This window comes from Solanum lycopersicum, chromosome 8 (assembly GCF_036512215.1).
Source record: "Solanum lycopersicum chromosome 8, SLM_r2.1".
Classification (NCBI taxonomy): domain Eukaryota; kingdom Viridiplantae; phylum Streptophyta; class Magnoliopsida; order Solanales; family Solanaceae; genus Solanum; species Solanum lycopersicum.
The window spans coordinates 53,714,124-53,786,212 of record NC_090807.1 but is presented as its reverse complement, the minus strand read 5'-3'; the positions used below and the strand labels follow the sequence as shown (position 1 = coordinate 53,786,212).

The 72,089-nt window shown below is 32.5% G+C and overlaps 4 protein-coding genes, 2 long non-coding RNA genes and 2 pseudogenes across 6 annotated transcripts; 3 read left to right on the top strand and 5 right to left on the bottom strand.

Moving 5' to 3' along the window:
• Window positions 1-13,408: 13,408 nt before the first annotated feature.
• Window positions 13,409-13,576, top strand: LOC112942091 (U2 spliceosomal RNA; annotated as a pseudogene).
• Window positions 13,577-24,405: 10,829 nt separating this feature from the next.
• Window positions 24,406-25,387, bottom strand: LOC112940041 (IQ domain-containing protein IQM1-like). The gene is made up of 2 exons (XM_026032621.2): window positions 25,133-25,387; window positions 24,406-25,065 (listed from the first exon to the last, which is right to left on the bottom strand). The coding sequence occupies exons 1-2, from the start codon at window positions 25,385-25,387 to the stop codon at window positions 24,406-24,408; spliced, it is 915 nt and encodes a 304-aa protein (XP_025888406.2).
• Window positions 25,325-26,396, bottom strand: LOC101256612 (IQ domain-containing protein IQM1-like; annotated as a pseudogene).
• A 4,454-nt stretch (window positions 26,397-30,850) lies between these two features.
• LOC101254320 (elongation factor 2) lies at window positions 30,851-34,946 on the top strand. Its single transcript, NM_001321725.1, has 3 exons — window positions 30,851-30,894; window positions 31,801-31,931; window positions 32,219-34,946. Exons 2-3 carry the CDS (start codon window positions 31,841-31,843, stop codon window positions 34,657-34,659), a joined length of 2,532 nt encoding a protein of 843 aa, NP_001308654.1. The 5' UTR covers window positions 30,851-30,894; window positions 31,801-31,840; the 3' UTR covers window positions 34,660-34,946.
• Window positions 34,947-38,924: 3,978 nt separating this feature from the next.
• Window positions 38,925-46,480, bottom strand: LOC101254116 (uncharacterized). Its single transcript, XR_003247953.2, has 3 exons — window positions 46,155-46,480; window positions 42,688-45,407; window positions 38,925-41,342 (listed from the first exon to the last, which is right to left on the bottom strand). It is a non-coding gene; the product is annotated as an uncharacterized lncRNA (long non-coding RNA).
• A 42-nt stretch (window positions 46,481-46,522) lies between these two features.
• LOC138337010 (elongation factor 2) lies at window positions 46,523-50,580 on the top strand. Its single transcript, XM_019215020.3, has 3 exons — window positions 46,523-46,769; window positions 47,531-47,662; window positions 47,934-50,580. The coding sequence occupies exons 2-3, from the start codon at window positions 47,572-47,574 to the stop codon at window positions 50,372-50,374; spliced, it is 2,532 nt and encodes an 843-aa protein (XP_019070565.1). The 5' UTR covers window positions 46,523-46,769; window positions 47,531-47,571; the 3' UTR covers window positions 50,375-50,580.
• A 15,087-nt stretch (window positions 50,581-65,667) lies between these two features.
• LOC109120944 (uncharacterized) lies at window positions 65,668-66,937 on the bottom strand. Its single transcript, XR_002028358.3, has 2 exons — window positions 66,802-66,937; window positions 65,668-65,908 (listed from the first exon to the last, which is right to left on the bottom strand). It is a non-coding gene; the product is annotated as an uncharacterized lncRNA (long non-coding RNA).
• A 1,685-nt stretch (window positions 66,938-68,622) lies between these two features.
• On the bottom strand, window positions 68,623-70,164 carry LOC138338038 (nucleoside hydrolase 5-like). The gene is made up of 4 exons (XM_069288500.1): window positions 70,014-70,164; window positions 69,768-69,910; window positions 69,520-69,630; window positions 68,623-68,673 (listed from the first exon to the last, which is right to left on the bottom strand). The coding sequence occupies exons 1-4, from the start codon at window positions 70,162-70,164 to the stop codon at window positions 68,623-68,625; spliced, it is 456 nt and encodes a 151-aa protein (XP_069144601.1).
• Between the last annotated feature and the right edge of the window lie 1,925 nt (window positions 70,165-72,089).

Genomic DNA, 72,089 nt, shown 5'->3' with positions numbered 1-72,089 from the left:
ACTGATTTTGATATGAGTCAATGAAGAGAATCACATATTTCGATGAGATGAAAAGAATATATTTTCAAAAAACTCCTCTACAAGTAAATGTTTCGATTATATTATAAATTAATAATGCTTTAAAGGTACAAATATATTTAAGACAATCTAGTGAAATTTGATTTTGTTGTGTTTTATTTTATGTTAAAATTAAAATTGAAGTTTATTTCTTACTATATCCAAAAATTTTGGTGATGACTTTTCGAATTGACCATTAAATTGTGAAAAGGCCTAGATGTAATAAGTGTTTCTTTATGCGTAACTGATTCCAAAAATATTGTTTTTTTAACTTTATCTTCAACACTGTTTATTCCGATGGTATCTATAATTTCTTCTAAGTTTCAGACATATGTACATGTATTATTTTCATATGAGTAATCCAAGATGTTATTGATGTTCATTTTATTATGTTAACTGAGATCATTAATCATGATCTCAAGTTTATGAATGACGTTTTTACAAAGTGGGGTCATTCAAATTTTCTGAAATTTCATCTTCCAAATGAAATTTGCAGTGATGAAAATAATTTGTCTCTTGCTGAACATTTATCATCCAAACTATAATTTCAAAATTGATAGCATTTGAAACATTAATCTTTATGGATCATGTTTGCCCTACTTTACAACCTGCTAATATTCTATCATAAAATATGTTAGATACACCTTGAAAACTCTTATTATTTCAGCATTACAGTGTTGAATTTTTGATGTCATGTTTGGTGGCAAGAAAAACAATTCAACATTTATTTTTTATAAATTTAATAAATATGATACATAAATTAGTAAGATACAATGAATTTGATATATCAAAATTAATCTTATTGAATCTCAAACACTCTTAAAATTAATATATATTAATTTATTAATTAAATAATATCCCAACAAAATAAATAATATTCCATATTCCTACCTATATTAAATGAGTAAAATTTTACTATACTCATTTATAATAAGGTTTCTACGGGGGAAAATGTAATAAAGCAATTTTGATATGATAAAATTAAGAAATAAAAAATTAGTAAATGTAAATGGGAAATAGGTTTGATATGCGCCTAAATTTGTCATTTAAAATTAATAAATCTCTTTTTATAAAAGTGACTCATATATATCTCTAATGTTATTCACATATTCCATTTTCTTTTAAGATAAGTGAAAAAATTGATAATTTAATTTGTTAATTATTCTTTTAAAAAAGGAATATAATTTGATCCTCTTCATACGTATTTTATTTATTTATTTATTTATTGTTTCAATGATTGATTTAGATTTATTATTTTGATGGTCAAGTTTATTTATGTTTCATTATTTTTCTTGTATTATAGTTGCCCCAATTTTTTTACAAATACAAAAAATTAAATTACAATATATCCAAAAAATAGTTTTAAATTATAATATAACCACCAAAAAATTAGTTTTAAATTTTTTTCTTTACACTAAAAAATGAAAGAAAAAAATAAAAATAAAAAATTTAAATAATAATAATAATAAGAGAAGTCAAAAATTAATTTATGTATGAAAAATATTAAAATATACCTTGAACTTTACTAGAAGAATCAGATTTACTCTTACATGTAATTTTTTTTATAAAAAATAAAAGTCAAAAAATATAAATTTGAAACTAATTGTTTCACTTTCCCTAGATGTAGGGTATATGCGAGCTCCTTTTATAACATATACATGAGCAATTTGTATGACGGTAAGCGCATATATATATATATGAACTATTTTTATATTGATGAGTATATTAACTCTAAATGACAACGTTAATGTATATCAGGAACAATGTTAGAGATATATCAGACCCTTTTTCCAATGTAAATTTGATACTACAATAAATATTTTACGAATGAACAAAAAAATTACTCCCTTCATTTAAAAAAAAAGGGTCAATTATACCCCTAAATTATTCGAAAAGGTCTAGATAAACACTCCGTTTAAAGTTTAGTTTACTCATGCCCTCGTCGTCCAATTTTTTGTCCAAATATGCCCTTATGGGCGTTTGTTGTCATGTTGGACATATCCAACTCATTTTTCATTTCTTTAAATGACATATGGAATTGGCATGTCATTTTGACCTTACCACATGACATTTATATGAAAAATGGAAAGATATTTGGACTCATAAACACCTAATCCGACCTATAAATCAACTCCTTTTAAATTCACTATCCAACCCATTTTTAACAATTTTGTTTTATTTTTATTTTTTCGGCAAAACCCAAAAATGAGTAATTGATTAATAAAAAATATAAAAAAATGAAATTAACGCCAAAAATCCACAAATAAATATAGTAACCTTATATCTAACATTTCAATATTTTTTTAATTTTTTTAGTTTTCGATAAATTTTGAAAATGAGTAATTGATTAATAAAAAAATGAAAAGTATAAAATTAACGCCAAAACTTCACAAATAAATATAGTAACATTTCATTCTACAAATTTTTTTAAATTTTTTTATTTTTCGGCAAATCCCGAAAATGAATAATTTGTTAATAAAAAGGGGAAAATATGAAAACAGAATAAAAATTTACGTCAAAATTAACAAATAAATATAATTACCTTAAATTCAATAATTTCAAAAAAAATTATTTTATTATTTTTTCGTATTTACCTGTTTTTTATTTGTGAATTTTTAGCGTAATTTTTATATTTTCTCATATTTTTTGTTAATAAACTCATTTTTGGGATTTGCCAAAAAATTTAAAATTAAAAAGTTGTTGAATTTAAGGTTACTATATTTTTTTATTTTTTTTGGAGTTAATTTTAAATTTTTTAAATTTTTTATTAATCAATTACTCATTTTCGAGATTTATCGAAAAAATAATTTTTTTAAAAAAAAGATGTTTAAATTGAATTTAAGTTAACTATAATTATTTGTGAATTTTTGGCGTTAATTTTATATTTTTTTATTTTCTTTCTATTTTTTTATTAATCAATTACTCATTTTCAGAATTTATCAAAAAAAAATAAACAAAATTGTTGAAAATCGGTTTGATAATTTATTTTAACGCGGCTTGATTTATGGGTCGGATTAGGTGTTTATGAGTCCGAATATCTTTCTATTTTCATATAAATGTTATGTGGTAAGGTCAAAATGACATGACAATTCCATGTGGCATTTAAAGAAATGAAAAATTAGTTGGATATGTCCAACATGACAACTAACGCCCATAAGGGTATATTTGGACCAAAAGTTGGATGACGAGGGCATGAGTGAACTAAACTTTAAATGGAGGGTATATCTAGACCTTTTCGAATAGTTTAAAGACATATTTGACCCTTTTCTAAAAAAATGACATAGTTTGACTTGGAATGAAATTTAAGAAAAGAAAGAAGACTGATTAATCTTGTGGTTCTAAATTAAATTTATGTTAAATATAACAAAATATCATTTAATTTTGTGACCTTAAACATATCATATAAAAAATTAAATTTAAAGTAATGTTAAAAAAGAAAATGAAATATTTTTTTAAACAGATTAAAAAAATTGAATCATTATTTTTTATTTTTAAACGGAAGTAAAAAGAAAAGTATGGTAAATGTAAATATGAAAAAGACAGAATGGTATTGCATTGGATCCCATCTAGGGACTGTCCTCTGCACTGTTATTTTTGAATTTTGGAGCAACTGTCATACCATTCAAATTCAAGTGCTCAATTATTGGCTTATATTTCAAATTCAAGTGCCCACCCATAAGATTTCTCTTCTTTTTTTTCACAACCACGTTGTGTATTTACAGAATGAAATAATTTGATTAGAATGTTAATAATGAAATTGTGAAGTTCCTTGAAAAATCTTTTAGAAATGATAATAGACCAAGCCTTTTATTCACTTCAAAAAGAATTTGAATAAGTCATAATTCAAATTGTATAAAAAAAATGGCTTTTTATATAGTGATAAAAAGTTGAGATCAATAAAAAAAATTTTAAAAAAACTTTTGACGTTCCTTGAAACATAATGCATAATTACTCTAGTATTGATGATTACTAATCTAAATAATCAAGCAGGGAAAAAAGGTTAGAAATATATTAAAAATTTAACCGCAAAAATCATAAATTTTAGACATAATTTATTATCTCTTATATTATTTAATAGTGTATTTTAAAGATATATAGGTGTTCACCTGGACATCATAAATATTACATTATTATAAATAGTAATTTATTCAGATGAACACTTATATATATCTTCAAAATATACTATTAAATAGTGGACAATATGCATGTCTTGCTCAAAGTTTGAGATTGTTAAGTAATTTTAGTTAAAATTTAGATAATTCGAATCTTTCCCCCACCCCCCCCCCCCCCAAAAAAAAAAAACTTAAGTTTTCAAATACATACGTGTGTGTATATATATATATATATATATTACTTATAGAATAAAGTCAATATATGTGAAGAAATATTATATTTAGTGGTCTTTTTATAGCAATATGACACAGACGTCTCAATACATTTTAATAATTATTTTATTTCTTTTTCAAATTTATTTGAAGTCTATTTTTGTATTATTATTTTTTTTTAGAGTGATACACTTTTTGTATAACCAATATTTTCTGAAATTCCTTTCCAATTAATAAAATAGTCAATTCATTTAGTCTCTCCAGACTTTATTGATCTTGAGTAAGATTTTATCAATTTAAATTTTAAAAATATTTTTTTATTGAGATAATTATTAACTTTATTCTATAAGTAATATATATATATATATACATATATATATACATATAAGACAGACGTCTCAATACATATATGTATATAATATTTTCATTCAAATAATATTTGCCAAGAATATTTGGAAATCTATGGCCAAACGCTAGCTTAAATTTGGTGATCACCTCACTTAGACCAAATATTGTGCCTACAAAAACTAATCCTAGCTAGTTTATATATATAAAGGTCATGCTACAATTCTTTTCTTTGTTAGTACTAGATAAGTCACATGCAGACCTAAGTAAATGAGTTATCCAAAAAAAAGTAATTAAATGTGTCATTTTTAGGTTGATAGTTACTTGACAATCTTTCTTTGAAATTTGAGAATATTTGGTGTAACTTATCAAATATGTTCATGTAAGTTGTAACTATCACTCTGTTACTGGCCAATTTCAATGTCTTCTTCTACGTGTGGAGAAACGTTCAATATGTAAATAAATTTATTGGACTAATGTACTTTGTAAAAATTTAAGATATGATACAAATTGTACCCTAAAGCAAAAAAGTAACACATTATGAATAATTAAGGTCTGGTACAAAATGAACTTGAAATTAATTGTTGGATTAATAATTATTATCAATGTTTTAAAATGTGTTTTTTGAGCTGAGCTCCTGGATGTGACGTACCAAAAATGTTAGACATATATCTATAAACGTACATTCTAAAACTTAAGGCATAAGTTATGTGTTTTTTCGAGTTCATAAAAGTCGTTTTCACAAGTGTATTAGTTAACCTTATTTGGTTGTGCATTGAAATGTGTATCACTACTTTATGAAAATTCATGATATTAGTAACATAATGAATTTTAATTCATATATTAGATTGATTAAAGATTTAGTTTTCTCTCAAAACCTTTTCTATCATATTTGTGGAAGGTATATTGGTAAATAAATAAAATTTAAAATTATACAATACATTTTATTTTAATATATCAAATCAAATAATGTATAAAAAAAATATTTGCATAATTAATGAAGACATAAATTCTATTAACATTATTCTTAGTATCAAATGACCCCATATATTGCTTTTTATACCTAGGAGTAACTAAACTAAAATACTACCAAACATGTTGTTATTGTAATTTCAATGCATGAATACTTGGCTTTCAAATGAATAGTGTGATTTGGGTGTGGAAAGTCTGAATGAACTGAATAAATAAATGAGTTAGAAAAAAGCACAGAATTGTTAACTGCAAAAAAAAGAAAGAAAAAGAAACATAGGCAGGCATGTCTATATAGTCAGTCAGACAGACACTTTTTTCAACTTCAATTAAATACTGCCATTAGAATTGTGCATTTAATGTGTCTTATCTTCGAGGCTTTGACCAAAAACAAAATTAATGCTCTTTTACCTCTTTATTCACATTTACTATGTCTATGTACAAAAAATTGGGATATTATAATACCTGCAGACAGTACTACATATTGGAAAGTTTTTGGTAACAATTAACAAATTGGACTTTGAGTTAATAGAAGAAATTGAAGTCATGTAACATTTGTTTGAAAAGAGAAGTATTTGAAAATATTTTTAAATTTGATGTAGATTATTAATTTTATTTGTTAATTATTAACCGCTTAAAAATATGCACTAACGACCTTGCTATATGAGTGAAATACATATCTAAGTTTTCGTCAAATTTGAAGTGTTTTCCACACTCTCCTCAGCTTTTTATAAGAGATCAATCGTGTTTACAAGAGTTTGAGAACATTTGTCATGTCATGTGACAAGCTGAAGGTGTATCATGAGTGTATAAAAAGGTGTTTTTAAGACTATTAATAATTCAGAGACAAAACTAATAATTTGCGTCAAAATTAAAGATATATATTTTCAATACTTTCTCTGTTGTTACCATGGACATGTACAAATGTCTGTAATGATTCTCAATCGTGCGTGTAGCTGAGTTTTTTTGTTTCTTTTTTTTCCTTTTTAGTTTTTGATTCATTTTAAAAATAAATGGAATGAAGGCTTTACAGAGATGGACCTGCAGAAGTAAAACACAAATCTCAAAGAAAAATACTAGTGTCATTAAAAGTAAAAGAAGGGGACATTTGAAATGCTAATTTTTTTTAAACTAGATTATAATTCCTAGCTGGAGTTAGTTTCTTGGGTTTTGCTAATTGGCTTCAGGAAAAAGAACATGTCGTGCAAAGGAATGTGATTTTAAAATGGACTTCCTGATTTGTTAGCCGATTAGAGTTATGCAAATATTAATGTAAAGATTAGTTAAAAGTGAATCTATGTATTATTTTATTGGGAAAGTTATGCAGTTAAATTAATTTATATTATTTAATTACTCATCATAGAATTACCACTCGCGACTAACATTATACATTAATTACGAGGATTGACCACATTTGTATATGTATAATTCACTAGAATATACAAATACATATGTATAATAGACAAGTATCTAACAAATATACGTATTTAATTTACCTCTCTCCCACTCTCTACCCTCGCTTGCTCATCTCTCTCTTCCCTCTCCCAATCTCACTCGCTTCTCTCCTCTCTCTCCCATCTCGTTGCCATATATACAAATGCACATATATAATATACAACTATCTAAACGATATACATATACAATTCACTTCTCTCCCACTCTCTCGCTCGCATCTCTTCTACCTCTCCCTGTCTCGCTCCCCTCTCTTCACCCTCTCCCAATCTTGTTTGTTCTCTCCTCCCTTTTCCAATTTCGCTTGTCATATATACAAATACATATGTATAATATACAATTATTTAATCAATATAAATATACAAATCACCTCTCTCCCAATCTTTGCCCTGTCTCGCTCGCCTCTCTCCCAAACTTTGCCCTCTCTCGCTCGCCTATCTCCTGCCTATAACATGTAGCTACGAATTGTAATTACCAAATTATAGTTATGGAAAGTAATTAGACTATTTTTGAGTTACTATATGTGAAAGTTCCTCTATTTTATTCATGTATTAGTTATTTCATCTTCTATTCTGCATAAAATAACACACAATAGGAGTGTATAAAATCAAATCAAACTGTAAATTGAGTCAAATCAAAAAATCCAACTAGTGATTTGGTAAGACTTGATTTGTTATTAGAAAAAAAATCTGACTATACATGGATTGGTTTGATTTAACTAAAAAGGACAACACGAAAATGAACTAACCTGAATTATTACTTTAATATAATTTCTAAATATTTCTTATACTCTTTCATAACTTTATTTTTTTAACATATTATTTAAGTTTGAAACTTAGAATTGTGATTGTTCCAATAAAGATTATAGTTCATAGATGTTAGTAAATCTAATAAAATTCAAATCAAATTCAAATTAGTACTAATGTTAACAAAAAAAGTCATTTCAAAACTAAAAATGACAATAATGTTAAATATTTGTTCTTTGATTTACATTAATATATAGATAATTAAAATACATGATCTAATTTTAATTTTTTAAATATTTAATATGTAATTAATACCTATTAGATTTATTTTAACATAATTTAATACTTTTAAATTAGGATCTTAGGGTTTTGTTGAAAGATGTTGGTAGGAAAGATCATCAAGATGAGATTGTAGTAGTTTATTGATTAACTATTTTGTGTTTATTAAGTTGCATTGTGTTATGTATATATTTTGCTTCGATAGTAACGACACATCCATTTCAAATCAGCTCCAGCCCCCAATATAATACTGATCAATTCTTTGAACAATCAAGTTCACCCATTGCAATGGAAGTTACCAACAATGATCTCATTGATGTAGATGTTGTTGAGTATGAAGGAAAAATTCATGTCTAAATAATGAGAAAAGTATAAAGTAATTATTAAAGTTGTTTATTATTATATGATATGTGTTAATTTAATTAAAAAAATAAAAATTTATGAGGTTTTTCTTTTATTTTTTTATTTTCTTTCTCTCTTTCTTTTATTTTTGACTTACTTTAATTTTGATTCATCTTAAACTTTACTTTATCTTCCACCTCCCAGTTTCAAGTGATTTGTCCCTTAATTTTTTTTTTCCACCTTCCACCTTCACCCCATCCACCACGTCAAGTTGAATTTCACTCCCCTTTTTTTCTTTTCTTTTTCTTGTTCTTCTTCTTCTTCTTCGACAATTTTTTTTTATAGAATATTAGAATTCATACTGTTTTTTAGACTTTATTGAATTATTGATGACAAAATAAATTATTTTTTCTTAAAAAGTTTAAAAATTTGAAGATAACAACTACTCTTTTTCATATAACTTCAAAATTAGAAATGATAATTTTAAAAGAATCAATGAATTTCTCAAAAATTGAAAGAACTTACTTGAAATAGGATAAGAAAAAATTATATGACACTTCCAAATCATCTTGAAATCTGATGAGTTTATCAAATTGTTAAAGTTTTAAAATTAAAAAGCGTAAAATAATAGGATTTTGCTCTTCTTTATTTCTCTCCTCTCCATTTTCCCCAAGTTCATGCTTAGATGTGAGACACATGTAGAGGTGTCCAATAGACGGGTCGGATTGAGATTAAGAATATTAAAATCGATTGAAATAGAAGTCAGGTTGCGTCTTGACCCTCCCAAGTTTAATTTGGGCTCCAATGGGCTAAAAAATGATTGGGTTTTGACTCGCCTAGTTTGACCCGATTAATCTCAATAATTTAACATATTAGTATTAACTTTTCTAATTACAATTTAAATTTTAGCTCAAGATTATTCTTTTTTTTTTAAAAAAAGTAACAAATGAATAGATAAACCCCTAAAAGATGTTTAATAGATAATAATTCATACCGTAAATATAGAAACATATCTTACTAAAAAGTTTTAAAACGGGTTGAAATTGAAGATTAAATTGAGTTCAATTGAGGATTCTCTTCAAATGGGTTGAGATTGAACCAAATTCAAATTATCTTGAGCCCAACCCTTAAAATTTTGGGCTAATTACCTATATTTGAGTTCATTTTTGACACCCCTAGATACATGACATAGATAAGAATTAATGGCTAATATTTGATCTACTAAAATAAAATTTAAATTATAGTTTAGATAATTAATATTTCATAATGATAGTAATGTCACAATCATATAAATATATTATCTTGTCCATATATATATTATTAAAAAATCTTTTTTTTTCTATTTTTTTTCTCTACTATTATTTACGTTCTGTTTTTTTTTTTTAATTGAGTTAGTCTTAGATTGCAATTTTGAACTTTCTCTTTAAAATTGGTTATCACATATAATTACTAGCAAAAATATTCACACCAAAAAAATAACATAAACATAGAAAATATATTATAACATATTTAGGACAAAAACAAATTATAATACTAGCCGGGAAAAAATTAGAAAAAAAAGATAATTTTTTAATAATATTTATGGAAAAGATAATATATTTGTATGATATTGCCATTACTATTTTTATGAAATATTAGTTATCTAAATTATAATTACAATAGTATTTTAATAAATCAAATCTTAGCTATTAATTCTTGCATATGCTATGTGTGTCACAGCTAAGCAAGAACTTGGAGAAAAATGAGAGAGGAGAAATGGAGAGGAGTCAGTTCCAAATTAATAGTAGTAAAAAAGCAAGGTGAAGTTGTGGTAAAAATGGTGACATTGAAAGTGTGAATTTTCAATGGAGATGACAATGAATTTTGAACAAAGAAGAATGAAAGAGAAAAAAATATATAAGAAAATAAGAAAAGATATTTTATAAGAAAGTAGTTGTAAAAATAAAATTATATTAATTCATTTAGGTTGGTCACTCTTTTTTAGAGAGTTTACACCGGTCACTATGTTAGGTAGACAAAAAAATAATATAATAATACTTGTTCAAAATTATTTAAGGTGTTTTTTTGTTATGTATCTGATAGATTGATCGGTTCACTGTTTACATTCATTTATTATTGATACATTATTTTTTTTAATAGTGTACCATATACACATTGATATCACATACCCACTAAGGGCTCGTTTGGTAGGGAGTATTAGGTGAAATATTTCTTGTATTATGTGTGATATTATATAATACTATATTTGGTAGGAATTTTGAGACTATATCTAACTAACCCATGGATTAGTTATACACCCTCCATGGTATTATAGAGTGTATAACTAATATCTTCCATTTGATGGTATTAGTAATACATGAACTAATATATATAAAGTCAAAAATATCCTTTCAAATCCTTTCGTTTTGTTTATTTTTCTTGATTTTATGTTTTATGTTTGTACTAATAAATTTATTTAAATTGATTAGCTTACAAATTTTATTATTTAAATATAGTAATTTATAGCTAAAATATAATTTATTTAATCTAATTATCATTAATATAAATATTATAATTGAACTACTATGCTAATGTTGATGTATAAATTTAAGAGCTATTTTTGCTATTTAAAAACATCTTGAGTATAAAAATTGCTTAATTTATTTTGCTATTTTTTAATTTTATGATAAAGAGCGATTTTGTAAAATAAAATTCCTAAGTTGAATGATGTAAAACAATGTTCAATACTTTTTTCTATAAATTCTTATAGTTGTGATTTCGTCCCGCAACTAGAAGAAGATCGGTTGTCTAATGCCAAATTCGAATGGAGGTCTTAAATTTGAATATATATTTTTTATGAAGTTGATTATAATCAATAATATAATCTTTTTTAAGACTAGTATTCATAATTTGTCAAACTTCTATTACTTCTTTACTCTTTTACAAAAAAATTTATTTTCTATCAATAATAATCGATTTTTTTAAAAAAAAGAAAGACTTACAACCTATTAATTTTTTTTAAAAATGAGGACCCTCAAATTTTTGGGCCTAAAACGATTGTTCTTTCTTACACAGCTGTAGAGCCGCCCATGCACCTCATCATATAGAATATAATCTAACTGCACGTATTACTACAACAAATTTAATCGCCTATACCTCAAAATATATAGAAATACAGAGATAGAGTTGAAAATATAGCATTCAACCTAAAAACATGTATGGCTAAACAACTACAATCACTTGTATTTTTGAATATTCACAAATGAATATAAATGATATACAAGTAAATGGATATAAGAGCGAATAAATATAATATCCTATATATTGTGTTTTATTTTATATCATTGTATACACCCGAATTGTATTTATTGATACAACGCAAATGTGGGAACAAATACAAGTAAAATTAGAATAAATAAATACAAGAGCATGAATTCATAAGTGAAATTAGAGTGAATGAATACAATCTTTTGTATCTTTTATTGTTTGTATCTTTATATACATGTGGATTTTATTTGTCAATATAAAATGTTCTTATTGATACCACCAGTATTTGTCAATACAACTTAAATGCACCCAATATGAATATAACAAATATACCCCAACCTACCACCTCAAAAAACATAAAAACGTAGAGGTGGAAATATAGAATACGCACGGAGAGAGAATACAACCTACATGCATGCACACACAAATACAATTGCTTAACTCAAAAAAATACAGAAGTAAAGAGGAAGCAAGTGAAAGAGTGGAAATAAAGAAGAAAATGTAAATAAATGGATAAATACAACAAACAAAGTCGCATGACACGTAAAAAGTTTAAATATATATAGAAAGAAGTGGAAATGCAGAATAGAAAAGGAGGGAGGGAGGGAGAGAGAATACAACCTAATTACACAATTAAAACAACAATAAAATCGCTTTAGCACCCTAAATAACATAAAAAATACAGAAAAAGAGGTGAAAATACAGAATACAACCTAAATGCACATATGCATAACAAATACAATCGCTTGACACCTCAAGAAAATTATACTTTTATAGAGACGAAAATACAGAATACTACCTAAATGCACATATGCATAACAAATACAATTGCTTAACACCTCAAGAAAAATATACTTATATATAGGTGAAAATACATAATACAACCTAAATGAACATATGCATAACAAATACAATCGCTTGACACCTCAAGAAAAATATATTTATATAGAGGTGAAAATACAGAATACAACCTAAATATGTGTATGAATACAACAAACACAATCGCTTGACAACTTATAAAATATACAAATAAAAAAAGAGTCGGAGATACAAAATAAAGAGAGAGAAAGTGTGGGGCGGGGTGAGAATACAACCCAAAATTCACATGATATAAATACAACAAATACAATCGATTAATACCTCAAAAAATGTCGAAATACAAAGAAAGAAGGGTGAAATTTAATACAAAATACTCAGAGAGGTAAAGAAAGAGAGATATGAAGAGATGCGAGCAATATTGAAGAGAGACTAAAGAGGAAAGATTCATTTGTTTTTGCTTAGCATCTCACAGAGTGGTTATGAATTGTAAACACTCAAACTATAGCTATATATCTCTAATGACCAAATGATAATCGTTTTAAAAAAATTTCTCTATTTGATACTAGAGGTAGAAAGAGAAAAATATAAAATAAAACTCCCTTAATATTTTAAATTAAATAAGTAATATGAAATACCTATATTTTGTATAAGGACCAAATAATATGGAACACTTCATTACCATTAATAATCACCTTATCAAACGCCAAGCCATCTAATATAGAAGCTAGTAACTTTATTTGATCTGGATATATTTCCACATCAAGCATTTAAATGAAGAGAGGAAGAAAGCATCGGGTACAGTTTGAACAAGTTAATATGAAGAAAAGCATACCTTTCTCGGCCTTGGCTAAGACTAAGTGAAGTATCTGTTTTATCAATTTAAGATCTGATATTAACTTAATTTTTTGAAAGGGACTTAACTATAGTAGCTTGCTATTGAGACTCTCAAATGTTGCATTGGTCTTATACTTGGATCCTTGTAGAAATAGAAGTACAATCCACTATTGTTTTCGTAGCATACCGCTTTGCTTATATACCAAGTTGCCAGCATCCACAACTACTTCATTAGCTTCCCTTTCTTTCTACAATAATAATGGATGAGAATTTATCGGAAATGTTATCTTACATCTAAAATACGCGCAATTATTACAAAGGAGTAACTAGATAACATATGGATTATATTGCACTTACAGGTCCAAATAAATGGTTGAAGAATCAACATTGCAAATCAGCTCTATTGTAACTCTCAAGATTTAGTTCTTTCCCATCACCCACATCCAACTTTCAAAAAAGAAGCAGACCTATAATGTAAATTTAAACCAAAACTACTTGTGCTTCTGACCGGTGATCTTAACAATAGAAGAAAGGTTAGATATTTCTGCTGTTGAACCATACATCATAGTACAAGTGTAAGTTATGTCCATAACGATAATCAATCTGCAGTTACAAAAAGAGCAAATTAAGTTTTGTAATATATGTTTAAGACTTCATATTATAGATATACATGAAAGATCAAATAGCAACAAGGTCTTACTAATACAGTGTTACCAGCCTTTTCATCCTTCAAACCTTTGCCTGCCTTTATATCACAAACGTAATTTTGTTCGATTTTCAATAGCATTTGAGACAACATGGAGGTATAGTTGACTCTCATAACATATCTTAGTAACCCTTTTTCTTGCACGTGACCACCTTGATTCGCAGCTTCATGTTTATTGACATCAAAAAATGAAATAGAGCTCTGCTTTAAAGCTGCAGAATCCATGCATTCCTCCTAGAAGGAAAAAACTGTAAACCAAGAGTAGAAACTATAACTATTTTTACATAAGAGAAAGGCAGCAAACAAACTAATGTTATTCAACAAGTAGAGCACAATCTGCAAGGTTCCTTCTTGTCCTATAACTCTTGACATTGTCTGCATCTTAGTCGCAGCAGCGTCAAATTCAGTAATTGACATTCTTGGTACTTGATCCATTTTTTTCCTTGTCAATAACCAAACTAGTTGTCACTACTCATGTAGAGAGATTGCTATTGAAAACTCAAGTGCAACAAATCGGATATAAAAAAAAAGAGGACAATACAAAGAATCGAAACAAGAAACACTGAAAAAGTAGCCAAAATCGCATTAAAATCACGTGATAATTGAAATACCATAAACAACATACTAGGATAAGATACTAACAAATTATCATGCAAATTCTGAAAGAAGAAAAGGAGTAGTTTTAAAAAAATCATTTCTCCTCCAAAACAGAAAAGGGTAATTAATAGTATCATAATTCACAAAAGACTCAATGATAAAAGATTATGAATGAGTCAAAAGAGAGAGAGAGCAAATTTACACCTCTGATTTTCAACTACATGATATATGCAAGGTTGCAAAACATACAAAATAAATAGCTCAAGAAATCAACATACCAAGAACAATAAAGAAAAAGCTCTTCATATGGCAAGACACAAAAGTTTCGCAAACCCAAATGAAGAAAAGCCATTACAAATGATTGAAAGTCCATAATTTCTCACCGGAAAAATGCACAAGTATCCCCTAGACTATGATCAAAATTGAAGAGACACACCTTCACTAAACTAAGGTCCTATTACCCCTGTATTTATTTTTTTGAGTAATTTTATACACCTTTTGTCTTACGTGGCACACTCCGTGACTCCATGCAATTAAGGCGCTGGGAGATATTTGGATGTCAAGTAAGCCAAAAAGGTGCACAAAATTACAAAAAAATAAGTTAGGGGTAATTAAGATGTGTCTCTGCAATTTTGATCATAATCTAGGGGATACTTGTGTATTTTTCCTTTCTTGCCTCGAAAAGAAAAACTTGTATTTGATATCTAAGGACTTGTGTAGTAGAAAAAGTAGCTGGTCCTACTCTGCAGAAAAATATAAGGAGAATTGAGAAATGTGGATAGTTTATTTTTTAAAAATGCAAAAAGAATCATGTAAAAGTCTATAAACAATTTTTGTTTGAAAAATATTTTCCAATTTTTTCATATTTGGTTGATCTGCTTAACTATTTTGAAAAATGTTTTTAAAATAAATTGATTTTTCTTAAATTTAAGTAAAATGACTTATGCAAAAACATTTCTCAAAACTTTTTTTCAACCTCGCACCTCAATTTTCTACCCTAACTCAAGTCTCGGGTACAGACTCTTGATACTAATCAGGGACTCAATTTTTCATTCTAACTCAAATCTCGGGTATTGAAGCCTGATACTAATTAGGGATTCAATTCTTCATTCGGAACCCAACTCTCGAGTTTAATTTGAGAACCAACTCTCGGGTCTAGAGTCGGGATATGCAGTGAGATCTCATATTGGGTGTAGGTATAAAGTCCTAAGTGAGGTTCCAGGTTAGGATGTTGAGTCAGGTATCCGCATCAAGTTTTTGAGAGACAAGGTCGACACCTAAGTCAAGTATCAGGGTTGGGTCCCAATTCGGAAGTCAGGTCACGAATGAGGATCAATATTGAATCTCGATTTGAAAGTCGGGTATAGAGTCGAGAGTCAGGATCAATCGGGATGAGTGTCGAGGTCGGGTTCCAGTTCAAAACTTGGGTCTTGAGTCGGATGTCAGGGTCGAATCTTAGTTTTGATTCGGGCTTCGAGTCTCGGGTTAAATCTCGGGGTCCGATCTTGGATTGAAAGTTGGGTCTCGATCTAAGTATCATGTTTGAGTCTCAATTTTATTGTCGCTGCTTTGGGTGTTACGATTGGGCCCTAATTTGGAAGTTGAGTCCGGGTTCACGTGTTGGGTACTAGGTTGAGTGTCGAGATAGGGTTTAGGTCAGTCATTGGGGTTTGAAGGAATATTGATTGTATTGAAGTGTTAAGGGAATACATGGGAGATATATATAGGAGATATAGGAAGGAGTACTAATCCTAATAGGACTAGGATTAAGGAGTACTAATCTTAATAGGACTAGGATTAGTACACAGTAAATACTAATATTATTTTATACTATTTATTTAATACTATATGTTATTATCCCCCCTCAAGCTGAGCTGAGCGGAAGCAAACGGAAGCTTGGAACTGAGGTAATCGTGCTGTCGGCTCGGGAGAGGCTTGGTGAGAATATCAGCCGGTTGTTCTTCAGTGGGTACATACTCCACAGTCATGGTGCCGGTTTGAACTTCATCGCGAACAAAGAGACAATCGGTATTAACATGCTTCATTCTGGTGTGTAGGACGGAATTCTTGGCCACACAGATGGTTGATTTGTTGTCACAATAGAGAGCAGGAACAGTGTGAGTGGCGCGGAGTTCGCGAAGAATATATGTGACCCACATGGTCTCAGCAGCAAGAAGAGCAAGGGCGCGGTATTCAGCTTCAGTCGAGGACCGAGAGACCTTGGGTTGTTTTTTTGTACACCAGGAGATCAGGTTCGGCCTCAAAAAAACGAGAAACCCTGATGTAGATTTTCTGTCATTTTTATCATTCGCCCAATCTGAATCTAAGAAACCCCGAAGCTCCAAGTCCCCGGTTCGAATGAGTAAACCACGACCAAGAGTGCCAAAAATGTACCTGAGAATGCGTTTTAGACAATGGTAATCATGTTCACTTGGTTGATGTATGCGCTGAGCAACTCGGTTGACAGCAAACTGGATGTCAGGACGGGTAATGGCCAGATACTGTAGAGCCCCAATGAGGCTGCGGAAGTGGGTGATATCGGCAAAGGGGGTGTCGGCTCTATTCGTAGACGAAGAGACTGCCATCGGTGTTGGTTGACTGGTGCATTTTTCCAGTCCAGCTTTCTGCAACAGATCTCGAGCATATTTTAACTGATAAAGAAACAAGCCGCTGCCTGTCCGAGAAACCTCCATTCCCAGAAAATAATGTAACGGGCCAAGGTCCTTCATTTTGAAGGTAGTATGCATAGCTCGAGTGACATCCTGAATGAGAGCTGCAGTAGAGCCTGTAATAATGATATCATCTACATAGACAAGAAGAATGACTGTACCGTGTGCTGAATGTCGAGTAAATAGACTCGTGTCGTGTACGCAACACGTGAAGTCGAGTCCCTGGAGGAACGTTTTCAGACGTGTGTACCAAGCACGGGGGGCTTGCTTGAGCCCATACAGAGACTTCTGGAGTTTGCAAACATGTTGAGGGAAGCGGGGATCAACATAGCCCGGTGGTTGCGTCATGTAGATAGTTTCATCAAGCATGCCATGAAGAAAAGCATTGGAAACATCTAACTGATTGATGAGCCAATTGTTGCGCACGACGAGTGATAGTACCAGGCGAATGGTTTCCTGCCGAATAACAGGACTGAATGTCTCGGAGTAATCATGCCCATACTCCTGATTGTAGCCTTTAGCAACCAAACGAGCCTTGTACCTGGAAATACTGCCATCTGCATTGTGTTTAATTTTGTACACCCATTTTACAGCCCACTGGGTGCCGCCCATGGGGCTTAGGTACAAGAACCCAAGTTTTCTGATCAGTCAAAGCCTTAAAATCGTCATCCATAGCATGACGCCAATAAGCATTTTTTGAGGCAACAGATTAGGTTGTTGGTTCACTACCGGGAAGGGGTGTATTTGGTAGTATAGTAGCCTGAAAGGTTTTGGGTTTAAAGATACCGGCTTTGCCACGGGTTAACATGGGATGAGTATTGGGGGGTGGCACGGGCGGTGGTGATTCGGGGGTGGCCGGGAAGGACCCAAAATGGATCGGGCTGGAGATGTTGTGGGTATGGGGTGGTTCGGGTTGGTTGTGAGTGTGGGTGGTGGTTGCAGGTGTATTGTGGGTGACGGTCGAAGGGGTGATGAGGGGTGGTTGGGTAGTGGGTGGAGGTGTGGGGGAAGGTGGTGAGGGACCCTGTGAGGATGTTGGAAAAAGGGGAAGGACGCCAATGAATGATGTATTTGTGGAGGTGGAAATAGACTCGTAGGGAAACTCATTTTCGACAAATTTGACATGACGAGATATGTAGACTTTATGAGTTTGTGGGTCAAGACAGCGATAACCCTTGGAGGTAGGATGATAGCCAAAAAAAATACAAGGACGGGATCGGGGTTGTAATTTGTGAGTAATATGAGGGCATAGCCAAGGGTAGGCAAGACACCCAAAGACGCGGAGGTTGGTATAATTGGGAAGTTCTTGGTAAAGGAGTTGATAGGGTGATTTTTTGGAGAGGGTGTGACTGGGCATTCTGTTAATGAGGTAGTTTGCGGTGGCTAGAGCTTCTACCCAAAAGGAGACAGGGAGATGAGATTGATTTAGAAGAGTAACCACCGTTTCAATGAGATGGCGATGCTTACGCTCAGCCACCCCATTCTGTTCGGGAGTGTATGGACAGGAGGTTTGATGTATAATTCCCAGGGATTGCAGAAACTGGCCAAAGATGTTATTTACATATTTATTTCCATTGTTACTTTGAAAAAGTTTAACATGAGAATTGAATTGTGTTTTGACCATTTTTTCAAAAGTGACAAAGGTGGTGTATGCCTGTGATTTGTGTTTTAGTGGGTACAACTAAGTGTATTTTGTAAAATCATTCACAAAAAAAATATAATAGCGAAAACTAGCAAATGAAGGAACAGCAGTAGGACCCCATAGGTCGGAATGAATAAGTTGAAAAGGTGCAGTTGTATGCTTCTCAGATAAAGTAAAAGGTAATTTATGAGATTTAGCAATTGAACAGGAGTCACAATTGTTTACATGAATGGAAGAAAAACCTAATTGAGACATTAAAAATTTATTATTTGAGTAGACGGGTGACCCAGACGACTGTGCCACAACAGACTGTGGCCATCAACCGAAAGAGCCACCGGAGCCACAGGAACGCTTTCTGAAACTAGGTGGGCAGACGAACTTGTGCCAGGAAGAACGTACAGACCATGCTCACAGGGGCCCGGCCCTGAAAAATCACCCTCTTGGTAGTATTGTCTAGGATCTGAAAATCATTAGAGGTGAACAAGAGTGAGCAATTATTGTCTTTTGTGAATTGGTGAACTGAAAGGAGATTGGTTTTAATAGAAGGGACGTGGGTAAGGTTACCTAGGTGAAAGATAGCGGTGGGGGTTTTAATGGTACCCTTGCCAGTGTGAGAAATATTAAAGGACTCACCGTTGCCAATAGTAATACCATTGGAGCTATGATGTGGATTTGGAGCATTAAGCTTGGATAGATCAGAAGTAACGTGCATGTTGGCCCCAGTATCCAACAGCCATTCAGAGGAAGGGCCGGCTTGAGATGCATAATTGGCACGGTTATCACTATTTCGGCTCTTCTCATACCGAAACCAGCAACGAACAGCGGTGTGTCCTGTTTTCTGACAGATTTAACAAGTTGGACGATTCCGCTCGTAAGTGCCCTGCCCGCCGCTGGAAGATGACTGCCCGCCGCTGCCGAAGGAGTGCATGCTGTTGTTGCTGCCGTGCTGCTGACCGTCGTACGGCGGACGACTGCCCTGCCGACCGCCGCGCCCGCGGCCTTCGCTGTTTCTGCCGTAGCCGCCGCGACTCCCCTGCCGGCCGCCACCACGCCCCCGCGATAGTTCTGGCTTGCGGTGAAGGCGGTGGCCGGCTCCATAACAGCGGCTTCTCGGATAAGAAGTTTGCTCTCCAGATCCACGTTGATTTCTTCACTTTTTAGCCACGAGGACTGAGTAGCCAGGTCAACGGGCGTTGGACTGATGCAAACCGCCTGTTTAATGGAGGAGTAAGCTGATGGGAGCCCCCAAACGATGCACATGACGAGATCTTTTTCGGGAATGATTTCATTCACGGTGTCGAGGGCTGTGATGATGGTGGAGACCTCGTCTAAATACTCCGCCATAGTTTTCGTGCCTTTGGTAATTGTGTGGAGACGATCACGCAATTGAAAAATATGAGAGTGGGAAATTGATGCATAGTGTGTTGCGAGGGCCGTCCATAGGGCATAAGCAGTTGTGTAGGATCGGACGTGTTTCTGAACCGTGGGAGAGATCACCGCAATCAAACATGATCGGATCTGGCCATCCACGGCTTTCCAGGCGGCATGGGCCGGATTGGTTTTTTCTGATTTGTCCATGGTGGTGATGAATGCCGGCGGCGGTTCTGTGCTTCCATCGACGTATTTGAGAAGGTAATTGGCCTCAAGGGCTGTAAGAACGGTGATTTTCCATGTAGGGTAATTTATGTCTGATAATTTTTTAGGAATCAGGGCATGAAGATGCCTGAGAAGGAATTTAACGCCAGAAGGAAGTGAATCGAGAGGATCCACCTCGGTTGTCATGGCTGCCGCCACCCAAGAGAAGAGAAGGAACGATCGGTGCCCTAAAGAGAGAAAAAAACCTAGAGAAAAGAAGATCTATGTTTTCTAGCTCTTGATACCATGAAGGAATATTGATTGTATTGAAGTGTTAAGGGAATACATGGGAGATATATATAGGAGATATAGGAAGGATTACTAATCCTAATAGGACTAGGATTAAGGAGTACTAATCCTAATAGGACTAGGATTAGTACACAGTAAATACTAATATTATTTTATACTATTTATTTAATACTATCTGTTATTAGAGTTGGGGCCGATCCAGTAGGAATGTCACGTTCGGGTCAATTATCGGGGATCTGATTCAAGTCTGATATTGGAGTTGAATCTCAAATAGATGGTCGGAGTCATGTCTAGCCTTAGGTGTTAGGGTCAGGGTCGAGTCATAGGTTAGGAATCGGGATCTGGTCAAATTTTGGGGTTAGATCCTAGATTGGTCCTTAGTGCCGTGTCCCAGTTTAAGTATTGGGATAGGGGTTGAGGTCCAGTTTGAATGTTGGGTCCTGAGTCGAAACTCAGGGTCAAGTTCTGATTTACATATCTAGGTCGGATCTTGGATTAGTTATTGGGATTGGCTTTCGAGTCAGAATCTGTATAATTTCTACTTTCTAGTAAAAAATAAAAGATGTTTTGTGAAAAATATTTTTTATTCACCAACACTAAAAAGTATTTTTTTTAACCAAACATGAGATTTAAGATAGAAATCAAGTTGTTAATTTTTCTATTCTATCCATTTAATATTTGATAAGTAGAGTTTTCATCTACATCATTTTAACTCAATTTCTGAGGAGGGGTCCCTATGATAGTTTGCTATCAGGACTATTGAACGCTGCCTTGGTGTTACACTACAATCTTAACCTGGCGCAGAGCACCAATTTTGGTATGATTCTCGTAAAGAAATCTTATTCTGTGCATTGAAAAAGTGAAATGGGCAAAGTAGCCATCTTTTATATACCAAAGACTTCAGAGGGAGCATCTATTGGCCCATTATACTTGTTGGTGATTTTAAAAGGTATAATAGATAAACATGTCTTTTAACTTGATACTTTCAAACTTTGGATGTATTAGATATTTAAATTTGTATAAAATTGAACAAGTAAACATGTGTTATATGTGGTGTCCTATACATATTATGTCAAGTGTGTATTCTTGTTCAATTTTGTACAAATTCAAGTCTCTATCCAAGATGAAGGGCATAGACGTCAATTAAGGTCAATGTTTATGTATTATGTCATTTTAAAATAGGCGAAATGGTCTGGTGGACCATTATACTTGTGTCAGTTTGTATTATGAACCATTCTACTTACATTTTTGTCAACTGAATTCTTCTACTCAAATAAAACGAGACTTTTAAGCCCCTCCAACCATGTGTATAGCTCACTCTCCTTTACATAAATGACTTGTCATATCTACATCAGATATATTAATTACATGTCATAATTACTTCTGAAATTATTCATCAAAATTCTTTAATTAAAGGTTAATAAAATATTAATTTAATTTTTAAAAATAAAACTCCATATATTCTCTCCCACTCCCACTGCTTCACGCCAAAGCTAACACTGCCTTCGCCATTTTTACCGGCGAAACCACCCATATTCTCTCCCTCCTTGCCTTCATCTCTGTTGAAAATCATCAGCATTTTCTTTCCTCATTCAACCTCCCCAAAATAAAAAATATAAGCACCGCACTTCTAGATCTGGCCAAACACCATTACAATTTTTTAATTTATCTCTGTTGCACACCATCACCATTTTTGCCGCCATGATTAGATTCTTGCGCGCCCTCACCCACCTCGTTCTCTTCTCCGTTTTAACATGAACTTTGACATCAATCCTTGAACAAAATCAGGGACCAAAATCTTGATTTAAATTTGTTCACATATTATATTTTAGCCTAAGTATTTCCTCTCAAAACTATCAATACCTTCACCAAAAGTTAGAAGAGCTGGTACTGCTTGTGGTTGTGCAGCCGCACCTCTTTCTTGTTCCATTGCGTATCAGTGGTTTCCGGCAAGCATCACCAGCGCCACTCTCTACCTTCGTTGGTAAATTAGTGAACTAAAGAAGTACCAAAATATGCTAAATAGAAGACAATAGATTATGGAAAATAAAGAAAAACGGGATGGACATGACTGAAAAATAGGTTTAATGGGTGAAGAAGAAGGGATTTTTTTAATTGATTATTTTTACAAAAATTATTTCTTTTATAAATTTTAATATTTTTTTAGTAAAAATGTTGCTCACTCGCATCAAGAAGCGTGTGACTACACACTTTTGCCAACTCACACATTCTAATGCCACCTAAGTTTGGTAAATGGTCAGAGAGGTTTGTTAAATTGTGTTTTATTGAGTGTAATGGTTCAGTTGACAAAAATGTAAGTAGAATGGTCTAGAATACAAACTGACACAAGTATAAGGGTCCACCATACCATTTTGCCTTTAAAATAAGATATCTATAAAAATCTTAAATTATACAATTCTTAGGTAGAAAATGGAGATAAGTTTTATTCCAGCCAGTTGTTTTATGATAGCTCACAGTTTAAATACGTGTAGATGTGGACTCAAGCAAATGAACTTTTATAATTATCTTAGTTTGACTAATTAAAGATTAAACTCAATACTTGTGTTTCACTGTAAAAATTTGAAACTCCACCATATGATATTGGAAGTTTCACATGTGATATTTGAATCTCATGACATAAAGGGAGTCTTTGAACTCCAACATACATAGGGCCCGTTTGGCCATGCGATATGATATCATGATATAGAATCATGAGATGAAATTAAAGTTTTGTTTGAACATGCGATATGAAATTTTGGTGTTAGTATATTTTCTCATAAACATAAAATTGCATAAGTTATAAAACTATTAAAATAGCCCCAATTGTTTATTCAATATTATCAAATAAATGAAAAATCATAAAATTGTATAATAAGTTATTATAAAATTATTTGTTCTCCACTTAAGTAATTGTTTCATCAATATATTTGAGTAAAAATGAAAGCTTTCACCGACTCTTCAAGATTTTATTACTTAATATCGTGAAGTGTGAGTTAAAGTGACTATATGTCGGTGAGAATAATAAATTTTTTGTCGGTGAGAATAATAAATTTTAAAAAGTAATGATGTGATTATAAATTTTATTTACATGTGAAATAAATGGTTAGTAGATATAAATGTGGAGTTGTTTTAACAAAATATAAACTCATGAATCAATTTTTGTATTAAAATAACTCAAATAATGATATGATATTCTCATTTGATTCCATATTACGGTTATTTTGAATCATGAGATGCAATCAGCGTAAGATCGCATGTCCAAACGCTGATTCCATCTTACGATATCATATCATGATATGGTATCACATGGCCAAACGCCTACTTAGCTGAGGTACTTTATTCCAGGTTTTATTTTCATAAAAATTGGTTATTTCTCAATTACATTTCGCAAGGTGACTAAACATTGAAGAATGCCTATCACTACCCTAGCTGAAGAACTAATTGACATGGTCAACAAATTAGTGAATAAATCATTCACCTTTTTCCTGTGAATTCACGAGGTAGTAACAGAAACTCTTGGGCTTGGAAGTCCCATGTATGCAAGCCTAGGCGATACAAGGATTTTTGGGCTCGGACGTTGTGAAGGTATTTGATAATAGTTCTTTGGCTGAGACAAGTGAACTCTTGGAGATAGATTGACTGTTTCAAGGGCCTGAGATTGAAGATCAATTGAATAGTCTCTAACACAACCAATACAGGAAGCAACACCACTTATCCACTTGTAAGACAAACGTTTGGTCAAGTCAAAAACTGGTTCTTCTGTCTTGTTTTTGCTGGTATGTGTAAATTTTTCTTCATGAGCAGTTATTGTCAACACATCACTGACCATACCATCGTCCTTAGCTTTATCTGTATCACAATTTTGTGATAAGGTTTTCTCCATGTCTTTGTTAGACTCCAATAAAAGTCTATCATTGTCTATTGCACAATTTTGTAGGTAAAAAGTTAATGATTTGCCTATTAGCATCAGTAGTACTGGTGCAAAATTTGCACTACATTGGAACGTTAATATTTGCATTGCTAGTATCATTACCTTAACGTTAGCCAAATCTACATGGTGTTCCTCAAGGAAATTGATGAATTTCTTGAAATTATCTTCTGTTGGAAGATAGTGACTGATGTATGGACAAATTGCATGCAGTGCAAAATGAGACTGAAGTTAATGAAATAAACAAAAGAAAATGACATATGTACTTATTTGCGTAATTTATGAAGTATACCTCAAGAATTTCATCATAAACAATCAATCTACCAGCTGCTGTAGTAGCACCACCAGATAGGAAATTAGAGTGTTGGAAAACACCCTTCTTTTTCTTTCCAACATAAAGAACTCTTGAAGTACTAAGAACGAAAATCCACTTCGATCGTTCTGTTGTATTCAGGGGCATCCCGCTTTGCTTATGCACCAATTTGCCATCCTCCACAACTATTTCGTAGGCTTCCCTTTCGTTCTGTGATAATAATGCACGAAACATATTGAAAATATTATTTTCCATCTAACATATATTACGCGCAATAATTACAAATGAGGAAGTAGATAACATATGGATTACATATTTGGACTTATAGGTCCTAAATACTTGATGCATTGACGTTGCAAATCAATTCTCTTGAACTCTCAAGATTTAATTCTTTCTCATCACTCACATCCAACCTTCAATAAAGAAACAAACTTATCATGAAAGTTTGAATTTGACACATGAATGAAACCTAAACTACTTGTGTTTCTGACTGATGATCTTACCAATAGAAGAATGGTTGGGTACTTTTGTTGTTGGACCATACATCATAGCAGAACTATAAGTTATGTCCATAACGATGACGTGGGTCAATCTCCAGTGAAGAAAAGAGCGAAGTAAGTGCCCTAGTATATGTTTAAGACTTCATATACATGAAAGATCACATAGCAACGAGGTCTTACCGCTTCCAGCCAATGTTGCAGAGCTAGTTTTTGAGCCTTCTCGTCCTTCAATAAACCTTTGCCCACCTGTAGACCACAAACATCATTTTTCTCAATTCTTGAGTAAATAACTATATTCAGACAACATGGACGTATAGTTGACTCTCGTTAACATACCTTAGCAACCCTTTTTCTTGCACGTGACCACCTCGACACGACAGCTTCATGTTTATTGACATAAAAAATGATATAAAGCTCTGCTTTAAAGTTACGGAATCCAAGGCTTTCCACCTATAACCATAAGAAGTACAGTAATACAAAAATTAGAAACCAAGACATAATTGAATTTACATAAGAGAACAGTGGCAAAAGAAACAAACGAACCAAAGTTTTTCCACGACTACAACACAATTTGCAAGGTTCCTCCTTGTCTGATAACTTTTGTACACCGTCTAGAGCTTAGTCGCAGCAGTATCAAGTTCAATAACAGGTCTTGGAGAAAAGAACACTAAAGGCTCTGGAATCGAGATTCTTGGTGGTTGATCAACAACCAAACTAGTTATCGAAACAAAAGTTTTAAGCTTTTATTTCTCATGTTTTAGACTTTCTTTTGAACAATCAGACTTGCTAACATTCTTATCTTCTTTTTCTCTGAAAATAAGTGTCATCGAAGACAATTCTCTATTTTTCCTTTCAATGCTAACCGATCTCACAATAGCTCTTCTCATGGTGTCAGCAAAAATAAGATAACTATGTCTTAGAATCTCATTCCATGCTGACAACAATATAGAAAGAGAAAGCCCCATTCAATGGACAATTAGAGCTCAGATGCCTGCAAATAGAAACCATTGGTTTTGTTACAAACTAGGATATTCCAATTCATTCAAAGTCACTTAGAAACACCAAAGGTGACTGAAATACAACCCCATCATTTTCCCCAAAACCCACAAAGTAAAGAGGAAAACTTTAATAACTTTTTCCAGCAATTACATTAAAAGCAAAAAAAAAAATATGAACATACAACCAAAAAAATAATAATCAATGAAATCCCACAAAGTGAGGTATGGAGAGGATAAAATGTATGCAAGCCTTATCACTACCTCTCCGAAACGGAAAGGTCCAAAAGACCCACAAGCAAATCAAAACAGTAATTAAAATGAAAAACATAACTCCGAATAGCAAAGCAGTGCAGAAGATATATGCAAGGACCATAATAACAACAAAACAAGGTGTGATCACCTGAACATAGTAAACCACATATGAAAAAAAGAAAAATATGAACATAATTAATCTAATTCAAGAAAATTTGTAACTAGAGAAGGGACAGTGGGAAAATTAACTGGTCTTGCTCACCCCATCCCCTAACCCCCTGAAGGGAAAACAAAAATAGATTTTGAGCATAAAGAAATCAACACTACCAAGAACAGTAAAGAAACAATGCTAACATATATTTTGCTTAGGCACATATGTCAAGAAACAAAAGTTTCGCAAACCCCAAATGAAAGATAAGCTTCAATTTTTTTTATCAATTTCTCACCTTGAAATGAAAAAGAATTATTTCTCTATGAATTTGGTTGAAGGGATAATAATGTTGCACGGGTCTTGAGTTGTTAGAAATCACATATTTATAGTAGAAAAGGTAGTTTGAATAATCAAAGTTGTGCAGTAGAAAAAAGTAGGTGGTCCTACTATGCAGAAAAATATGTGTCTGAATAGACTTTCATTGAAGGTAAGGGGAAAAAATTGAGACTGGTTGACTAATAATTTTTTTATTTTCACTTGGTCTTGAAATCTAGAAATATGTGTATAAGCAAACAACATTTTTATGTTAAGAAAAAAGCTAATAATTTTAGGTGTGGGGCTTTGCCTTATGCCATCATGCATTATTGAGCTAACACATCACAAACATTTATTGAATAAAATGTGTAACTTTAGTCTTTATATCTAACTTTGATGTTAACATCGCTAACTTTTGTCTCTTCTTTTCAATTATTCTTAAAAGTCCAACTCTAAAAATTGTTGCAATTCTTTAATTTTTTAAATCTTTTAAGTGAAAACTTTAAAAATAATTTATCACAATTTTTCAATAAACTTGTAAAAGTTTGGAAATAAGAACGAATGGAAAAATTGTGATTCAGTTATTTTAATATATATATATATATATATATATATATATATATATATATCCATGGCCTCGGAATAGCAAAACAGTGTTGTCCTTGCATTGGTTGCCATTGACATCATATATAATATTGATATTCATCAAAGTAGATTATGGTACAATGATATGACTTTTCTACCCTTAATCATGGGCCTTTGTATTTAATTATGGGTATGGAGAAAAATCTTATTGGAAGCACAACCCTCTAAAAGTGTTCTGAATGGGGAACTCAAATTTAGGTAGAGCTTCAATACAAGCATCAAACACCGGATGAAAAAAAATAAAAAAGTAAATACTAAATTTGTTGATCGTAGATGTTTTGTGAATCTTATATCTTTTTCTTCCGCGCATCTACTAATACTTTGAGTGTTTGACTTCAAATTAATTGTAGATTAAAAGAAAAGACATGAAAGAAATATGATGACATTATTGCTTAAATTTTTTATTAGAGATAAATGTCAAAAAACACTCTTAAATTATATCATTTTTTAAGTTTCACATCTAAATTATTGAGAGTGTGAGTTTCATACCTAAACTATCAATTTTTAACACTTTGTTTATAAGTATGGAAGAATTAGAATGATCTAAATGTTTACATTATCAACAAATATTCGGAAAAGGGCCTAAAGTACATTCGAAGTATTGGAAATGATACAAAATTACCCTTCATCCACCTATCGGCTCCAAAATACCCTTCCCACCCCCTATTGACTCCAAATTACCCTTGTCATCCACCTTTGGGTTCAAAATTGACCACTTATTTAACGGTTTTAAATTTAAACTATTTATATATTTATTTTAAATACGTGACGCTCAACTATTTGTTATAATTTAACTAATTAGTATAATTTAGAAATCAATCCACTACCACTTATTACTAATTAAACCCTACAAAATCAATAAACTTGTCACATTACTAATGCAACAACAACAAAGCTACTGCCGATGAGTGTTTTTAAAAAATTGAGGTGAAAATATCTATAGAAGTAAATTATCATATATTTAAGTGTCTAAATAAAAATTACCGATAAACTTAAAAGTCTGACTATGTTCATCTTAATTATTCTTTCATATCAATTATGTGATGTTACTTCATAGATAACTTTTTAGAAATAATATATTAACTGTTTTAAAATAAATCATAAATATTTATAAAATTATATTTTAAAAAAGTGAATGAATTAATTCGGGATGTACTACTTCTTTACCTTTAATCATAAATTTTGAATTCAAACTTGAAAGAGAATCTTATTGAAAGTGTCTCCTAAATAAGCGGATCAACTTAAATTTAATTGGGGCTTCGATTCGGACTCGAATAATTTTGGATGTCATTTTTCGGGAATGTATCATTTCGTCGTGTTTTAGTAGTGTTTATGGCGATTTTGATATTATAATTGGTTTATTAATTGGATGGACTTTAGTTAGTAATGAGTGGGTAGTGGGTTGGTTTAAAATTATATTAATAAATTAAATTATAACTAATAGTGAGCGCCAAGTATTTTAAAAAATATTTAAATAATTTATTTTTAAATATGTTAAATAAGTGGTCAATTTTGAACCCGAAGGTGGATGACAATGGTATTTTGGAGCCAATATGTGAATGAAAAGGACATTTTGAAACCAATAAATGAATGGAGGGTAATTTTGGTCACAGTGTTAAAAGTTGATGTTATATCTTCTCTATAAGATTTGCATGTCTTCACTTTTAAAATTTAAAATTAATTTATTTCTCATATATTAACGTGGCCAAAAAGTCCAAAATATTCCAATTTTAATCTTAAAAAACTTTATTTTGGTTATAAAGATAAAAAAGGGTCATATATTGTCAATTAATTAAAGGGAAAATTACGTGGTGAAATAAACTTATACTATTTAATTATTCATAGTTATAGTTTGCTATAATTACCACTCACGACTAAACATTATGTATTAATTATGTGAACTTCGATTTGTATAAATAGTCACGTTTGTATATGTATAATTCGCCAGAATATACAAATACATATGTATAAGATACAATTATTTAGCCTATATATATATAAAATTCACCTCTCTCCCACTCTTTGCCCTCTTTCGCTCGCTCTCTCCTCACTGTCCCAATCTTTCGCTCGCTCTCTCCTACTCTCTGCCCCTCTCTTGCTCACCTCTCTCCTCCCTCTCCCGATCTCCCTTGCCTCTCTCCTCACTCTCCTAATCTCGCTCGCTTCTCTCCCCTCTCTCCCAATCTCGCTTGCCATATATACAAATGCATATGTATAATACACAATAATTTATATATACAATTCACCTCTCTCCCACTCTGTGCCCCTCTATCGCTCACCTCTCTCTCCCTCTCCCAGTCTCGCTCGCCTATATCCTTCTTCTCCTTATCTCATTTGCCATATATACAAATATACAATTATTTAGCTATATACATATAGAGTTCACCTCTCTCCCACTCTTTTCACTCTCTCACTCGCCTCTCTCCTTCCTCTCTCAAGCTCGCTCATCTCTGCTCTCTCTCCCAGTCTTCTTGCCTCTCTCCTTCCTTTTCCAATATCGTTTGGCATATATACAAATACATATGTATAATACACAATTATCTAACCGATATACATATACAATTCACATTTCTTCCACTCTTTTCCCTCTCTCTCCAGTCTCGCTTTCCCCTCTCCTTCATATAACAGGTAGCTATAAATTGTAATTATCAAACTATAGCTATGAAGAGTACTTAAGCTATATTTAAGTGGTTATATGTGAAAGTTCTCCTTAATTAAAAGAGAGTACAGTCGAATAAGGCCCATAAGTATTAGGCCCCAATTAGTCCATCTTTTCGGCCCATAGATGGAATGTTTGAAAAATAAATACCCTTAGTAGCGTGAGGGCACAACATTCAGTGTTGCAAAGAGAAGACCTCGCCGCCTCCTTCTCTCTGCACTGTAAGTACCTCTCATTATCATTTCTCGCATGCTTTGATGTGTATAATCTCTGTTCATATAGCAATCTTCATCAATTGTTAATCGATAACTTGCTGTTTTAATCTCCTTTTATGCATAATAGTTTGTATTGATTCGTATAACGCTTTCTTCTTCTATGTTGTTCACCATTTATTAGTATCAAGTCATTTTCCTTGGATTATCTATTGAATAACATCATAATTAATTGTGTCAGTATCGTATTAACTTTGTGTGAATGCTTCTACCTTTACATCTTTAACTAAAATAGGCAAAACGGTGAAGGAAATATGGGTACAAATTGCTATTAAAACATTTTAGAATCGAGATCTATGGTAAAAACGAATAACGCAGGCCTAGAGTTAACTAGTAGCTACTAAATCAGTTTCCATTCATTTTATGATTGAAATATTGTTCGAAATGACAGTGATAGCGTATGTGTAAAGGTTTTATGAAGGGATATTTATGTAATCTAAACCTTGAAGGGATATGATATTGCCTTAATCTATTTTAGGAATTATGTTTACGCCATATGTGTGTGTAATATATAAATGATAAATATCATTAGAGCTTTTAGTAATATTTGATAGTTCACTCATTGGGCTATAACAGATCTATAAATTATTAAGTTGCTTAATCTATTGCTGCTTGCTTATTTTCGTAAATTTGGAACATACAAGTATTTACTTGTATATGTGCTCTACATATTTTATTTCACTAGCTTGTTTTATTGATTGGTGTAATAAGCCTGCCATGAAATATACTTTGTTTTAGATTGTAAACATTTTTTTTTCCAGAAATACTCCTTGTTTATGCTTATGTCTTAAAACTTGATATCTTTTGAATAAACTTCACTTGATGTTTAATATTTGTTGGTGCTTCAAATGGCAGGAACAAGACGAATTTGTAGTTACATTGACAGCCATTCAAGATGGTGAAGTTCACAGCTGAAGAGCTTAGAAGGATTATGGACTTCAAGCATAACATTCGTAATATGTCTGTTATTGCTCATGTGGACCATGGTAAGGAACATGTAATTATTAAATTGTACACTGGTAGTTTAAATTCTTTCTTGTAAAATTGTTATACCTGTCAAATGGAAGGAACATTAATTATTTTCCCTTCTGATCACCTGGAATCAATCTGGGCAGTGAAACAACCTTGTATGTTTTTGGGGTGGTACAGTTTGCATAACATTGTTTCATTAGGTTTCTTCTCTTTTGCGTTTCTTTGGTGATAGTTTACCATCTATGGTTTAACTTATCAGATGATTTGGAGTTCTAATTCCATGATGTACTTAACCTGACAGGAAAATCTACCCTTACTGATTCTCTGGTGGCGGCTGCTGGTATCATTGCTCAGGAAGTTGCAGGTGATGTCAGAATGACAGATACACGTGCAGATGAGGCTGAGCGTGGTATCACCATCAAGTCCACTGGTATTTCACTTTACTACGAGATGACTGATGACTCCTTGAGGAACTTCAAGGGAGAGAGAAATGGGAACGAGTACCTCATCAACCTCATCGATTCACCTGGGCACGTTGACTTCTCATCTGAAGTGACTGCTGCTCTTCGTATTACTGATGGTGCACTTGTGGTGGTTGATTGTGTGGAAGGTGTCTGTGTCCAGACAGAGACTGTGCTCCGTCAGGCCCTTGGTGAAAGGATTCGTCCTGTCTTGACAGTTAACAAGATGGACAGGTGTTTCCTCGAGCTTCAGGTTGATGGAGAGGAGGCCTATCAGACATTCCAAAGAGTTATTGAGAATGCTAATGTTATCATGGCTACATATGAGGATCCCCTTCTTGGTGATGTCCAGGTTTATCCTGAGAAAGGTACCGTTGCTTTCTCAGCTGGGTTGCATGGGTGGGCTTTCACTCTCACCAATTTTGCCAAGATGTATGCTTCCAAATTTGGTGTTGATGAGTCTAAGATGATGGAGAGGCTGTGGGGTGAGAACTTTTTTGACCCTGCCACCAAAAAGTGGACCACAAAAAACACCGGGACAGCTTCGTGCAAGCGTGGGTTTGTTCAATTCTGCTATGAGCCAATTAAGCAGATTATCAACACTTGCATGAACGATCAGAAAGATAAGCTCTGGCCTATGTTGCAGAAGCTTGGTGTAACCATGAAATCTGATGAAAAAGATTTGATGGGCAAGGCACTGATGAAGCGTGTGATGCAGACCTGGCTTCCCGCAAGTACTGCTCTTCTTGAAATGATGATATATCATCTCCCATCACCGTCCACAGCTCAAAAATACCGTGTGGAGAACTTGTATGAGGGACCCCTTGATGATGCTTATGCTAATGCTATCAGGAACTGTGACCCAGAAGGGCCGCTTATGCTTTATGTATCAAAGATGATTCCAGCATCTGACAAGGGTAGATTCTTTGCTTTTGGTCGTGTATTTGCTGGGAAGGTTTCTACTGGTATGAAGGTTAGAATCATGGGTCCTAACTATGTTCCTGGTGAAAAGAAGGATTTATATGTCAAGAATATCCAGCGAACTGTTATTTGGATGGGTAAGAGGCAAGAAACTGTTGAGGATGTTCCCTGTGGTAACACTGTTGCCATGGTTGGTTTGGATCAGTTTATTACCAAGAATGCAACATTGACCAATGAAAAGGAAGTCGATGCTCACCCTATCAGAGCAATGAAGTTTTCTGTCTCACCAGTTGTGCGTGTAGCTGTTCAGTGCAAGGTCGCATCTGACCTTCCCAAGCTTGTTGAAGGGTTGAAACGTCTGGCTAAGTCTGATCCTATGGTTGTTTGTTCTATTGAAGAGTCTGGAGAGCATATTATTGCTGGTGCTGGAGAACTCCACCTTGAGATCTGTCTGAAGGATTTGCAGGATGACTTTATGGGCGGTGCTGAAATTATAAAATCTGATCCCGTTGTGTCCTTCCGTGAGACGGTCCTCGAGAAGTCTACTCGAACTGTGATGAGCAAGTCCCCTAACAAGCATAACCGTTTGTACATGGAGGCTAGACCAATGGAGGAAGGGCTTGCTGAGGCTATTGACGAGGGACGCATTGGCCCTAGGGATGACCCTAAGGTTCGTTCCAAGATCTTGGCTGAGGAGTTTGGCTGGGACAAAGATCTTGCAAAGAAGATTTGGTGCTTTGGTCCTGAGACAACTGGTCCCAACATGGTGGTGGATATGTGTAAGGGAGTTCAGTACCTGAATGAAATTAAGGATTCTGTTGTTGCTGGTTTCCAGTGGGCTTCGAAGGAAGGTGCATTGGCTGAAGAGAACATGAGAGGTATTTGCTTTGAAGTCTGTGATGTTGTTCTTCATTCTGATGCTATTCACAGGGGTGGTGGCCAAGTTATTCCCACTGCTAGGAGGGTTATCTATGCTTCTCAGCTTACTGCTAAACCCCGCCTGTTGGAGCCCGTTTACCTTGTGGAAATTCAGGCTCCGGAGCAAGCCCTTGGTGGTATCTATAGTGTTCTGAATCAGAAGCGTGGACACGTGTTTGAGGAGATGCAGAGGCCAGGAACTCCTCTTTACAACATCAAGGCTTACCTTCCTGTTGTTGAGTCTTTTGGATTTTCAGGTACCTTGAGAGCTGCTACTTCAGGTCAAGCCTTCCCACAGTGTGTGTTTGATCATTGGGAAATGATGTCCTCTGACCCATTGGAAGCTGGCTCACAAGCTCATCAACTCGTCCTTGATATCCGCAAGAGGAAGGGTTTGAAGGATCAGATGACCCCTCTATCCGAGTTTGAGGACAAGCTGTAAGGCATATGTTTGAGATGGCAGCAGATGATATTTAACCTGCTCAATTGATTCCGCGAAAGTTTTGTTTTGCATTTATCATCTATCTGTTTGGATAATTACTTTGATCATCTTGTGTTGATTAGGATACTAGCTCGTAAGTTTGTTGTTGCAGAATTTATTACCTCTATCTTTTCTATGGACAAAACTATTTCTGTCGTATTTTATTTGAAGTTGCCTTTTACTTCAAACATTAGATAATTTTGCTGTGTTAGTTTCTAAACAAAGTGCAATTTCAAATATAATTAAATAATTTCTCTGTTGAATTAGATTAATTATGCAAGTGTTTCAGGACAGTCACTTATTCTTTTTGCGGTTTAATTTTCGTAATTGCAGCAAATTAAATCCGGTGTGCTCTTTCAATCATGATATACGTTGAGCTTTCTCATCCCTTTTTAAGTTTTAAAATCTAGTATTTTGGCTTAATTATGTAATTTATCTTATACTAATACAGATTCCAAACCAAGCATTCCATTCTTTTCCTTCTAGGATGCACAACAATGAGTGTATATATTTTGCGTTGTTTGTTTGATGTTTTTCCTTTGGTAAAATTTTCCGGTCTTTATCTGGAAATCATTAGATTTTTCTTTTTAATTGAAAAATATGAACATCTTGCTGTTATAAAAATAACTCACGTATATCTACTAAAAAATGGTTCATATATATTTTTTAAAAGGAAACTTAAATAAATATACTATAATAAAAAAATATTTAACATGTATAGTAATAATATTTTTTCTCACTTGATCACTTTTATTCATTTATAATATAAGTTTAATACATATTACAAAGAACAATTTATTACTCACATATAATACAAGTTTTAATGATAATAATACATTCATCACACATTTTAATACAATGTGTCAAATTTTTACCAAACAAACATAATATATTTCAAAAAGCAATTGTAATTCATATGTATTGTATACATAATTCACTTTAATACATATTTACATATTTAACATAATATTGCTATAAATGATAATAAATAAAAAGTATCGCCTAAATCAGTAATTATTTATAAAAATGTATCAATTCATATAATTTTTCCATCCCGCATCCTCCTTTAATCTAATGAAAGTGATTTCTTTTTATTTTTTATATAGGGGTATATATAATTTTTTCAGACATGATTATTTTTGACCTCTTTGATTATTAGTCTCTTCCCTTTTTGTTCCTTTTCATTTTTAGTGCAAAAATGTGTGAAATAACTAAAAAGTGAATGGAAAAAGAGAACAAATTTAAATTAATTTTTTCGGCTATATGTAATTATTTTTTAAAATTCCTCTTTTTGGGCATATTTGATAAATTATACAAGAAAGTTAGTGAAAAAAAATTAATTCTACCAACAAAAAATAAAATCATATTAATCATTGAATCAAAGAGTAAAAATCTGAGAAAGATTAAATTTAAGACATCGTTTTTGAGTTCCATAACCCCATATCCATTGACTCTGCCCACTTTAGCACACAATTTAGCATATCCTCAACCCTCAGAGCATGCCGGATCACTCATACTTGATTGGCTAGCTGGGGCTTTAGTGTTATGTGAAGGTAATTACATATTTGAGCTTTGATGATCGTACCTCTCCTTCATTCTTGCATGATACCTCTCACGTCACTCTCGATCTCTTCATTGACCATCATGATCTCTCCAATCTTGATTCTTTTGCAAAGGATGCCAATGACCTTGATTAGTGCCTTGGTACTTCGATTGAGAACACATTTATTAACTCGTCATATATCTTTGATACGTCCAAACTTACACCTCAATTAAGAGATATAAACAGTCGAAGTCAATTTACAAAATTCAACGTGGGTTGAGGTCGATCCCACAGAGAATTTCTTTATAAAAATGGTTTCATTGTCGTGTTTACTAGAATGTCGTTATTATCTCCTTAAGAAACAATGACGGAAAGTAACTTGGATTTAGTTTTAATGTTATAATAATTAAGATTTGCATTAGAAATACAGATTAAACAGTTAATAGAGTCTTAAGGTATAAAGTTGATTCACTAATTAAAAGAAACTAGAATTGTGTTCCCCATAACGTTGCTAGAGTGTTCTTGCGTAATTGAGTTTCAGGCAATTCATCTTTACAAAATCTACACGAGTTAACTTTATCTGACACTTCTCTGTCTAATCAGATAATTCTTACTCAAGTCCTCTTGGCCCTGGAATGTTACTAATTTTACCCTCGCTTACAATGGTGTTAAAATTCTCTTCATTTTTTCTCGAACTTTAACTCCAATTTGTTTGGTTAAATCAGTTTTTTTGGTAACTATCATTTTTCTCTCGAACAAATGATAGATACTGGCTCACTCTAATGCGTGCACTCATCTAAATACATAAATAACGAAAGCTAAACTATAGTTTGTAATTACACATTGCTTTTCACTCATTTTACCAAATCATAATTAGAATTACGTCATGGATCCCACAACCCCAGTTTTGGTGTTTAGCTACTTACTATTTCAAGTAAATGTTCAAAAATATAGATTGAAAACATGTTAGAAAGTACTTACGAGAAAAAACAAATCAACAACCACTTTGATAATTCAAGAGCTAGAAAATCAAACTTCAAACTTAATTCAATATTCAAATCAAAAATCCAAAACTTCGAATACTGGAAATGTATTTTTTGTTCAAGGTAAGAAGAGACAAAAAAATAAAAATGACCTAATTAATTCAAATAAAGTATTTTTCGTTCATGGTAAGAAGAGACAAAAAAATAAAAATGACCTAATTAATTCAAATAAAGTATTTTAGAAAGAGTAGGAATGAAATGCAGGCAACATGGACAACTCTACGACCCGTCAAGGGCTTCACGATTTGTGAAGCCCTCCATGGTCTTCCCTTGGAACTCCCCAAAATTGGGTCTTCAATACTTGATCACTAGAACATGCATCACGGACAACATGACCACGGTCCATCTGGGCTCTTTACTTGGAATTTTCCAAAGTCGGGTCTTCAATGCCATCACACTGGAAAGGGTACTACAGACAACACCACATATCATAGCACTTACCACGGTTCGTAAATGTGCCCGAGATCTTCACTTGGTAACTTTCCATTTATGTTTCTCAAGGTTTAAGTACTGGATCATCTTCATGATCACCACCACAGGCTGTTATAATTACCACGATCCGTGGAGCCTTCTGTGGTTTTCACTTAGTTGCTCGTGCACTCCATCTTCCCAAGGCCCAATATTGGTTCAACTTCATGAGCACAACCACAGAGCGTTATGAGAATCACAGTTCCTGAGGTTGGCCGTGATCTTTACTTGATTCCCATCATTTTTTGCTTCTTTTTTCATTTTTTCACACAAGTAAGAATCTGTCTACACATTCAACAAACACATCAAAGTATAAAAAAATACACTCAATTCTAGTATTAGTTTTCAAGCATCAAATGTGTCAAGATTTCGCGGCACATCAACACCCTCAACTTAAAACCATTACTTGTCCTCAAATGATAAGATAACAACACATTCAAATCCTCAAATTATTCAAACACTTTGAAACTACACAATAGCCATCTCAAACACAAATTGTATCCAAAACCATGAATCTAACATGCAAGGATCAATCTACGATTTCTCATTACTTACGGTTAATCATGCTTATGACTGAATTATCAGCTAACACAATCTACTCTCGAATGCAATCATTGTGTCCTCACACCAAAGAAATCCTTCACTCATGATAATTGGGACTAAGTACTACGCTCACACTCTCGAAGAAATTCTAACACTAACAACAAACAACCCTAGGGTTGCACTTGCTTTCTGTACTCTATATTTCAATCATGCGGAATAGGATCATTGTTGGACTTTATCGGTTTGTAACATAGTCTCCGACTAGGTAATGATATTTGGATTTGTGATTGACTGGTTCTTTGGTTCTTCAAAGTTTCATTTGCACACAACTCCTTTCTGAGCAATTCCCTCTTTTACTTCATTTGAGCATATCTACCAACTATTTTTTTCTTCTTGTTTTCTTTTATTTAAATTTTTTTATATATATGGCTTTTTTTTGTATGCACTCAACTCAATGGTTGAACCTTTTTTTCACTTCTTTTTTCTGCTCGGATTGCAATCACCCTCAACTTAGAATTTTGACCTGAGTTGTAACATCGTATCTTCGAAAACCAAAGGATATGATATTTATTGGGTAAGAACAAAATCTCACTTTTAGTCTCAAATCAGTTTCAAGTTATAAGCTTTAATTTGGTTGTTTTATTTTATTTTTTTTGGGATTTTTAATGGCTTAACAAAAATGATCTACTGATCCTTTCTTATCAGGTTATTCTCAGATTTAAGCTAGACAATTCGGGCAAGTTCTAGTTTCTGCTCCTAGTGTTAGACTTCAAACAACATTCACAAACACACATGACACAGGATTACATTCTCCAGCTTCTTGGTTCACCTATTTATTTATCAAACTGGCAGTGTTCAACAAGTAAGTATCTAGATGTCAATAAAGATCCTAACGTTCAAATCTCAGATCAAGGTAAATATTACACAGAAACCAGTTGTTGCATACCTCAGCTCACCAGCACAAACACAAAACTATTTTTCACAATTAACAGAGAGTCAACCTCCATTCATTCTAACACCTTAAAATGGCAGGTTACTCACCCCTCCCAAAAAAGGACTTTGCCCTCAAAGTCAAATAAAGAAAAACAAAACAAAATAAGGCTATGAAGAGGAGTCATACCTACGACGCTCTAGGCGTCGGTCTCAAATCAGCATTGACACCCATATCAAGGGGTGCACTCTCAGAATTCGGCACATGATCAGGTTGGCTTCAGCTCACCGAGATAGGTGCTCTGCTACCAGAATCCCCAACTAACATTGCATCTCTTTGTTGTTGTTCAAGTGCTTTTTTCACGAGCTCCCTTCTTTGATGCCCTGCATGCTTTCTTGTGTTGCTTTCTTTCTTCTCTAGACATGTCAGCTGATAGCTCATCATCATATTCTCTAGGTTTTTTCTTTCTTGTCTGACTCACGCTTAGGTAAGTTACCCCATAAATCATCAAATAATTAAGTGGAGGGTGCCTAATTTAGCAATTTCATCAAAGAATCTAGCATGACCGGAGTGGGTACATGTACTGGATTTTCATCCAGTTAAGAAACCTGAGTTCGCATCTAGGCTATTTGTTCTTTGAACTCTTTAGCATCTGTGGCCTGGAAATGATCTTGAACAAAGTTCTCCAAACCATCTAATTCACAATCTGGTCTACCAAGGTCCTAGTTTGGTGCTGATCTACGACCAATTTCTCAAGAAAAATCATGGGAATAGTGACATAGGTACCCGGAGCATATGAGGCGAAAGTCGATAGTGGTGGTGCCTCTGTAGATGTTTGGGATGACTCCCCCTACTCTGGCCCTCTGTTTCATGTGGAATATCAATTGGGACAAGAGGAACGGTGACCAAAATACCCACATCTCCAGACTTGCACCAAAAAGATGGTTAGCGAAATCCTTGATTTTAGAAACCTGGGTTAGTCTGAATGCTTCACCCCATCTGTCAACCATCTTGTTTGGGGGAATGTTTGCTTGTCGACATAATATTCTTATCAGACTGGGAAATGAAAATTCAGCCTCTCATTTAGTGCCATGTCTCACTACTTGGACGCTATGATGAGCCCCACATTTACCGGGTAACCATCCATGAGGCATGCTACCAAAGAAGTCAGTGAAGGAGGCAATGTGTTATCATTAGTTGTCGGTCTCAATTGCACATGGATAACAATCCACCAAACCTTGGTTGGAAAATATAGTGAATCTTTTGTAATTATGTTTTCCCTCAAAATACCAACTGAATCTAGTAAAGAGTATTTCGGGACATGAAACATCCTGTTAATACTAGCCTTAGAGATATCTATCCATTTTCCCCGAACTATAATTGAGTTGAGTGGACCTCAAAAAATGGCAACAAACTTCATTAGTGTAGTTGTATAAGATGAATAAAGCTCTTTGTCTAGGTGGTTAGAGTATCCTCTTGATGCATTGTTCATCCAATCGAACTGATGGAACTATAATGTCCGATAAATCTCGGGGAATGCCTTGATATCAGCTTTCTTGCTGCCATTATTGGCCACGATAGCATTGTTGGAAAATTCTTTAGACTGATTCACATTCCACATGGAACGGTAACAATCAATCAACTATTGTCTTGCTGCGGGATCAGGTTCGTGAATGTTCACATATATTACCATGATATCATCAATGGTGATCTCTATGTCCTCATGTATATCATCTGTCTCATCTTATACTCTAATTTCAGCTTTTGTATTTACCGCAGGTGGAGAGGTGTTTGGATCTTCCTGAGAGCCACTTTCAGACTTAGCATTGCCCCAAAAATTATTAGTGGACTGTCTACCTGAGCCCACATTATATTCACTACCTGATTCTTCACTGCTAACAAAATGACTACTACCCTCTTCAGACTAGGGAAGAGTGTCCTGGAGAATTTTCCTCTTTGTCTGTGCTCTAGTAGACCAAGGTGAGTGATCATCAATGGTGGTATTTATTTGCACCTCAAAACTACTAGAATTGGAGTTATCACGATCCTATGATTGAGAAGCATTGAGAGGAGGGGGTAGGTTTGGCTGCGTTCTTTCTTTGGGGAGCTATAGTACCTGAGAATTACAAAAATAATTAGTTACGCAAGTCAATAAAATGACATAATATCAAATACTCAGATCTCCCCTATGTAATTACATCGTGACGGCTTGCCTTAAGAATGTCGTCACCCAATCTATCACTGGAAAGGTCCACGAAATCAAAAGATGAACAAAATAAGAATATAAAAAAAATAAAACATAGGGTTGACTAAGTAATGTTCACGGATGATTACACAGCCCATGGAGTGAACCACAATATGTGATACTGGTTATGAACTTTTCTAATAGGTGGAATGAATTCAAGTGTCGTCCACGATTGGTTTCACGACTCATGGTAGCTTCCATGGTTCGTTAAACCTATCGTGATCATACATTTACCCATTTCTTTAGTAACCGTCTTCCTCACATTGTCTATAAGAAATATTTATAGTGTCAAACCCTTATTTTTCCACAAGATCACAATCAACACATATCCACCACTCAACACTTTTATCCAGAAATTCAACTAACCCTCCTAAAAAAAATCATAACCAATTTAATCAAAAACAGTGAGCACACAATTACTACCTACTGTAATCATACCCAGATACAAGAACACTTAATTTATTGCAACCCACAATAATTCAATATCAACCAAGATAGTTCATCATATACACATGATAAACTCGACTAAATCGAAGTGAATGTAACTGTTTTTTTTATATAAGATCAAACTTATAACAAGGTAGAAAAAACTTACTTGGACTTAAAAGAAAATTTCCCTCAAAAAGGTAAAGATGAACCTGACTTGAAATTCTTGACCAACTTTAGTTTAGGGTTTGAATTCTTTGAGGAACTAAGATTGTTTTTATGATAGGAAATGGTTATACCTAGTAACTGTTATAAGATAAAGAATGAAGAGAAAATAAGGGTAAGAAGCCAACATTTGGCGCCTAGGAATCTAATATATGTTTCCTGTAAGTTTAGGTTCATCGTGGGTCCGGTTGGGTCTGGTGCTGCTGGATAACAGATGACGGACTGTGAAACTTCCCATGAAGAGCATCACGGTCTGTGAAATGGTTCGTGAACATGACTTGGGACAAAATACTTACATGTGGTTCACGAGAGGCCATACAAATCATGACGGACCGTGAACCTTTTCGTCAACCTTTTTCTTGTAAATTCTAGTTGATCCTTTAGGTTGGTGCTAAGATTGACGGAAGAACGTGAAAGTGCCCGTGACGGGCACCATAGTCTTTGAAGCTTCCTGTGAAGAGTAGTTTACACCCTATTCTTGCAATTTTGAAGACATTCTCTCCAGCACACATCAACACATAATGACTCTATAAAACTAAAGAAAAATAAGGAAAAAGGAAAATACCTAATACAATTACATCTTGGGTTGCATAATTTAAAGTCGCAGTGTGATGCGGGTTACTTGATTACTCAGATTTCATCAAGTTTACATTCCTCCACGATTTTCACATCCTCTAGAACACCCAAATATGCCTTGATTTACTGACCATTGGCTCTGAACTTCTCGCGCTTGTCATTTTCAAGATTAATAGCACCCATCTGAAACACTTGAGTAGCTTTAAAAGGTCCAACTATTTGGATCTCAATTTACCCGAAAACAGATGAAGCTTGAAGTTAAAAAAGAATTACCAAATCACTAGGATTGAATCTTTTTTCTCAATATGTTTGTCATGATATAACTTCATCCTCTCCTTATACAGTGCAAACCTCTCATAGACTCTCAGATAGAACTCATCTATCTCATTGATCTGATTTAATCTCAGGTTCATGATTTCACTCCAACTACGGTTCAACATCTTCAAAGCCCATAATGCTTTATGATCAAGCTCAACCAGAAAATGATATATCTTTACAAACACTAATTGATATGGAGACATACCAATAGACGTCTTGAAAGTTGTATGATATGCCCATAGAGCATCATCTAACTTCCATGCCTAATCTGTCATATTGACATTCATTGTTTTAGCCAGAATTACTTTAATTTCTCTGTTGGAGACCTCCACTTGGCCACTGGTATGTGGGTGATAAATTGTTGCTACCTTATTCTATTTAACTCCATATGTAGCTTGAAGAAAACCGAACACCTTATTGAAGAAATGAGAACCACCATCACTGATGATAGCTCTGGGTATGACAACCTTGAGAAGATATTCTTCTTCAAGAAAATCGATAAATCTCTTTCCATCATTCTCAGGCAAAACAACTACCCAACCCATTTGGGCACATAGTCCACTACAACTAATATGTACTTTTGCCCGTAGGAGCTTACAAATAGTCCCATGAAGTCGATCCCCACATATCAAACAACTCCACATCCAAAATAGGTGTCATGGGTGACTCATGTCGACCCGTTAAGGGCTTCACGGACAACTCTACGACCCGTTAAGGGCTTCACAATCTGTGATGCCCTCTATGGTCTTCCCTTGGAACTCCCCAGAATTGGGTCCTCAATACTTGGCCACTGGAACATGCATCACAGACAACATGACCACGATGCATCTAGGTGTCTGTGGTCTTTATTTGGAATTTTTCAAAGTTGGGTCTTCATTGACATCACACTGGAAAGGGTACTACAAACAACATCACAGATCGAAGCACTGACCACGGTTCGTAAAGGTGCCTGTGATCTTCACGTGGTCACTTCCAATTCAAGCTTCTCGAGGTCTAAGTACTGGATCATCTTCACGATCACCACCACGAGCCATTATAGTGACCACGACCCTGTGGAGCCTTCTGTGGTTTTTACTTAGTTACTCATGCACTCCATCTTCCCAAGGCCCAAACACTGGTTCAACTTTACAAGCATAACTACAAAATATTATGAGAATCACGGTTCGTGAGGATAGTCATGATCTTTACTTGATCCTTATGATTTTCTACTTCTTTTTCCATTTTTCTACACAAACAAGAATCTGTCTACACATTCAACAAACACATCAAAGTATACAAAAATACATTCAATTATAGTATTAATTCATAGTTTTCAAGCATCAAATGTGCCAAGATTTTGCGACACATCAATCTTACCTCTTCATCATATGAAGCATAAATAATATCTTCTTCATTAGATAACAATGTGTAACCCAATGACATTAACACTTTATTTCGGTGCGCAACATATGCTTGTCCAAGAGCTCTACTTGTCATCAACTTTGTCATTTGTTCTTCTCTTTCTTTCTCTTTTCTTCTCATCTCATTCGTCGTACTTGGCAGCTACACCCAGAGGTTGTTCAGTGTCTCTAGTATTCCATGTCTTATTTCTCTTGATCATTTGACCAATGAGGACGGTGACTAAGGCATAAGTTAGGTCCATATAAAATCTATATCTAAGTTGTTTGACCTCATCCAAAGAACGGCAAAATATTTTGTATTAAAACTTTATTTGATAGCCCATAATTTAGACTTAACAAGACCTTTTTCTTGAATCTCAACCACACTTTATGAATTGCTTCTGTCGATAGATGATGAAAATTGTTAATCTCATCCCTCAAGTGCAATATGCGTAAGGTGGAATAATTATTTAAGAAAAGTAGTTGTAAGCTCAATGTGTGAACTGATTGATCTTTGGGATAATTCCTCAACCCAATTAATAGTGACTTCCCCCGTCGAGAGAAATGGAAACAACCCCAACTTATACTTTGCAATAATGAATAATACACAATTGGGTAGAAATTATAATACACAATTATACAAATCTCAATTTCTTGATTAAAACCTTCCAAAGTAAGACTTTTTTTTTTGCCCTTAAACTTTCGTATTTCGCTTGCATTGCATCAGTGTTCCATCGATGCGGAAACATCCAGTTCTAATTGATATGCCGCTTAATCTTTTTCTATTCCAATGATGCCTGCATTTGTATCGATTGATCATCGAAGATACTGATGTTTCTAGACAACATCTCATCTTCTAGTCTATTGAGCCATTGGAACACCTATGCAAATTTTTGGACGTTAACTCCTCACCAATGTATTTTAATAATGTTTTGCGCCAAATCATTCATCCTTCATTTTGCAAGAAACTTTTGCCCAGGAGAGAATAATGACCTAAAATTTTCTTCATTACCTATAAAACATAATGCTAATTGACGAATAAGAGTATGATATTGATAAATTACCAACTCATCACATTTTAGCGGACTTTTTTCTAACCAAATTTTCAATTTTGTAGTTACTCAAAGTTTGACATATACTAATTTTATACCAGAGATCCCAAATGACGAAAAAACTATAATAATCACGGACTAGAATCAAATTTCAATATTTGGATAACAAAATCTTAAAAACAGGAACTCCAGAATGCTTCAATAACATTATAATGTATTTTTTTTTCTTAGTACACTATAAAAACTATCTTATAAGTATATATATAAAAGAGGTTCAATAATTAAGAAGTTTGCTCGAAGCAGATGACTAAAATTGAATTTGGATATGATTATTTTTTCTTTTCTTTAGTAGTGGTATTAGCTACCTGTGAGCCCAATCAGTTCGAAAAAGAAATTACACAAAAAACAGTTTAATTTACACCATTTATTATTTAAAAAGAAGAAGAAAATTATGTTTTTATGAGTACTTAAAGAAGATGTCTGATATAATAGAGTTGAAGAAGTCTTCTTTTGATTGAATTTCATAGTGTTTGTGAGACTTGATGAAAGTCATCCAAAACTCAATCCAACACAATTTTTTCGCTCCTGTAAACACAAATTTTGATTTCTCTCTCAGCCTCTCGATCTCCGTCAATAATGAGCAAAAACAAGAATTTTCTTAGGTGAAATAATAATACAAAATCTACTTAGCATAAAAAAAAGATTACCTGAATTCCTTGTTGATGCCACTGCTTTGAATCCAGCACTCCGATGGACTCAATCAACGTTTGTATGTGATGGTGGAAGGAGATTACGGTCTCCTCACTTTTCCTTTTGGTCTTTATATCTTTCCAATTTTTTTTTAGCTAATGCAAACATAAGAGCAACTACTACACGTATAAAACACCTTAATTATCACCTACACTTAACTAAAAATAACTTAAATCACTGCAATTTTATTTTAAATTTTTTTCATCCCCTCAATTCAATATTCCCAAATAAGTGGGGGATAGCATAAAAGCAAGTGGAGAAATAATTATACTACCCACTCAAACAATTATAATTATATATATATAGAATACATAATATTGTAGTCATATAATGAAAAAGTAAGTGGAGGATGACAATGAAGTGTTAAGAAGACGTATCTCCTCTGATTTTTTTCTCTTTTGTTTATATGAATGAACCCACTAAAGGCCCATTGTAGATAAGATAGTAGTATGGCCCATTTTAGGCTGGCTGCGGCCCATGAAGAGAGGTATATACCTTCGCACAATGCTTAACCTCAGCTTATCATAGCGGCAGAATTGTAAGGTCTCACAATACTCGCCGCCTACCTCTCAGTAAGTGACCATTTCCTCTTTCTCGTCTCGCTGCACTCATAGATTCTCAGTTTCTACCATTTGATCTATGCTGTGATTTGATTTTTTCGGGGTAAAATTTCGTTTGAAATGAATATTTTTATGAAATGTGAAGGAACTTTATCTAGATCTAGTCCAGATCTGCTCTTTTTAATAGATATATGTTATTTGATGTTGCCTTTGAGATCTGCTCTTTTTTAATAGATATATGTTATTTGATGTTGCGTTTGAGAATGTTAAGAGGGCTTTTATTAGTTCATGTTAATATTCCGGAAGCTGCTTGCTATTCATCTGTTTAGACTGTTTTATTTCTGATGATCCTTGTAGAAACAATATATCTGCTTATATATGTGTGTGTCCGTGTCTGTATATGTCCGTCTTAAATTAAGATGTTCATAATACAGAGATGTGCGCTATAGTGGTAGACTACTGGTTGTAATCTGTCTCAATTTTGAAACATCAAACCTTCTGTTTCTGCTGTTCGGTTCTAGAAGCTTAATTACAATCTTTTGATCAGTGATTTTGTGTTTATTTGTGAGTCTTGACTTGAAATTATGGTGTGCGTATATTCAATTAAGTAGGAGGAATTGTTTTGTTAGCTTCAGAGTTATATGGTGTGTTTTGTATGGATCTCTTGAATTAGCTTTTTTTTAGTTGGTGGCTTTGTCATATGGATTTTGACTCTGGGAGAATAAACTGTGTTTTGATTGATGTTTAACATTTGTTGCGGTTTCAAATGGCAGGAAAATAAAGTAATTCTTAGTTGCTACAACAAACATTCAAGATGGTGAAGTTCACAGCTGAGGAGCTTCGAAGGATTATGGACTTCAAGCATAACATTCGTAATATGTCTGTTATTGCTCATGTGGACCATGGTAAGCAACTGTACAAATATTATTACAATAGTTGTCTAAATTCTTTGTTGTAAAGGTAAGGTAATTTAAATTATGATCCCTTGTGTCTAGTGATCATCTGGAATATATCTGGGCACTGAATTCACCCTATATATTTTTGTGGTGCTACTGTTTGCTTAATATTGTTTTATTGTTTTTCTTCTATTCGTTGGTAATAGGGTACCTACCATCTATGGTTTAACTTATCAGATGATTTTGAGTTTCTTATCCTGCAATATATTTAACCTGACAGGAAAATCTACCCTTACTGATTCTCTGGTGGCGGCTGCTGGTATCATTGCTCAGGAAGTAGCAGGTGATGTCAGAATGACAGATACACGTGCAGATGAGGCTGAGCGTGGTATCACCATCAAGTCCACTGGTATTTCACTTTACTACGAGATGACTGATGACTCCTTGAGGAACTTCAAGGGAGAGAGAAATGGGAACGAGTACCTCATCAACCTCATCGATTCACCTGGGCACGTTGACTTCTCATCTGAAGTGACTGCTGCTCTTCGTATTACTGACGGTGCGCTTGTTGTGGTTGATTGTGTGGAAGGTGTCTGTGTCCAGACAGAGACTGTGCTCCGTCAAGCCCTTGGTGAAAGGATTCGTCCCGTCTTGACAGTTAACAAGATGGACAGGTGTTTCCTTGAGCTTCAGGTTGATGGAGAGGAGGCCTATCAGACATTCCAAAGAGTTATTGAGAATGCAAATGTTATCATGGCTACATATGAGGATCCCCTTCTTGGTGATGTCCAGGTTTATCCTGAGAAAGGTACCGTTGCTTTCTCCGCTGGGTTGCATGGGTGGGCTTTCACTCTCACCAATTTTGCCAAGATGTATGCTTCCAAATTTGGTGTTGACGAGTCTAAGATGATGGAGAGGCTGTGGGGTGAGAACTTTTTTGACCCTGCCACCAAAAAGTGGACCACCAAAAACACTGGTTCAGCTTCGTGCAAGCGTGGTTTTGTTCAATTCTGCTATGAACCAATCAAGCAGATTATCAACACTTGCATGAATGATCAGAAAGATAAGCTCTGGCCTATGTTGCAGAAGCTTGGTGTAACCATGAAATCTGATGAAAAAGATCTGATGGGAAAGGCACTGATGAAGCGTGTGATGCAGACCTGGCTTCCCGCAAGTACTGCTCTTCTAGAAATGATGATATATCATCTCCCATCACCGTCCACAGCTCAAAAATACCGTGTGGAGAACTTGTACGAGGGACCACTTGATGATGCTTATGCTAATGCTATCAGGAACTGTGACCCAGAAGGGCCGCTTATGCTTTATGTATCAAAGATGATTCCAGCATCTGACAAGGGTAGATTCTTCGCTTTTGGTCGTGTATTTGCTGGGAAGGTTTCTACTGGTATGAAGGTCAGAATCATGGGTCCTAACTATGTTCCTGGTGAAAAGAAGGATCTATATGTTAAGAATATCCAGCGAACTGTTATTTGGATGGGTAAGAGGCAAGAAACTGTTGAGGATGTTCCCTGTGGTAACACTGTTGCCATGGTTGGTTTGGATCAGTTTATTACCAAGAATGCAACATTGACCAATGAAAAGGAAGTCGATGCTCACCCTATCAGAGCAATGAAGTTTTCTGTCTCACCAGTTGTGCGTGTAGCTGTTCAGTGCAAGGTCGCATCTGACCTTCCCAAGCTTGTCGAAGGGTTGAAACGTCTGGCTAAGTCTGATCCTATGGTTGTTTGTTCTATTGAAGAGTCTGGAGAGCATATTATTGCTGGTGCCGGAGAACTCCACCTTGAGATCTGTCTGAAGGATTTGCAGGATGACTTTATGGGCGGTGCTGAAATTATAAAATCTGATCCCGTTGTGTCCTTCCGTGAGACGGTCCTCGAGAAGTCTACTCGAACTGTGATGAGCAAGTCCCCTAACAAGCATAACCGTTTGTACATGGAGGCTAGACCAATGGAGGAAGGGCTTGCTGAGGCTATTGACGAGGGACGCATTGGCCCTAGGGATGACCCTAAGGTTCGTTCCAAGATCTTGGCTGAGGAGTTTGGCTGGGACAAAGATCTTGCAAAGAAGATTTGGTGCTTTGGTCCTGAGACAACTGGTCCCAACATGGTGGTGGATATGTGTAAGGGAGTTCAGTACCTGAATGAAATTAAGGATTCTGTTGTTGCTGGTTTCCAGTGGGCTTCGAAGGAAGGTGCATTGGCTGAAGAGAACATGAGAGGTATTTGCTTTGAAGTCTGTGATGTTGTTCTTCATTCTGATGCTATTCACAGGGGTGGTGGCCAAGTTATTCCCACTGCTAGGAGGGTTATCTATGCTTCTCAGCTTACTGCTAAACCCCGCCTGTTGGAGCCCGTTTACCTTGTGGAAATTCAGGCTCCGGAGCAAGCCCTTGGTGGTATCTATAGTGTTCTGAATCAGAAGCGTGGACACGTGTTTGAGGAGATGCAGAGGCCAGGAACTCCTCTTTACAACATCAAGGCTTACCTTCCTGTTGTTGAGTCTTTTGGATTTTCAGGTACCTTGAGAGCTGCTACTTCAGGTCAAGCCTTCCCACAGTGTGTGTTTGATCATTGGGAAATGATGTCCTCTGACCCATTGGAAGCTGGCTCACAAGCTCATCAACTCGTCCTTGATATCCGCAAGAGGAAGGGTTTGAAGGATCAGATGACCCCTCTATCCGAGTTTGAGGACAAGCTGTAAGCTTGTGGAAGTTTCAACTTGGCAGAGGTTTTTGATGGACACTTTTGCTTAATTGGATCTGCAGAAGTTTTGTTTTACATTTATATGTGTTTTAGCAGTTAGTTTTACCATTTTCATGTAGGAGTTTGAACCGTAAGTGAGCTATTTTGTTACTTTCTTTTATGTCATTTACAGAGACAAAAATCTTGCCCTTTGTGTTTTCTTAAGTGTTTCTCTTAACTATTCCTCGCTTTTGTCCTTTCCGGGAACCCCCCCAAATGTTTTCAAACTTTTCACGTGTATTCAAGTGTGTTGATGTTACATCGTCTGTAATTGTTTGTTTTCCCAAGACACTGCAACTTTTAACTGTGGTTAGCACGTGTGCGCTCATTAATGACTTGTGAAAATACAGTAGACTTGTTTCTTTCTTGAAGATTATTTTTGGCTCTTTAATTTTTTTACTTTTAAAGTTAATAAGATAATTGAAAGACTATAGATCATTAACATTGTACACTCTTGAGGAAAGTATTTATCTTACCTTAAATTTAGCTTGAAAGAGAGGATATGAGATGGTTCCAGGACAACGAAAGTGGTTAGGTAATAGAGTAAACATAAGAGAGGTAACGCAATGCCTGACATAGATAGAAGGACGACACGAAAAGGAACTAGCAACAACAATGTGGGGACTTGAAGACCATGGAATTGGAAAACATTTAAAGAGAATGGTGAATACAGAGGATACAACTGCACAGATTAAAAAAGAGATTATTAAAAGTGTGACTTACTTTGGAAGACAACAGGAAAGTGAACAGATGTAGAGACGTAGTTCGGAATATTTTTAACTGAAAAAGGATACACGTACCATCGAATTATCGTAAATGGTATAAAAAATATCCTGTGTCATCCTTTTGAAATATTGATGCTCCTACCGTCCAAAAATTAGAGTGTGTGTATATATATATATATATATATACTCTTTATACTAGTTCACATACACGTGTAATAACCTTATCCACTGACTCGATATTTATTGAATATCGGACTGATAGATAAGATTGTATTACGTGTCCCTATTTAGTCTTCCGTTAAAGTGAAGGACATATATGCTCTAGTTTTGAACTGCAAAGCCTACAATGTCCCAAAAATATGATGAAAGATATCTGTATACCATTTATAATAGTTTAAAGATATTTTATCCCTTTTTTTAAAAAAAATTTTTTTTTAAAAAAAACCTTTCTTTGATTTGGATAAAGAATACCCTTCCTAGAAGATGACTCGTCATCGTAAAATGCTTTCTAGGGGTAAAATTTCTTATGTTAATGATAATAAGTATATGAACATGTTGCGCGATTAGTTGATAAATATAATTATAAATATTAATTTATTAATAATTTTAAAATTTAACTTATTATTAAATAATATTATTAAGTAAATCATTCACATTAAATATGCATACATAATAACTTTAACGATATATTAAAATAAAAAATAAAGATTCAAATCCAGTGAATTAAACACCAATCATCATAAAAAAAATAATTAAATCATTACAAATTTAAAATTATGAAAACAAAAAGGGAAAAAAATCAACAAAAGCTAATGGTTTGCAATAATTATTGATAAGAGATTCTAACGCTTAAAAAGTTTGCTATTTATATATCAAATCTCATAGATGGTGTTATTTCTAAAAAGTTAGATTATAGTGGTCTTGTCTCAACAACTATAGTCACATCCAAAGAGAAAGGAAAATCAAATTTTTGTATGCATAAATAGAAATAGAAAACAAACAAATTATTTTATACTTTTCATAATAAGAGATCCCAAATTGTCTTTTATACATATACTATATTTAGATTTTGAAGTAATTATCTTTATGTAATATTTCATTAATGTATTCATTTATATAAAATTTATAAAGGGACTTCTTTTAAAAAATAAATAAACATAAATATATATTATTAATAAGCATAAATAAATATCAACTGTAAATAAATAGTTAAAAGTGTATGAATATTTTTTTAGTAATTTTTATATTTAGTTCATGATTTATATTTTTTGATTAAGTTAAAAGATCAACTAATAAAATATAATAGTTACTTATGATAATATGGTTAAAGGTGAGGGATGTATGAAAAAGAATCTTAAAACATATTTTAATTTGACGTAATTATTTCAAATAATTCAAAATTATTAATTTCATGATTTTTTTATTTTATTTTAATTTTAAATAAATACTGGAAAATTTTTATTAACATAGCTTTTTCTTTTTATTGATTATAGGACTTCTTTTTACTGATTATATGACTGTGTAGTAATGTATAGATAATGAAGAGGTATAAAACAATTTTTTTCTTTTCATTAACGTATTCTCATTTATATAAGATTTACAAAGAGACTTCTTTTAAAACTAATAAGTATAACACATTTAAATTTAATAAGCATAAGCAAAAGGTTTATCCAATTTATGTACTATAAAATTTATAAATTCTTGCGTAAATAAACACTCAAATTATACTAAATAGCTATCTATCACTAATTTACTATGACTGAAGAATTGTGGAAATATAAATTTTAATAAAATACTAAAAAGTATAATTAAGACAGAAAAATAAAATAACTATAGAAGAAACTTTAAAATATGATTAAAAAACTGTAAAGAAAAATAAATTTCATCATTATATTCCGATGTAATTAGCATTTTGATTTTTGTATTTTATGTTTTAAATAGTTAAGACTTAAAAAAATTATTTACCTAGATTTTAGGAACTATTAGTATCCGTCTATAACTCAAAATTTTATGATAATATTATGAATAAATTTTAGAGTGATACCTCTAATGGTAAACTATTTAACCGCCGTTACACCTATTTATTTTTAAATTTTTTAATAGATATAATATTATAATATTTATGTTAATAAGCTCCTAATTGTTTGACTTTATGCAACTGAAATTTTTAAGTTTTTTGTTTTGCTTCATTTGAGGAAATTGAGATACTTATTTATTTTTTATTCATTAAAAATGACTGATCCACAACCATCTTTTTTTCTTTCCTACTTTCTCAATTCATTATTTTTTAAAATTTCGTTATTTGAACTTTTTTAATAAGCCAAGATTATTTATCGATTTTAGGACGTGTAGTAATGGATGAGTAATGGAGAGTTATAAAATTATTTTTTTATTAACATATTCTTTTATATAAAATTTACAAAGGGACTTCATTTAAAACTAATAAGCATAAATAAAATATTAATTTAATAAGTATAAACACATATCGGTAAATATGATTAGTTATTTTAGCCACAATTTTCTAATTAGTTTATTAACATATTTTGTTTCTTTCTGATTTTATCTTTTCCTTTTTTTTTTGTTTAAAATTCAAAAAATATACTTATCCTTTACATAGATATTTATTTTTTATGTTTAAATAATTTTAATCTTTAGTTTTAAAAAATTATCAATTAATTTTCCTTTTATGACCTTATTATAGCATATATGTTATTATATATTCCACTATATATATTATGTGAAATAGTAACCTTCTCTTTTATTAAATTTTTTTTAATAGATTGAGATTTGAATCAATACATCTATAGACTAGACAATATTGTCCGTGCAAGCCCGATATATTTCAGACGATAAATGCCATAGATACTATTAGGCGGTAAATTAGTTAAAGGCTGCTCATATGTCCACACATATGTTGCTTATATATTATATTTAAGACGATTGTGCCGCCTATGTGATGTATACGTATTATTTACATAATTACATTTTTTTAATGGAAGCTGGTTTCCGTAGATTGCAAAACAGATGATGGTGGCAATCATAATTTGTGGACATAGTATGTGTTGGATTTTAAAAAGGTGTGTAAGGAAAATGAAGAGTTGCGACTTTTATGAAAAGTTGTGACTTTTATGAAAAGTTACGACTTTTATGAAAAGTTGTGACTTTTATGTAAAGTTGTGACTTCTATGAAAGGTGACGACCTTTCTGAAAGATTGTGACTTTTCCAAAGGTTTGTGACCTTTCCGGTAAGGTTACAATAAGAATCTTTTCGCACTATCCTTTGTTATTTATAAATTGAGGGATTTCCTCTCATTTTAAATAAAATTTATGGACTTCTTCTTCAACTACTAAATCTAGTATTCTAAGTGTACTTTACTGCCGTTGAGTGGTTCGCTGACACCAGAGTTTTTGGTATCTATACTCTGGTGTTGAGATCATTTTACCTCGGAAGTTCATATTCCAAATCAAACCTCGGATACTAGAGGGGAATAATTTTCTTAAGGGGACATTGTGAATTCAGTGGACTTGATCTTTTTCCTATTAAAATTTTTTTAGATTCTGGTACGTGTTTTACAAACTTTAGATTTGTGAATTAATTTCAGTTCTTTTATTCTTTTGTTCTTCACTGGTTCATTAAACTTGGTAACTTCGTGTTTCTGCAAAGTTTGTTGGAATCAGTAAGATTCTTTAGACACATATTAACAACAATTCTTCTTTAAGAAAAATATTTCGTATATTTTTTTTAAATCTGTTTCTGATTCTAGTTTCGCTACTAGTTTTAATTTTCTAGTTGTGAAAATGTTCTTAAACTTTGTTTTCTTACAAAGATGTTCAAAGTTTGTTTTAAGTATGTTTGGAATACAAGATGAACAACAATCTTAAGAAAATTATTATACTAGTTAGTATTTTTTTGTATTCTACTGATTGAGAGAATATGATCATAGAAAGTAGAAGATAAATGCATTACTTCTCCATAATTCGTTGCTTTGTTTTAGCAAAGTCGAAGTGAGAATGTAATTTTTTTTATGGTATTCCGTTTAAAGATTACCAAGTAACCTTCTTATTAAATTATCTAAGGAGGAAAATAGTTTCTAAGAGTAATCATTTTTGATTTTTTATTTTTTTTATTATGTGTATCTTTGGAAAAAGATTTGCAAATCATATGTTGTGGAATGAATTTTACTTCGCAGATATTGTTGCTTTTAAAATTCTTTAGTTTGCAAAAATGAGAGATGCATATTTTTGTTTGACAAAATAACATGTCAAATTGTTTGGAAGACTATTTGATAAGAAAAACATTTCTATGTGATAATGAATATGTGTTATTCTGTTTGGAGAAAAAAAAAACTTTTGTAGTTTTGTACTCCATGAGAAATGTTAATGTGTCTGATTTTTTGTAGACTAAAAACTTTTGTGGTTTTATACTCTGGATAAATTGGACTCTGCAATTGGTTTGAAGAATATGAAAACTTCACATAATAAGTCGGTCTTGTACTTTTGATTTTCTATAAACTTCAATGTAACATAGAAATAAATTGTACAATTTTGTTTTGCCCTTATTGTTAATATTTAAAATACTAAGTGGCATGTCTATTTATGATAGAGAAAAAATACCAGTGACTTAGAATTTGTGATTTTGTGTCTTCATGGAATGAATTTGGCATTGCGTAAACATTGTCAAAGAGAATTGCAGCACTATAATTCTTTCGTAGAATAATGTTTCCAACATTAAAATATGTGGAAAAACTATTTATAAATACTTGAAAAATATTTTTGAGATCACATTTGAAATGTGGGGGTTATTTGCTTATGATTAGACTTGGTGTCTAATTTAACTTTAGAACAAAAGATATGAAATTCAATTATACTTTTGTATTATGTTATACCCACAAAATTCTTGGAGTATATTTAGTATTGTGGTTGTTGAGTTTCTCTATTACTAGTATATAGAGTGACTAGTATGAAACATCCAAATTATATATGTACTTGTTCAAAATAATTGTATTTTTTTCTACGAAAAAAATCACTTAAAATGTTGTGATTTTTCATGAAAAAATATGTCTATTATAATAAAAGTATTTGCATAGACATGAATATTGGTGAATAGTCATTTGTTATGTTTTTGTAAAAATAACAGTTGGACTATATTGTCTTTATTGAACCCCATGAAACTTTGTTCATAGGTAGTTCTATAACAATCACATTGAAAGTTATGGAAATGTCCTTCTGAAAAAAATATTTGACAATCTCAACAATGTCTGTATCACACAAATTGTAAGAAATAGGAACAAAATATTAGTGAGGAAAAAGCTACCTCACGAAGAGCTTTCAAACTCAATATTTTTATTTGTTCTTACTTGCTTGAGTCAATGTTTGTGACATGAACACTTGGGGCATGTCAATTACAAAACCTTGTAAGAAAAAACTGATCAACTTAGAAGTTTTGCCTAACTTTGAGTGCAATAAATAAAAATGTCAAGTTTTTGTGGAATCTAAGTATGTTGAGCATTCTTATAAATCTGTTGAAAGGAATTATAATTCCTTAGAATTGATTTACACTGACATTTATGATATGAAGTTAACACCATCTCATGGTGGGAAAAAGTATTTGTTACTTTTATTGAGGATTGCATTAGAAATGACTATGTTTATTTGCTAAATGGTAAGAATGAAGCAATAGAAATGTCTAGACAATGTAATATCGAAGTTGAAAATCAGTGTGAAAAAAATATATAAGAAGTGATTAGAATGGAGAGTATAAATCTCATTGTCCAGAAATATGTTTGAAAAGTGAAATATCAAACTACTGCCATATTCACCTCAATCTAATGAAAAAAACCGAACGTTGAAAGAAATGATGGATGCATTGTTTATAAGTTCAGGTTTGCACAAAACTTGTGTGAGGAACTATCCTTACTGCAAAAGGGATCAACAAAAAGTTTTGTCCTTTTAAAAATAAAGCGATTTTGTTTGATCAGAATACAATCTTTTCCATATGAGAAATGGAAAGAAAGGAAATCCAACTTGAAATATTTCAAAGTGTGGGGGTATCTAGTCAAAGTCCAAGATCATATTACTAAAAAAATTAAAATAGGACCTATGACCGTGGGCTGTAAAATTAGACTTGAGTAGTCTAGAGAAGGGTCTAAAAGGCCTAGGAAATGAAAAGGATAATGTGCTTAATAAAGGGATTCAGAGGCTTAGTAAAATGTTAAAGGACATTTACTTCCTTCGAATTTGATTTTGTAACATTTTCTGTGTCTTCTGTAGACTCATCCTTTGAAAAAATGGTGTCAATAAACAATATTGAAAGTTAATTGATCTTCTTCAAGAAAATAAACCTTTGGGTTCAAAATGAATCTTTAGAAGGAAAAATAACAGATGATGGAACTGTTGAAAAATATTAAGCAAGACTTTATGTCAAAGGCTTTAGAAAAAAAATAAGATTTTGATCTTGTCGATATATATACTCGTTAGTAATTAGAATTACATTCATTCGGATGCAAAAAATTATTACTGTAGTATATGACCTCCAAATTCATCAAATGAATGTGAAAAGAACTTTCTTAAATGTAGAATTGGAGGAAGAAATTTACATGGAACAACCCGAGGGTTTTGTGGTACCTGGTAAATAAAAGAAAGTATGGAACTTGTTAAGTCACATTATGGAAGCACCAAAACAATGACATAATTCAATCAAACCATGTCGTCAAATGGATTGAAGAATGATGGAAGTGATAAATGTGTTCACATTAAAATCATAAGGTCATTGTTTGTTTGTATATTGGTGATATGTTGATCATCAATAGAGACACTAATGACATAAATGCTACTACACGTATGCTATAAAGCAAGTGGAATGAAAATTATTGGAGTTGCTAATGCGATCTTAGATGTAAGAATTCGTAGAACTCCATAATGTTTAGCATTTTCACGGTCTCATTGCATTGAAAAGGTACTTAACTAGTTCAAATATTTGAATGTCAATATTGTCAAGTGTCCAATAAATATGAGTTTTGCATTTCAAAAGAATGAAAACAAAAGTGACTCACAATTGGATTGTGCTAGATTTTTGGGAAGCATGATGTATATCATATAATGTGTGCAATCAGATATAGCATTTGCTATTTTAAACTGAGTCCGTTCACAAGTGATCCCAAATAAATTTATTAGATGACAATAGATAGAGTTTTGGAGTATTTAAAATAATACTTAAAACTATGTCTTGCATTATAACAATATCCAACAATATTGAAAGATATAGTGATGCAAATTGAATCATCGGAAGAATGAAGTAAAATTTACGAGTGGATATGTATTTACTATTAGTAGAGGAGCAGTCTCTTAGAAATATTTCAAAAGAGACATGTATCGCTAGCTCTACAATGATCTTTGAGATAGGTGCTCTAGATTAGGTCGGTGAATAGGTTAAAAGACTCCGGAATTTCTTAATAGATATTCTATTTTGGCCCAAACCATTGGCATTAGTATGCATTCACTTTCACAGTCATGCACAATTGGATTGTGCTAGATTTTTGGAAAGCATGATATATATCATATAGTGTGTGCGATCAGATATAGCATTTGCTATTTTAAACTGAGTCCATTCACAAGTGATTCCAAATAAATTTATTAGATGATAATAAATAGAGTTTTGGAGTATTTAAAATTATACTTAAAACTATGTCTTGCATTATAACAATATCCAACAATATTGAAAGATATAGTGATGCAAATTGAATCATCGGAAGAATGAAGTAAAATTTACGAGTGGATATGTATTTACTATTGGTAGAGGAGCAGTCTCTTAGAAATATTTCAAAAGAAACATATATCGCTAGCTCTACAATGATCTTTGAGCTAGGTGCTCTAGATAAGGTCGGTGAATAAGTTAAAAGACTCCGGAATTTCTTAATAGATATTCTATTTTGGCCCAAACCATTGGCATTAGTATGCATACACTTTCACAGTCAAGATGCAATAGGTAGGGCATGGAGCATGACGTATAACGGAAAGACTCGTCATATACGACATATACATGATACCGTTAGAAAACCACTCTCTAGTGAAATTATTAGAATTGACTATGTAAAGTCAAAGGATAATGTGTCGGATCCACTTACAAAAACTCCTAACTAGAGAGGAAGTTAAAAGATCATCTAAGAGAATGAATTTACGGCTTAGGACAAGTCATCATGTCGGTAACTCTATCTAGTAGACTGGAGATCCCAAGAGCTAGATTCAAGGAGAAAAACAAAGTTGTGAATGACGGTTCGGCATTGTCAACAAACTCAATCCATTCTGATGATGAAGACAATGCTCAGGGACAAGGATACAACATTGAGGCTTGTTAATGAGTTAATAAAGCTTAATGGTTTTAATGATTTGCTAAGTTTGGCAGAGTTGACCAAATAGTGTATCGACGCGATAACACGGTTAGGAATCACCTATGTGAGTGTAAAGTGTAAGCCACTTCAAAGAAGATGATTGTCAAAAGCCCATCTCTCTATACACTCATGAAACCAGGAGGTGTTCATGGCTAAAACAAACACAACCTTAAGAACCATAAATGGTAAAGGGTTAATTGTGTGACATATGATTGTCTAGGTATACACCAAAGTTCGACGGTTCAAAGATATCGCATCTATCGATTGACGGAGTATATGCGACATATGTTCACTACGGAAAGTCCAAGGGGAAACCTACTTATCCTGATGCAATTAATTCTTGCTTGTAAAGTACACATACTTGTCCGTTTCTTTGTCTTCGAGTCATTCCCCATTCATGCGAGGGATTGTTGGATTTTAAAAAGGTGTGAATAGAAAATGAAGAGTTGCGACTTTTATGAAGAGTTGCGACTTTTATGAAAAGTTGCGACTTTTATGAAAAGTTGTGACTTTTATGAAAGGTGACGATCTTTCTAAAAGATTGTGACTTTTTCGGTAAGGTTACAATAAGAACCTTTTCGCACTATCCTTTGTTATCTATAAATTGAGGGATTTCCTCTCATTTTAAATAGAATTTATGGACTTCTTCTTCAACTACTAAATCTAGTATTCTAAGTGTACTTTACTGCCGTTGAGTGGTTCGCTGACACCAGAGTTTTTGGTATCTATACTCTGGTGTTGAGATCATTTTACCCTGGAAGGTCATATTCCAAATCAAACCTCGGATACTAGAGGGGAATAATTTCCTTAAGGGAACACTGTGAATTCAGTGAACTTGATCTTTTTCCTATTAAAATTTTTTCAGATTCTGTTACGTGTTTTACAAACTTTAGATTTGTGAATTAATTTCAGTTCTTTTATTCTTTTGTTCTTCACTGGTTCATTAAACTTGGTAACTTTGTGTTTCTGCAAAGTTTGTTGGAATCATTAAGATTCTTTAGACACATATTAACAACAATTCTTCTTTAAGAAAAATATTTCGTATATTTTTTTTAAATCTGTTTCTGATTCTAGTTTCACTATTAGTTTTAGTTTTCTAGTTATGAAAATGTTGTTAAACTTTGTTGTCTTACAAAGATGTTCAAAGTTTGTTTTAAGTATGTTTGGAATACCAAATGAACAACAATATGTAGTAAGAATGAAGTATGATGAACTGTGGCGTATCTTATCTTGTTAAAGCATAGACGCTGTGCATATTCTTGTTCAACGTTATTCAGAAGGCAGTGAATATTTCATCATTCCAGCCACACCCTCGACCGATTTCGAAGAAATACATGATCAAGCACAATTAGGATTAGATCTCATTTAAAATTGGTTGGAGCTATTAGGTCTGCTATGTGAAAATTGTTCAAAGCCAAGTTTGAGAATTCGCAGAGAACACTTCCAATTGCAGTATATAGTTGGCTGGTGACATAAAAATTTATTGAAAGAACAACAACAACGTCCACAAAAACCATATATCATTTTCCATAAGCCCAAGCAGAGCATTCAAAAAAGGAAAAAGTCCAAAAGGGGAAAAAAACTATGTAGTTGTAACATTGAAGTAAAGAACACATATTGTAATAGTTTTGGATCTGGTAAAGTTAGCGCAGCAAATCGACTAAACAGTCCCTCCATAAGTCCCAATAATTCAATGGAAGCATGCACTCGCAATTAAGAGGAAATTGAAGCGAAAAATGAAAAATTACGGGAGAGAGCATTTGCAAGAATATTGACGCAATAGATTTATGTCAAAGTCTACCCACAGCAGGGTCCTAACAACTGATAAATGCCAATTCTCAGTAGAAACAAGAGGCTAATTTGCTATTCATGACGTTTTTAGGCAAGATTACAACTTCATTAAGACCCATGTTTATAATGTTAAACGTTCTTCCCTAATCTTTCTCATGGAACTGAAAACATCAATTTATTAGATTTCCAGATAATTTTAAAAAAAATATGAAGCTACATTAGAGAATTTAAAGAGAATTTTTACAAACAGCTAGAGACTCAAACAAAAAATATGCAAAAGCAACATGCTTATTTCCCTAAACTAACAAAGTCTAACTGAAATTACGAATTAAAAAAATAACCTCATAATTTCTTTTCCCCTAAATCACACACAACTCCAAATAATCAATTAGCAAATATAAGTGAACATGAAATCCCATAATCTCGTTTTTAGAACCTAGAAAATCAACAAAATTTAAGAACGTATACTATTCTCTTTGAACGCAAAAATATTAATAAACATCACATATAATCAGAAAATTTAGGAGATACATATCGAGAAATAGAAAAGAAGAGTTGAGAAGATCTGATGACAACAGCTTAAAGTATTCCATCCTCTGACTTTCTCTCTCATTCGCTGAGCGAAGAAAGCGGGTTTTGCCTCAGCTACCGCTATCCTTTGGGTTTAAAATTGACAACTTTTCAGTTGTTTTAAAATTAAACTCTTTAAATATTTTTTAAAATACTGTGCGTTCAACTATTAATCATAAATTTAATTTATTAATATAATTTATAAATCAATCCACTATCCACTCATTATTAACTAAACCTCACTCAATTAATAATTCAATTATAATATCAAAATCGTCATAAACACTACTAAAACACGATGAAATTATAGATTACTACTATTCGAGTCCGAATTGAAGACCCAATTAAATTTAGGTTGAGTCGCTTATTTAGGAAGACACTTTCTTTCAAAATTGAATTAGAAATTTATGATTAAAGATAAAGAAATAATACATCACGAATTAATTCATGCACTTTTTTTAAAATATAATTTTATAAATATTTATGATTTATTTTAAAACTTTAATATATTATTTTGAAAAAAAGTTACCTATGAAGTAACATTACATAATTGAGACGTAAGAATAATTAAGATGAACATAGTCAAACTTTTAAGTTTATCGGTGATTTTTATGTAGCCACTTGAATGTATGATAATTTACTTCTATATTTTTTAAAAACACTCAATTGTCAGTATCTTTCATTAATAATATGACGGTTTCATTAATTAAGAGGGATTTAATTAGTAATGGGTGGGTAGCGGATTGATTTATAAATTACACTAATAAGTTAAATTATAATAAATAGTTGAGCGCCACGTATTTAAAAAAATATTTAAATAGTTTAAATATAAAACCGTTAAATAAGTGGTTAATTTTGAATCAAAAGGTGACAAGGGTATTTTGGACCCAATAGGTGGGTGGAAAGGACATTTTGGAGCCAATAGGTGGATGAAGGGTAATTTTATATCATTTTCAATACTTTGAGGGTATTTTATGCCCTTTTCCAAAACTATTATTAATTGGGGGATTAGATGAAATTATTGAAAATTATCACAGTATGTATATAAAACTAAAAGTGAAAAGAATAAAAAATATCTTTAATGTATTAGAAATAACTCAAAAATATCCTTCTTCCATCTATTGGATTAAAAATGTTCTTTCATCGATCCATTTGAATAAAAAATGCCTTAGAGTTAAATTTCAACCTAAAATGTCCCTTCCTCTAACAGAAATTGATGTGGCAAAAATAATTTTTAAAATTTCATGTGTTGACATTATGATTATTGATCCACATGTAATGGATCAATTTTCATTCTCAATCATATCCATCAATCCAAACTCATTTCTAAAAGACCTTACTTTTTTTCTCTTCATATTCATCTTCGTTTTTCTTCTATAAAATTATTTGAACGATTGATAAAATACTATCAAATTCTTTCTATAACTTCAAATCTTTGAAAAAAGGTTATAAAAAATTCTATACATCATTGTTATTGGCCTACTAGTTTTGTGGTAATGAAGATAAGTGCAATTTAATTTGTATCCCAAAACCTATCAAAATAATAAGTGGATTTGCTGAAATGGGAACAAAAAAAATCATACATTCAATCTTCCATGGAAGCAAGATATTCATCAAATCAAGCCATGTTTATCACATTTTTTTTTAAAAAAAATGGAGTCTCTAACAGTTGAGTTGAGGAGTTCAATCTCCAATTAGCTCATGAAAGACTTTGAATTTTAGAGAATTGCTTAGAACATCATGTTTTTATTGATTGTTTTGATATTATTTTATTAATATTTCAAATAATTTCTTTTAGAAGAAAGATGAAGAAAGTGGGAGTAATGGGTTTGGATTTGAGTTAGAGTTAGAGTTAATGGATATGATTATGAATGAAAGTGGATCTAATATATGTGGACCAATAAAATAATGCCACATATTTAACTAAACAATATATATTTGTCACATCAGCTTCTGTTGAAGGTATGGTTAATTTTAGACTTAAATTTAACTCTATGAACATTTTTTATTCAAACAGGTAAATGAAAGTGCATTTTTGATCCAATAGATGAAAGGAGGACACTTTTGAGTCATTTTCAATACGTTAAACACATTTTTTATCCTTTTCCGAAACTAAAATCATCACAAAATATATAAATTTGAAATTATGACAATATACATTAACAATGCCATATATATAAAACTAAATTAAAAAAATCTGATAAAAAATTAAATCAAAACACTGTCGACTTGAAAACATCTGAAGAAGTCATAGCCAAAAATTGAAGAGGGAAGCAACAAATTACCTGAAAATTAAAGTTGCATTGAGAGAAGATAGAACAATGCATAAACTTGTATCTTCCTCTTCATCCATGGATAGATGAGCGCATTAAGATGGAGCTGGTTGTATAGAAATGACGTGATTATCTTTAAATTAAATTCAAAAGTTAAAAGGTACATAAAAAATTGATGGTTTGTCAATTTTAAGACTTTCGTTTCTATATATTAATTTCATGAATCATGCATGCATTAATTTATCTATTCAATAAACAAATATGGTGAATTTACAAAAATAAAAAAGAATAACAAATGAGAACAACATGACATATCAACTTAGTATTTCGTTTATAAAAAAATATCAACACAAAATTAAAACACTTACAAATTTAAAATATATGGAGTATATAAATTTTACAATTCAACATTACTGCAAAATAAAGAAGAACTAGTTACAAAGAATTCTTACGAAAAAACAATAATAATAAGAAATCGAAATGTGAATATATTATTTAGGAAAAATTACTACACAAAGCAAGAAATACATTATTTTAAAGTAGATATAAGAAAAAAGAGATAATTATTTTTTTATTTTAAGTGACTGATTTTAAATTAAGCAAACATTAATTCAAGAAATCATGTAAAAAAATAGTTTTGATGATTTCGAACTTTATTTTATTGCTAGTGTACAGTTTGTTTCAAACTAATGTTTAAGAGCAAGAAACATGAAAACATGTTTTGTCCCTAATGTCATTTTCTTTTTATTATTTGACAAAATACATTAATAAAATTTAGAGATAAGTGTCAAAAATACACATAAGCTATTTTTTTTTGAGTTTCATACCTAAAATATTAGAAGTGTGAGTTTCATATCTAAACTATCCTTTTTTTAATTTGAGAAACACACCTTAGTGGTGTGTACAGTACAGTCTCTCTTTTATATGAAAAACTGACACATGACATTCCACATCAATAAAATATTTTATCTAGATAAAAATTAAATAATAAAAAATTAAGATTAATTAAAAATTAAAGATTATTATCCATATCAAAAATTAAATTATTTTTCTTTTCTCACTCCATCACATCCTCTACGTACCCCCTCCACCGCAACGACCCATCTTTTTTTTTTAAAAAATCATTTATAAAATATTTTTAAAAATATTATATCTCACCCCCCCCCCCCCAAATAGAAATTGATATTATTTTATTTAAAGAAATCTACCCCATCCTATTTAATTTTTAGCTTCTAATTTTATTTTTTTACGTTTTTCTTATTTTGTGTTAGATATGAACGTACATATATTTTTCGAAAAAAAATTCTACTAGTGTATCGAATATAACATAAACAAATAAAAAATATAAAAAGTCTTGTGGCGGCAAGTAAAGAATATTTTAGATATGTAAATCTAAACACTGGAAAAAATATTGAAAGCAGAGGGTTAAGTGGGATGACTAGAATTATATTTTAAGAAAATAAAATAATATCTAAATTAGTATTTGATGAGGGAGAGGGGATGAAGTAAAAAATGAAAGTGTCTATACTTGTTATAGTGGAAAATTATTGAATTGAAAATTATAAAGTGAAACATCAATATATTCTAAAATATCTATTAAAAAGTCTATCTCAATCATCTTTAGGAAATAAACAAGTTCGTCTATTGTGACCTTCTTGCCCACAACGTCCACAACAGTTTTTGTGTTTATTGTTCACTTGTCATCTGCATTTTTCTTCCTCTTAATCGTCCAAGCATTCTCTTGTATCTTGGTGGCAATAAAATTATTTCAAAATAGACTCGTGAATTGACCAATACATAATTACAATTATATCAGATACCTTACAAAACGCCTAGTAACTCATGTATCACATAAATATTATACAAGAAAGTACAACAACACAATAAGATACATACCCATCTATATTGTATGCTTAAATAATTGTGTCTTATAAATAGAGAAATTGACATAATTCATAAAATTAAGTTACTACAACACTCTCCTATAGAACAATACATTTACAACTTACATCAAATGTATCCGATACATTATTGAATACACATCAAGAAAATCATATCACAAAATTCAACATGTACAGGGAAAGCTTATGATTATATAATGTATCTAATAAAAAGATATGTAATGTATCAACTTGCAACAAATAATGTAGATTTACCAATTTATTCATATACAAAATAATTTATCACAAACAAATCACTATATATTTTCAAACTTACAATACACGCACTGATTAATTGTAATAAACGCACATTACAATTCAAATACAAACACCAATATATGCAAAATATATAATGTATAAACCTATAACACATAATGTAGCAGATGATTTGATACACAACACAATACTACAAAATCACAAACCTTTTTCTGTCAGATCTTTTAATTCAAAATTGAAATTATGTTTTATTTTGTGTTTTGTCATTGCACCCATCAAAATTGTTTTATCCTTATACATTTGCTTCACTTTCACTTTGATACCGTTCATATCTAATCTCAATTTTTCAGACTCCCGAATAACTCAATAAGATGAAAATATTTAGCTTGAATCTTATCAATTTTGAATGGACAAAATACAAATATACCAAGCACAACGAAAAGAAATTAGAGATTTCATCAATTTAATAATATTCATAACTTACCCCGTTCCCCCAATTTCTTTGAATATCTCAACAAAATCGATATATTCATCTTTTTTATCAGCAACTTCTTTAAATTTTTTAAGATTATCACTTTTTTGAGATTAATGGTTGTTCAATGAAGAAGATGTAAATTAGAGATTTGATATTTGTGAATTTATTACCTATTGGGATATGGACTGATTAAGAATCAGTTAGGCGTTAATCAAGGAGATTAAAATAAGTAAAAATATATTTAGGGGCATTAATTAAGAAAATTAAAATAAGTAAAAATAATTTTTACCTGATTTGTTGATTAAAAATAATTATAATCAACAAACAGTTGTTTATAATAAATCACATATAATGTATCCAAAAGATAGGTATGTATCCGGGTGCCTCATGTTTTAAGGGATTTTTGTAAATTGAAAATTAATAGGGATAGAATGTAATTTAGATGTTACACTATGTGATTATACTACAGTAAATGTATAATGACGTATACATGCTGTATTTTGGCCCAAATGTTGTATATATGGTTGTATTCCAAATGTATACAACCCATTTCAACCTTCCAGCACCCGTATCTATACTTAGGACCTATATTCCGCTCTTTAGACCTATATATCAATGTATAATGAGTGTATACGGGTCTTATACAACAGTGCATTCCCTTGGACTTTAGGACCTGCAACTTAATCCAGCCCCTATAAACTGCTACCTTTTCATCGTGGTCATTAAGTTGACAAATAGGCTGACTCCATATGTATAGGTATGGGCCTTTACGACCTTCTCAGAATGCAAGGGAGAGGAAAAATCTATTCGGACTCAGAACAAAACATAGTAGTGACGAGATTCTCACGTTTCCCGGGGCAGCGTATTGACCCCACCACAAGTGAAGCTCCGATGAGCTCAGGAAAATTCCAATTAGAGGGAAAACTAGAGACTTATTCCTCATCATTTAGTAAGTAATTGTTGTCCTCCTCCTTTTCAATGAATACTAAGAAGGTTATTTATATAGGGGGAAATTTTGACTTTGAAATTCAAATTCATTGTTCCTTTTCAAGAAAACAAAAAGAAGGGATGGAGATTTCTTCTAAAAAAAAAAGGGAAAATCAGATGGAGAAGTGATACACTAGGTTATGGGTTTTGTAGGTTAATTGGATGGGCATTGGATCATGTATGCTGTTAGACGCGACTTCTGGGTTTTCTTTTGGTCGTTGTTCTCACGTGGAGAAAAAAAAGAATTTAAAATTTGGTATTGCTAATTGTAGAATTTTTTATCAAAATAAGTCATTTTATAAATCAATTAACCAAAATAGTATATTTTTAATTTTTTTTTTACAAAACTAGTATAAACGTGGTTCACAGTAACGTTTTATACGTTATTTATTTTTGAAAACTTTATTTTATTTTAAAAAATTTAATGAGAAAAGGGACGGACTACTAACGACGTTAAATAATAATACGTAACTGAAAATTACATTTTAACTCTAATACGTTATTGTGAAGAACGTTTTAAGCATATATCATTTACTCCTTCACTAGAACAAAAAACCTCCAATTTAGTTATATTAAAATTTGGAAAGAAAACCCTCCAAGAAAACCCACTTAATTCTCCAAACCTACCTTCAAGTTACATGAGATAAAATTAAGAAGAGAACTCGCATCAAATCTAGCTTCAAAGGCACAATGAAGTTGATGAATGCTGTATCTGAAGAGTGCACGAATTTGAAAGACCAACCCATCTTCTTGCTCTTCCATAGTTGATGTTTAATCTTTACTCGATTTGAAATCATTTTGCTCTATACAAGAGATTTGAGAGTGTTGATCGAGTATTGTAGTTTAAACACACTGCAAAAGATTGGAGGTGAAATTTCGAAACTTTGAAAACGTCTGCAAATTTGCTTAAAAAAGGTAAAAAAAAACTTTGATAAAGAAGAGTTCTTTTTGTGATTCAGGTAATTTTGTCATACATTGATTTAGTTTATCTTATAGTTGATGAATTTGTTATTTTCCTTTTTGTTGAAAAATGACATTTTAGTTCTGTTTTCCTCTTTTTATGATAACTAGCAAAATATTAGTGATGGCAACAGTTTACTGCTTCCTTGTGCTCATGTGAAGTTGATTGTTTCAATGTCTTTTTGGGCTGCCTGTTGTTCTTTACAGTGTCATTTGTAGCTATCCTTTAAAAAGTTTCAGCAAAAATTTTCGCTGGTGTATAGTGTCTACAAATTTATTGTCTAAGAAGTGAACTTTCTCCTAATATCAAAAAAAGGTGAATAGTTAGACCCCACTTGTGGGATTACACGAGGTATGTTGTTGTTTTTATAGCAACAACATATATAGCGCTAACCTCCAACTTCTGTCAACTTCAAACTTTGATATTTTTTAGCTTATAAGACATGGTGCTGGCATTATGAACTCTTACAAAGTTGTAGTTCTTGTTTTTTATTTTTTTGTCTCACTATCTCATTAAAAGAGGAAATCTCTCCCCTTTTCTTCCGCCTGGCTCTTTGTAAATCCTTTTATTTTTTTTTCGAAATGCCAAGATTGAAAATCCAATGAGCTGATGGTACTTCTAACACTGTGATCCATATGCATCCCTAAGTCCTTGACAGTTTTTTCCATGGATTTAATATAAGTGTCTAATTCTATTTCTTCTTGTGTAAAACTAGAAAAAATGTGATTAAGGAAGCTAGACAAAGTAATCCTCCATTCAGTTTTAATGCAAAATGATACCTGTGGGAGGAAGATCTTTCTGAATCCAAAATTAGAGTTGATATCCAAACGTCCTCCAGGATCTACAGGAATAGCATGTCTGTAACTACAATAACCAGCTGTAGCATTTCCCTAACAAATCATTGAAAAGTTAGCACACTCAAGATTTCAAGTAAACAAAAACTATGAAGATATTTAACTAACCAGCAAATGATTCTTGACTTGCAGAATAGAACCAAAAGTAGAGCAAATGAAAAATTTATGTTCACCTGATCAATTATAGGGAGATATCCACCAACATTAGGTAGAATGGTACAATTAGGAAGTATTCCACCTTCACCTCCCACGCCAACAACAATATCGTCACGTCCTATTATGTAAAGCATATCATACACTTGATTTACATCATGTCCTGCATCAGTCCATAGTGTTAATAGTTTATTGGCTCCAAAAAAAATAACTCTCAATATACGAAAATACATCCCTTACAAGTTATATTACATTCCATGACATGCTTTCATCAGAAAAAATGCAAAACTTTAAGTCCATTTGTGATGTGTTAAGTTTCAAAAGGTAGAAAAGAGCAAAGAAATCATCTATATCCATATCTGTATCGACAAGAATTCGATGATCCTTTACTCCATTTACCAACAATATTAACACCATTGTTAGCATTACAACAAGTTCATTTAGCAGCAACATCTTCTCTTTCTCCTTCATCACAACTTTGCTTCTGATTTTCTTCAAACTATTAGTTATTAATAGGAATAAACAGAAAGGGTTGTAAATTAACAGAAGGAATGTTTAAGGGATTTTATCGACACAATAAATTCTTTTATATAATATTAGTATCAATTTAAATGATCAATGGGGTACAAAGTAACACTTTGCTCAACAAAGTACAAATTTTGTCTGGGATATATAAATTTGAATTCGCGCCAAAAAGTTAAAAGTGATCCCTACTTTATTTTAGGGCTCTTCAAATATTTTTTTTTAAATTTTTATGCCTATTTTTGCTAAAAGAAATTGTAGGCCAAAGTATTCTTATTGTTGACCTAATTTTGTGTGATATCTAAGTTTAGAGAATTTTTATTGGTTATGTCTCTTACAACATTATTTATTGGTTTTAAAACTGAATTTATGTATCTATTGACATAAGTTCTCAGGAATTAAGTTATGTCTTTTTACAGTATAACTTGGTGAATTATGTAAACATATGCCTCTATTAGCAAAGATTTTTTAAGAATTAAGTGACATAACTTGTAATTACATTATGATACAAAATATAAATTTATGCCGTAATTTTTTTCAATGATAGAGATATTTTCGGTCACTTTAGCTCTTAGTATATATTTTCTTGTGTTTTTTGTATCATCTTGACATCCTAGATGTTTTATGTCATGTAGGATACGTGTGTCTACTTGTTCAATTTTATAATATTTTAAGTGCTTACTTCTACACATTCAATGTTGGAGGGCATAATTATTCGTTAGTGCCAAGTTAATGGTTATATTATGCCTATCTTTTTATCTTAAGATGTACCAGAGATAAATGGTGACTAATATTTAAGATTTTCGATCACAAATGCTAAAAAGATTCTAGAAATTCATCAAAATTTGTGGTCAAAATTGTAATGATCACCATAACTTGGTATCAAGACAAGTCTTGTGACTGAAGATTAATAATGATTTGAATGTTGTATTGTTAAGAGAAAGTGTTGCCCAATATGAAATACAACATTCAGGTGGTCCACTGTTGGAATTTCTGTGACATGATTCTCATTTCAGAAAAAAAATGATACATGACTCATTTAAGTCTTTTCAGACATTGAGCTCACATATATGATAAGAAACTATATGTACTTGAAACTATAATTGAGTGAAGATATTCAATTTTCTCAACAGTTGTGAGTTGCGAGTCTTATAGTAAAACTTATATTTTAATTGATATGATTGAAAATGTTGTCAATGAAGTATTTGAGGAAAGCTTCTAAGTTACGTTGTATTCTTACATCTGTATAGGTATTTATTTTATGGCTGCTAATAATGCATACCAATTGGATTCCGGTCCACTTGATCCATCTGTATTAACTAGACAACTCACTCATAGGTCACGAGATATATGGATAGGGAATGATAATATGATTTTGAACACAAGAAAATGTGATGAGAAGTTTTGGGACCTAGTAAATGAATATCCTATTCATCCACGAGTCCTAGATGTGATTAAACTATCTGGATTGTATGGTGTTTATAGGTCTCATAGGCCTGTTATTGATCGTAGCTTAATCACCGCACTAGTTGAGAGATGGCAGTCTGAAACTCATAGATTCCACTTTAGAACGGGTGAGAGCACGATCACTTTACAGGACGTGGAGATATTGTATGGCTTACCCGTGAAAGGTAATCCGGTAGTTGGGTATGAGCCACAGAGGTTTGTAGTGGATTGGAAAAATATTTATCAAAGATTATTAGGTTTTAGTCCACAACCTTAAGACTTTAAACATAGTAGTCTCAAGATCTTTGCGCTTAATGCACATTTGCGACTTTAACCACGATTACCCGACTTGGCAACACAGGATATGGTCAACG

What these genes read in the sequence shown, in the direction of transcription:
- LOC112940041 (XM_026032621.2), bottom strand. Translation starts at nt 25,387, where the DNA reads ATGTTTCGTGCATTATTATCACAGAACGAAAGGGAAGCCTACGAAATA. An exon ending in TTTATGATGAAATTCTTGAG is followed by an intron (nt 25,066 to 25,132) that starts GTATACTTCATA and finishes CATTAACTTCAG; the next exon opens with TCTCATTTTGCACTGCATGC.
- LOC101254320 (NM_001321725.1), top strand. Translation starts at nt 31,841, where the DNA reads ATGGTGAAGTTCACAGCTGAAGAGCTTAGAAGGATTATGGACTTCAAG. An exon ending in TATTGCTCATGTGGACCATG is followed by an intron (nt 31,932 to 32,218) that starts GTAAGGAACATG and finishes TTAACCTGACAG; the next exon opens with GAAAATCTACCCTTACTGAT.
- LOC138337010 (XM_019215020.3), top strand. Translation starts at nt 47,572, where the DNA reads ATGGTGAAGTTCACAGCTGAGGAGCTTCGAAGGATTATGGACTTCAAG. An exon ending in TATTGCTCATGTGGACCATG is followed by an intron (nt 47,663 to 47,933) that starts GTAAGCAACTGT and finishes TTAACCTGACAG; the next exon opens with GAAAATCTACCCTTACTGAT.
- LOC138338038 (XM_069288500.1), bottom strand. Translation starts at nt 70,164, where the DNA reads ATGGTGTTAATATTGTTGGTAAATGGAGTAAAGGATCATCGAATTCTT. An exon ending in TTGCATTTTTTCTGATGAAA is followed by an intron (nt 69,911 to 70,013) that starts GCATGTCATGGA and finishes GGACTGATGCAG; the next exon opens with GACATGATGTAAATCAAGTG. An exon ending in ATCTCCCTATAATTGATCAG is followed by an intron (nt 69,631 to 69,767) that starts GTGAACATAAAT and finishes ATGATTTGTTAG; the next exon opens with GGAAATGCTACAGCTGGTTA.